Source organism: Ictidomys tridecemlineatus, unplaced genomic scaffold (genome assembly GCF_052094955.1).
Source record: "Ictidomys tridecemlineatus isolate mIctTri1 unplaced genomic scaffold, mIctTri1.hap1 Scaffold_70, whole genome shotgun sequence".
Classification (NCBI taxonomy): Eukaryota; Metazoa; Chordata; class Mammalia; order Rodentia; family Sciuridae; genus Ictidomys; species Ictidomys tridecemlineatus.
Window position 1 is genome coordinate 211,841 of NW_027524982.1, and position 72,089 is coordinate 283,929.

Consider the following 72,089-nt stretch of genomic DNA (forward strand, 5'->3'; position numbering starts at 1 on the left):
GGCACTGAAAATGCAAAGGCTTCAACATCTTCTTCCATCATTTTGAAACAATGCTAGAAAACACGCTGGGTTAAATCAACTATAACTTTCTCCTAACATTTTCGAGAGTCCTTTATTCATGGGGACAAATGCTATTTTTTTTAAAGGATAGTTCATTTTCAGTTAGTTGCCTTTTATTAATCTATATTTTTAATTTAAAATTTATGGGAAAGGATGCTTGATTGCTACTTATAACTCTTGATCAGTCACTGTTGTGACGATCTGGAAACATCCTCTGTGCTCAGAGGCTATCTGTTTCTGTCCACTAGTTGGACAGTTTAATTGTATGGATTAGTTTGTCTTGAAAGTGCCCACCCATACCCTGTAATGGAAGTCCTTAAGCTTTAATAAGCAATGCTCTTATTGCTCCTTGTTTTCCCAGGTCCCGTTGTGTGATCAGGAAAGGGACTAAAACTCAGATTAAATCCTAAAATGATTCTTTTCCTTTTAATTTCAGAAGCTGCTTTAGGAAAAGATGGCCTATAAAAGACTGGCTGAGTAGACAGACTGTAACATGTGAATTTGTACCATAAAAACAAGGTCCTTAGTCAGCATTGTATCTGTAGCATTTTGCAGTGTTTGGCTCATAATAAGTGCTCCATGCATATTTATTCAATAAATGACAATGGATATGGAGATTAATAACAGTACATCAAAGACTTTTTCATTGACTTTTAATGTTTTGTTGTAGATGATTTGAAACTTTGGCCATCCATAGGACATTGCTTAGAAAAGGTCAGAACATATCATTTAATTAATAATTTTTATAAAGCCATATGCTATAAAACTATCAGTGAAAATCAATGATACCATGAACATGCTGAGCATTGGGTTACTAGTTGAAGATCTATTTGCTTCATTCCTATATGTCTACACAGTGTTGCAGATCTATCATAAGTGAGTGAATGACACAGGAATGAGAATAATATATCTGAGTTGAAAAAGAAGAACCCACATGTTTCTTCAAATATTGGCAAGTCTAGGCTATGCAGTTTGGCCTCACACTGCAAGAACTACCTTAACACACACAAACTGAAATTAAGTAACATTAGAGATTTGGTTCTGTTTGTTGGTACTCCTCTCCCAAAGTTCTTCTGGGGACTGATTCACTCAGGACCAGGACCATATCCAGATCTGGGTAAGTTGAGGAATCTTAATTACCTTCATTAAGACAGATAAAAGTCAGTCAGACCTCTGGGAGTGGCCAGGAAATTCCTTTGATCTGCTAAAAAATGTCTGAGAACTAAATAGATTAGTATGGCATTGTAAAAGGATTTCTCAAACCAACAGCTCTGAGAGTTTATTCCTTTTTAAAAATAACTATTAAATATCCTGTCCAGCAAACAAAGAAACATAAAAATGAAGAAAACGACCAAATTCTATAAACTGTTTTGGGAAATACTATTTCATCATAATAATAGCATTACAACAAGAACAAGAATTTTAATTATTTTCCAGCTTATAATCCAAAAGCAATAACATGTCAGATAAATTTATAATATACTTAGGGACTGCAATAGTTTTAATGGGTGGTTGCTATTAAATGCTAGTAATAAAAAATGCAAACACAATTATAAGAGACCAGAGACATGAATTTAAAAGAATAAATGCTGGCCAAATAATATCAGAAAATGACTATGTCACTATAGGCTCCCAACAGTGTATAAGAAAAACCCTACCTCAAGATAAAGACAAAGCTATGCTTCTGATAACAGAATTCAAGTCAGGGTATTAATTCTATTTTCTCTTACTAAAACAGAAATTATATTTCTTCCAAGAAAAACAGGTGATAGACATTTTTCATCCAAAAAGAAATCAGATATAAACTTTCCTTCATTCCTTCATGGGGGGGTTCTTTTGTGAGGTCTAATTATTTCTAGTGGCAGGTGAGTTTATATTAGCACAGGAGTTCCCCCCAAAAGGGACAAATATCTAGAATTGATAAGACTTTCCTTGTTCTAATTGTTTCTCCAACTCACAACAAATATAGGCAACACATTCTGCAAATGAATTTAATACTCTTTAAATACAAAATGAAATGCAGTTCTTCTACCCCCAAAGTTTTGTCTCAAATTTATCTGAGATATCCTGGGAGTGCCCCAGCAAAGGTGCTGTTCCCTCTTTAGGACATGATGGCTTCATCCTGGTAGAGCATAACCATGTCCTTTTTCCCAACTGTGGTATAAATTCTTCAAACTTCTCCATATCTCACAGAATAATAATCAATCATAGCAAGCAAGGAGTACTAAGTAATCAATAAGTATTTGTTGAATTAGGGAGGGCAAGGAATGAATACTGTTACTTTTATTACTTACATTAAAATGGTCATCACATATGTTGCATTTCACTTTTTTCCCCTAAGAATCAGGTACAGGGAGCCTGCATTCAATACAAAAGGGTACTGTGGGGAGGGGGGGATACTGGGGATTGAACCCAGATGTGCTCTATCACTGAGCTACACCCCTACTCCTATTTTATTTTTCATTTTGATACAGGATCTCACTAAATTGCCCAGGCTGACTTTAAGCTTGCTATCCTCCTTCCTCAGCCTCCTGAGAACCTGGGATTATAGATGGGCACCATTGTGCCTGGCTACATAAAGATACTTCCTAATGAGTATACCTGGGTTCTGTATGTCAACTTCACCATGCATTTAGCTGTGTGCCTGAGGCAAATTCTACAACTGCTCTGGAACAGTTTCATTGGTAAAATGGATATAACAATACCAAACTCTATATTATGATCAGGATTTAGTGATATAATCTATAAGAAGGGCCAGCACAGAACAAGCACACTAAACAAGCTCAAATCCTTATCATTAGCACAGAGAAGACAGAAAGCAGCAGTATATTCCTTTTTTGTCTTAGTAGCTACAAAAGGTTTGCTTTTCATCTTGCTCCATTTCCCTAAGATATTCTAATAAATGCAACATTTCTGCTTTCTCAACCTAGTTCCTCAGAGCATACACCAAGACAGGAAATCCTCCCAAAGCCCTGAGATCAAAGTGTTAGAGCGACCATGCTGCTTTCCAGTTAAGCACGTAAAATGGGGAACATTGCGTCTTGGCTTTTTGTTTGCTTGTTTTTCCTTGTATGTGCTGGTGGTTCCCTTTGAGTCATTATGGGATTCAGGCCATTTTGATTCCTCTCTCCAAGGACACCTATCCTACTGTGTCATTACTGGGGATCACTCATGGCTTGGCAAGAAGTTTAGAAAGGTCTCATCTGTCCTCTTTGTCACAGCCAGTCCATGCTCCCTCACCTCCTTTCTTGCATTACATCTTTTCCTGGAAGGCCCAGCTATTCTGAAGAGGGTCCTTTCTGGTTTTTCTAGTGTTGCTCATTCTTGGTGCCATGTCCTGGAGTTCATTTGGAAAGGAGTGTGCTATCATTTCTCTTTTCTAGGAAAAGTCTTCTCCTCTCCTCTTCTTGTTGTCTCTCTTCCTCCACTCTCAGTGTCATTCATCTGCTGTGGGAGCTGCCACTGTCACATATGGTATTCCTGTATGACTGAGCCTAGACAATGCTCCCCTCTGACCAAACATCTTCCCCACCACTGAGGGCATGTGCCTGCTGAAGTAGCACTTCTTCAGTTTCACTGAGCATCAGAAATACCTGGAGAGCAGTGAGTCTGGAGGGGCCCTAGGAATTTGCAGCCTTGATGAACACCAGGTTGGTGCTGCTGCTCTGCAGACCACACCTGGAGCAGCACACTTAAAGGACTCCTGACACCCACATTAAGAGAATTCCCTGGCTGGTAGAGAATGGCAAGCACAATAGTCAAGTTGGTAAGGCTCGGCTCTCTGTTCCCGCCTCTGTTGCCATCTTCTTCTGTGTCTCCAGCCACCCCGCTATTCCTTGCTTCTTAGAGTCAGCCTACAAAGGGCACACACCTCTGCTGGGGCACTCCCCAATGATAGCTGCCTCTTGCCTCTCGGAATTAATATTAACAGGGCTCTTAAGAGGACAGAGGTGCTTTCCATACATTATCTCAGCTGGCATGCACTCATCTCTAAGGGAGACATATTATTCTCATTTTAAAAACAGAAAACGAAAACTAAAGTTTAGAAACATTAAGCTCTGTTGCCAAGATCACAAGTAACAGGCTGAGATCCAGAAGTCAAGGCCTGCCCCTTAAGCAGCATGGTGCTAAGCCCACTCCAGACTCCAGAATTTTTCCTACTGGGCCCCATCATGTCTCATTTCTTGATGTGCAATGTGTGGTGTTTCCTCATTCGGATAATTAATAAACTTGTTAGTAGAGATCTTTGAGAGACAGAAAGTAGTCTCTGATCACAATAATAGCATGTTCACTGTATACTGTGGAAGACATAGTTTTGTCCAAGTACATCTGACTTCGATACTCTTAAAATATATCCTGTCCTCCCACTTGGCTATCCACATATACACTCCTTAGATAGGAAAGTCTACCTTTGCTGATGGGTATACTAAAAGTGAGAGGCAAGACAAATTGGCCCAGGTGATGGTGCGACTAGAATTCCATGAGACTGCACTGTTCTGAACCCCGACATGATTCTAACAGAGTACATCAAATGAGCTGAATACAAATAAAGGTTCTGCCTCCCAGCAGCTGCATGACCTTTAAAGTTTGGTAAACCTTTTTGAATCTTGAGTTAAAATTGGAATAAGATGAATAAAATGATATAGCCTGCAAGATAGTGTTAAGGAATAAATGAGGTAAAATATGTAAAAATGTGCAGCCCATAATAGAAACTCAGTAAATTCTAATTCTCCATTTCTTACTCATGCCCTCTTTTTCAGAGAAGTTTCAACTTTATTAGTTGAAAAAGACAAAAATCCAAAGTTTCCCAAACCTAAGCCACATTAAAATCACCAAGAATGTTTCAAAAAGTCAGATTATCAGGACAAACCCTGGACCAAATGGGTTACTATTAACTCCAAGAGTCTATCAGCAATCTCCATATTTTGACATGCAAACCATTTGCAAACCACTGGTGTGTCCAAGATCAGAACACCTAGTTCCATAACTCATCTATGGCTCCCCAGAGTTAACTAGGCTGAGGAGCTGAGGTCCAAGGATTCAGAAATTTTCTTCTTATGTTTTGGAGATGGACTTTCTGTTCTTTCCCTCATTTCCTTTTATTTGTGCAGTGTGGACTTCAGAAATAGAACTCACAGTTTATTTACACTGTATCAAAACTAGGAAAACTCAGTATAAAAATAAACAAATCTCTCATGAAAATACTATTGTTGCTCAGAAAGTAAACAAATGAAAGCAGGAAATTTAAAATCATTCTTCCCATGGTGGTTCAAACTCCTTATGCAAATAACAGCTAGAATTCATCAATTCAACAGCTTACTAGGGCAATAAAAAGGAAATAAAAGGAAAAATGCATTCAGTTACTGTCAGAATAATAACTTTGAATTTCTTGACTGCTGCTCATTAAAATGCTCAGTCATAGCTCCCGGTAAAGGTAACTCCTGTGTCAACCTAAGATGTGATTCAAGGACCTTTTGATTCAAATATTCTTTTAAATTAGATTGATAGGTGTCACTTCACAAGTACTTATGTGACACTGCATTATATTCTCATAGGACCTGGGTATCAACTATAGAGACAGTAGTTAGTTCTCAAGTCACAGTGTCAAGAAAAATTTGAACAGTAATTTTTCACTGAAGGGGCTTATGTGATACATAAGAAAGATTTTTTTTTAGCTGAGGGAAAATACACAGATAAAAAGGTGACCTTCAGCAACACTTTAATAATAGTACTGACAACTTAATCAATTATGATCATTTTTTAAAAGATCTTTATACAAATAAAGATCTCTCAAATATATTCTTCTTATACCATCTTCCTAAAAAAAAACCTTTAAGTACTTAAAATACTTTCCTGTTACTTATGTTCAAATAAATAAAGATTGCTGAAATTCGATGTTAATCATCCAGAGGTTGGCCATAAGTACTTCAACCCACTCCTATCTAGGCTCCATCCCAGCAATTGGCCAAAACTGCTTTGTAAGTCCTCCCTACTGATAACTACAATGTGTAATTTTCAATATAAAGTGTCCAGCAGTTGTGAGCACTCAAAAAATACTAGGTTTGGCTCTCCTTCCCCCATCTTCCAGTTCAGACCCTCTAGGGACTCAGACACAGTTCTTCCATCAGGAATCCACATCTCCAGGCCTCCTCCTACTCCCTTCCCTGACTGACCCTTTCCGGACACTCTGTCTGCTCTCTTGCTTCAACTTTAAAGTTGCTATTCCTCATGCTTAATTTTCTCCCTCTTCCTCACTCCTCAACCGTCTTTTCTAAGCAATCTGATTTACTCTGTAGAAATAGAAATATCACATCCTTGTTCATAACTGCAACATTTGTGATCCAACCCTCATATCCCTGCCCACCTCCAGCTCTATGTACCTTCCAGGGCTCATTTAACATTTCCATTTGGATATATCAAAATCACGCTGAACTAAACCCTCCTCCTTCCCCAACTCATTAACTACCATGCACAGTATTTGTTCATTCTAGAAACCAGGAAGGCATCTTCTCCACTTCCCTCTGAAAGCAGTTCCCCTTCAGAGCCAAAATTAAAAGATGCTTCTGAAATAATCTCAAATCCTTGGCTTCTTACCCTAGGGCTCCATGCCCTACCTGAAGCCCTACCTGCATTCCATGCCCCCTTAGTCTCTCCCAGTCCACTGTCCATAAGGCCACCAGTGGTAAAGACTATAAAAAGAAAACTGCTTAAAAATTTAAAAAAAAAAAGTAAAACTCCAGTAGTTTCCTCTATTTACTTTTAGCACAAAGTCCAGAATCCTGAAGTCTTGAATGGTCTGACTTTTCCTCGCCTCATAGACCTTATTGCCCTCTTCACTCTAATTATCCTCTCTATTCCTCACCTGCCTCAGGGCTGGAATTCCCTCCTTTCCGTTTATCATCCTTGACCTATCAGATACGTCTCTCTCTCAAGAAGACCTTCTTGAATCTTTCAGAACAAGATAGATTCTTTTGTTTTATGTTGTGGAGATACCCTGGTACTTTACCCATAAAACATATAGTACAGTTTTAATTATATACAATGTTATTCTTCATGTAGCTATTCTATCTTTCTACCTTATTAGTTCATATATACCTAATTAGATATAATCATATATACCTAATTATACCTGCTGTCATATATATCTAATTAGAATAAATAAATTAAAAATGATAAAAAGAATGGGCCCTAATTTTTTCATCACTGTCATCCCAGAAATCAATACAGAGCCTATCAACAATAGATACCAGATAAATATTTGCTGAATAACTAATTAAGTGAATTCCCTGCTTTTTTTCTATTAGTTACTGACATTTGTTTAGCAATATCATATTTCTCATGATTTATTTAGGCAACACCTTCTGAATGATCCCTATAATGTCTCCTGCAGGGTGGGAACATAAGAAGGAATGGAACTGGGGGGGGCATGCAAACTGACTGAAAAGTGATAAGGGGTATATTAATGATAAATTTTTAATCTCTTTTAATAAATATGTTCCTTATTGACCTGCAGGCATGTCAAAGCCTTAAGCTATTCTTTAGTTCTCAAGAGCCTTACAAAGCCAAATAGCCCACGACAAAAACCAAACTGAAAAGTACAACCAAATATATCACTAGTTTTAAAATCATGGCATCTGCAGGGGAATGGATGGAGTTGGAGAATATCATGCTAAGTTAAGTAAGCCAATCACAAACAAGCAAAGGCCAAATGTTCTCTCTGATAAGTGGATGCTGATCCATAATAGGGAGAGCATGAAAAAAATGGAGGAACTTTGATTGTGCAAAGCGGGGGAGTAGGAAAGATGGTTGAATGAGATGAACATCATTACCCTAAGTACATGTATGACTGCACATGTGGTGTGACGCTACATCATGTACAACCAGAGAAATGAAAAGCTGTGCTGCAGTTGTGTACAATGAATCAAAATGCATTCTGATGTCATACATACCTAATTAGAATAAATAAATTTAAAATGATAAAAAATAATATATACTAACTAAAAAATAATAGTCAGATTGTGCTAACAGTTCTGAATCCTCTATCTGAAAACAGTGAATGCTTTTTTGTGCATGCATGTCTAGATAAAAACTGGGTTTTTTTCTCAAAATTAAAAAAAAGAACCAATAAAAATAGCAAAAAAGCACTATTCTTTACAACACACATTTAATTCATAAAAGTATTTTATCTTCTCAATATTTAATAAAAATTATTTAAAGACTTTTATAATAATAACATGAAAGATATAAATGTGCAAAAGACTATTTTACACAGCTTCAAATCCATTTGTTATCTGTTCACCTGTTATGAATTGGTTTCCTATCCTCCTGAGTAGCACAAAGAAAGCACAACCATATACCCAACTAATCATAAAATCACCAGCAATTCTTGCTAACAGGAGGTAGGTGGATGATATTGGCACCTTAATCATTTTCATGGACTCTTCTATAGTATTTTAAAGAGAAATATTACTGAGCACATAATGACAGTTATTTAGCAAGTTACTGGAAATCAAACTACTGGAGAGTTAATAAAAGTGATTAAAAACAGTGGACAGATTACTTACCAATATGTTTAATATATTGGGCAGGTTTAACCTAACAATTTTGCTCTTACAGGCAGCTTTATCAGCCATTTTTAATTTATCCACTAAGAAAAAAATGTGCATCATGAAACTCAATTAAATCAGCAGTGATAAAGCCTGAGAGTTTTTCTCCAGAACCTATATCAAAATGATTTGTTAAACAGGGAGTTTAAAAAGGCATCCAAACACTCAAGGAAAAACACAGTGGATGTGGCCATGGCCATCTGACCCTCCTCATTTTCAATGATATCAAATGAAACCAGATATAGTGGGCATTATACCTTAAAGATTTATTGCAAAACTCACCCATAAAATGCTAGGTTGAACATAGGGAAGAGCATGTGTTTAATATGCTATTTATCTACAATAAACATAGGTGATTTTATGACCTGTTCTGCACATTGGGCTCTTCCATTGCAATGAGGCAGCAGAAAACACATTTGTCTACTTTTCAGAAACTTGGTATGTAATTGAAAATAAAATGACCATCACAAATTGGAACACTGCCTTTTCCAACCAATTTTGTCTATCTGTGGCGAGGTTCAGTTATGCTCCAGGTGTCATTAGCACAGAACTTAGAGGAAAGTAAAGACTAGAACATCTAGTTCCATCCATTCACTGGGCAGAAATAAACTACTGTACCTGAATTGTTACATATTTGGGGTGCCATTTGCTACATCAGCTAGTCTACTTACCTAATAAATCTGTTATGACAAAGAAAGTGTTCTGAAGACATAGTTCTTGTCACAAGTCAGTATTTGTATTAAAAATATTATTTACTGCTTCTGTTTTCTAAAAAAGAAAACTAGAAAATACAAATAAATAAAATGAAGAAAATTTTAAACATCAATAATCCCAATACCCATAAGTAAATGCTATTAATATTTTGCCATTTAGGATTCTAGGTTCTTTTTTTCTCTTTTGTCAGACAGAAATTTGAGATAGAGATAGAGATAGATGCATAAATCACACAAATATTGTATGACGACAGTTGACAATATACTATGGCATATACTATGAATACATTTTGAGTGATCATATTCCTTCTGTAGAATAATCCATGGATATACAGTTTTATTTCACTTTCACAACTGAAGGACATACTCAATCTGGATCACTGGGTAGTGAAGTGCAAATGTAGCTAGAGGCCTTATGTACCATTCAATGGAACGTAAATTTTATCCTGATGGCAACTCAAAAGTTTTAAATAAGGACATAGTATGATCTTTTCTATTTTAGAAAGATCCCTCTAGCGATAGTAGAGACACCATACCAAGAGGCAGATGATGCACCGACAAAGATAAGAAGCTATTGCTATTACAGTAAGAATGCGAGCTATCACAGAAACACTGGAGTTAGAATAAAGGAGGAATCTGAGGTTTGTTAAAGAGTTAGAACCGATGGGATTCAGACATCAAACTGATAATAAGGCTGAAGGTGGTTTCTGGTTTGAGATAACTAAGAAAACATTAATGTTATCCAATGATGAGAGGTTAAGTGAATTTATATCAGCACCTAATACTCTATCTATCATGAAATGAATGTTGACCAAAGAAGCCACTGAAAATAATAGTGGTGCTTTTAACATTAATGACAGTAATTTTGTTATTAGTACACAGTTGTGCAGATAGACTGGCACATACTGTTTGATGTATGTAATATAAAGTGTGTAGATGACATCTGGGTTATGTGGCTATATGGATCTAGAGCCAGAAAGAAAGATCTGCACTTGAGGAGTAGATTGTGAAGCCACTATATATAAACAACATTGACTCTGGGTCCACAGGGGCATAAGGGAGGTTGCACTGAAGGAAAAAAAATTGGACCCAACTTGACTGAGTGCTGTCTGGCCGACCCTCACGCTTAGGAACTGCAAAGGTGCTTCATGCAGAAATTTAAAAAGTCAGATCATATTATCCCTCACTTGATAACTTGTTTCATTGTCTCCCCATTTACCCATAAAAGAACTAAGTGTATCCTCTTCTGCCCCAAACCACAATAATCATAAGCTGAGAAAGAAGGTCTCTTAACCTCTGCATTGTGGCAGAAAGCCCCTCCATGATGTCATCACACCCACCACAGATGAAATTCTTCCTACTCTCTGGGCCAGCCTCATCCATTTCTGTAACAGTCCTAGTTATTAAAACCTAAAACTGTCACATTTATGTTGTTAAAACAAATTCCTAGTAAAACAGTTTGAGTCTTTTTTCATTTTGTTACAACAAATGACTGAACTTCCTTGTTCTAAAAGTTTACAGCTGGGGGTTCATCTATTAATCATACCTTCTGGTTTCAAAGAAAGACTTGCTGAGACTATGGCTTTTGCTTTTTGAAAAGATGATGCTGGTGAACATAAAGAACTTCTAGTTTTTTGTAGACAGTTTAATAAAATGACAATGGAGGTACGGGGATTTGGAGAAAGGAGGCATGTTCCCTTGAAGGTTTCCTCTCTTCCCATTCTCTTTTTCCTCTCTAATTGTCCAAAAGTTAAACAGTTGTTTTCCAAAGATCATTCTTCTCAGAACAACACTGAAATTGGGTAGGAGGGTGGAATTCCAGGAACAGGAGCAGAAGTCTATGTTTGGGTCATTTCTTAGATAAGAACTAGGAACTGTTTGAATGAACCTCAAAAAGTATCTTGGTTCTCCCTTCTCATTTTGCATATTAGAAAACTGGTAAATAAAGATAGGTGCCCCAAATTTTACAGGTACTAAATTGCAAAGCTGAAGTGAAAAGGATTGTTCTGACTCTGAGGATAAGACACTTTTCATTTGTTAAAAAAAAAAAAAAAGCAGAAGACATTGCAAGCGTCTGCCCACAAGAATAGTACAGAACCCCAGGTAAGGCAAGAGAGAGGTTATATTTTGGATGTGGTATCCCGCTCATGTGTGAGACAATGCAAGAAGGTTTATAGGGTAAATGAATGGATTATGAGAGTCTTAACCCAATCAGTGAATTAATACCCTAATGGGGGATAGCTGAGTGGTAACTGAAGGCTGCCAGGGTGTGGCTGGAGGAGGTGGGTCATTGGGAGTATGCCTTTACCCCCCCCTCTCTCTCTCCTTCCTGATCATCATGTGAGCTGCTTCCCTCCACCACACTCTTCTGTCAGGATGTTCTGCCTGACCTAGATCGTCGAGGAATGGAGTCAGCTGCCTATGGACTGAAACCTCTGAAACTCTGGGTCCCCAGATAAACTTTTCCTCCTTTAAAATTGTTCTTGTCAGGTCTTTTAGTCACAGCTGACTAAATAAAACAGACTCAACAGAGAAAAGCTTAAAAACACAAATTATAAAAAGCACAAGATAATATAAGGAAATTTTGTCATACCATCACCTAAAGTACAAGTAAAAAGGTGCTCTGTGCTCAAAGGCTGAGGTGAGTGTGTTCTGTCAGAAACCATCAGGAGGACCATCATGACAATAGGATTTGAGCTGACCCTTGACGGGGGAGCAGAATTCTCTCAGGTAGAAATGAGGGAAGAAAGAGACCCAGGAGAGGAATTGGCCTGCATAAAAGAAGTAAAAGAAGGAAAACACATGGCCTGTTCATGGAGCAGTTAGACTGGATTAAAGTGTTCAAACAGTAAGATGAGAAAGATAAGGCTCAGTTTGGAATGAGGAAGACATAGACTTTCAGGATGGGAAGGAAGACAGTGGAGGAAAGGAGCATTCTAGAGATTTCCAGACTTTCAAAGAAAAAGAGCCTACATGATCTCCAAAGGAGGACCCTGGTATGCTAATGACAGGACAAGAAGCACACCCACCCTGAGCCAAACCCCTTCATTCTGCAAGTTGAGAAGGGGTTCTAACTGCCAGAATCACCCCCCAAGGCCAAAGTCGAAGACAAATTCTGTGTGATGCAGACACAGCCATCCATTTTCTCCTCATTGAAGGCCACCAAGATCTGTACAAAGGTACAGCCAGGAGGGGAGGCCCCCTGCGGTGGGAGAAAATGCTACCACAGCATCTGCTGCTTTGGGAGTAAACCTTCTCTCCTACAGTGCCTCCAGGGCCAACTGAAGGAAAAGGATCTCATTATTCATCAGAGCTCAAATATGTGCTGTCCCACCTGCCGTGTAACCAAGAACTGATATTAAAAACAAGATAAGTAAGCAAAAAGCAGCTCAGCCAAAATCTTTTGTTTTTTTATTACTTCTCTGGGATATAAGCAGTGCTTTTCCATCTTCAGTTACAAGAACTGAATTTCCATATAAGGTATAACTTATTGTACCGAGATGTTTAAACACCTGTGAGGAGAGATCAAGGGAGAGCCAACACTTCTGCATACTTAAGTCAAGTACTTACTCATAATAAGCTGGGATGATTTGGGTATGGGTCAGCTCAAAACAGGGGTAGGGATTCATAGACGATTCAAAACCTCTTTGTGTACTTTCAAGTATTTACAACCCTGAAAAATTTCCCCCACTTCGCTACAAACTACATGGAATAAATGTCCAAACATAATTGAAGAAAAAGAAGTTTGGGGAAATTCAGTGATCTTTCTTTGATGGCCAAAGATCAATCCAGAGGTGAGGCTCTGGGTAGTAAGAGGAGGCAGTAGTGTCTTGGTAGGTTACTATTCCATATGCTACTTCCTACAAACACACATCTCATCAAGTTAGTGACCTAAAGAGAAAGAATCAGAGGGATTTTTTTTCCTTTCCAAAGTTTGCCGAGATCAGTCATTGCCAACTATAAAACAAAGTGAGGTAATTCGTCATTTATCATTTAATTAATTATTACTGAGCATTTAATCGACACCTTAAAAAAGCAAGCTATAACTATCATAAAGGCAAAAAAAGATCCAAACTCAATGAGTAATAATTAAAATCACTTGGTTTTAGTTGAGCCTTCAATTTGTTATCTTCCTTTGCCTTAATGGCAATTTCCAGATTAGAGACAAACTTTTAGGATAACAGCATACTGCTGAGGGCTTTCCAGATTTAGCAAAGCAGTTAGGGTTTTGCCTCTCTTAGCATTGCCATGCCCTGGATGCACCTACTATCAAGACTCCAGTGCCCTAATCAGGCATGATCCCTTGTGCTAGGCTCTGTTCAGAAGACTGAGTTAGGAAGTGCTTGTTCACTCTTCCATGTACCATCTAAGTTGTGGATGAAATTTCTTCTTCTTCTTTTTATTTTGTTTTAGTTATTAAGAAAAGAAAGTCATAAATTTTACTAAGCCCTAATGGAGTGGATCAAGGTTAAGAAACAGTTTCTAGGAAACTATTTTCCATAGGGAAAAATACCCTAGCCTTCTTTAAAAAAAATTTAAAAAATAAGGTAAATTATCACTTAACATCTCTCTCTCTAAAATGGTTAGATGTCTCCTATTATTAGAGAAACGGGTGCCTAACAGTTGGATCTATGCCCAAAGAAAACTAACTAGTCAACCCATTTTTAATTCTCAGCTTCACTAAAATTTCTTTTATTTACTTCAACCTTTATGGATCATTAGAAGATAGAAATCAAGGAAAGAAGCTTTTAGAAACAAGTTTGCCTCTAGTGCAAAACAGCACTAAACAACTTGGGCACTATGAAACACATCCTGTCAACTAGAGCAATCACTCAACTCAGTAAGACTTATCTGTATCTTATAAATTCTCAATGATTCAACTTCACATTTATACAAGACATATTACTAAGCAGCTGTTCAAATACTATAAGGTGACTGATATTTATGGGACAATGGGGACAAATTAGCTAAATTACACATTCTTTCATGTTACTTTAATTTTACCTTAAATTTTATAACAACATAAGAGCACAGAGTAACATACATGCAAAAATTTAAAACATTCATAAATGGGTTGAAAACTGTCCACAAAAACTATTTCTGTTACTTAGAAATAAGAACATTAAAAATTAGTTTTCATTTTGTTATGAAAACTTTGACTAAGTCATGTTACACATTTATGGGGGGGGACAAATTGCTTGACTCATTAATAACACTAATTACATCCTTATTGTCTTCATCATTATCATTTTTTATATAAGATTAATAGTATATTCATTTAATAAGTGCTATCTAGAGACTTTTTTCTTTTATCGTTTAAGTCCATTAAAAACAAACCATAAAAACCCAAGTATTGCTAAATACTAAGGGCAGATGAGCATTTGAAGATCTCTGAACATCTGGCCAGTTTATAAATTGTCACTGAAATGTAAAAATAGGTTTTAAAATGTTTATAATTAAGGAAAAAATAACAGGAAGAAAATGGGTATCAAAGCAAAAGAGATTTCCTGAACAATGAATAGATTATATTTGACAAGGGCAGTAACCCGCCCAATCACGTCTTTTGCTCTCATTTGCTATAAATACACAGGCCAGGGGAAACACAGCTCATTGTTTTGATCCTCAGGGTTATTTAAGCTTCCCAGTCATCGCTAATGCATTAAGACATATGGTAAAACTTTCTCTAGATTCAGAGGATTTATAGACCCCTCCCAACTGATGAGGACTATCCCCTCGTGTTAGTAAAATATTCTAACACAAATATTTAAATTCTCTTTTTAAAATATTTTTAATCTGAGGATTTGTTTTCCCAAATACCCTATCTTGGTTTCACTTTTTAATATAAATATAAATAAATATATATGCAGTTTCTCTTCTTGATAGAAGGGAGTTAAATTTGGTATCGATTTTTGACAGCAAGATTTATAAGGTTTAAAGAGAGCAGTCACAAATGCTAGGGGAATTACATTTACATGTGTATTCATGAAATACAAGCATTCAAGCCATATCTGTTCCTATTGCTACTTCCTTAATATAGCTTTTATTAAGAATAATTTTCTTCAATGCTGGCTGGAAAATCCCTGCAGCATTTTTTTTTATTTTCATAACACCATAAGGTCAGCACACATTATTAAATGGTGATTGAGAATATTGGAAAGAGCTAGGGCCATTTATCACAAATATTTGATAAATATGTTTATATTGTCATTATACATATAGATCTTAATTGCAATGTTATATGATATATAGAATATCTAGATTGGCTTGTTAAGAACATAATTGATATGGAAATCTGGCATAGCCTGATTGTATGTTATTCAGCATCCATATTTTTATTCCATTTTGGAAATCAATCTCTGCCTCGTATAACCACAATGCTTTGAAAACTAAAAGTGTAGCATATCAAACAATGATTTACCTGAATATCATAAATTTAATTAAAGAGCAAGTTATTTTACATTCTGATGAACATAAAACCCAAGAATGTTTCTTAGGTCATTCACTGAACAAGAAAAAAAGAGTAAAGACTGGGAAGAATTTAACCAACTGTAAAGAAAGTGTAATTTATACTAACTTCAACTATAAAGCAAACAAGCTATGAAATTCTATGTGGTCTTCTAAAACACACTAACAGTTTCTGTTCCAAAAGGTCCTTTTTTCAAAGAGCTTTTATTAAATACAGACACTACTCAGGAGTTTCTATTGGATGGAGGGAACTTTTTTCAGGGAAGCTGAAAGACTAATCTGTTGCATGTATAGTTTCTACACTAGTAAGCAACTTGTAGGAAATGATACTGCAGCTGAGAGCAGGAGATCTGGAAACTGTTCCCCTGGGTATGATATCACAAAATGACTTTGCTATATTCCTCCCCAGCCTAGCATCATGGCTCAAACCTGCCCACAACCGTCACACTCTCAGGGCAGCTTCATGTCATTAGATAAGGGCCCTCTGCTCCATCATTCTTCCTGAAATCTTCTAACTGGAAGCACACAGAAGCAGCTCAACCAGGACAAATCAGTCCCTATTGTCTTTATATATATTTTCCACTTAACTGTGTTCCTTTGCGTGGTAGGATCTGAAAGACATTCTTAACTAAGACTATAAAACTGAGACTGGATGAATGCACAAGTTTTCAAACATACACACTCACACACTTTTACACCCAATTATCTAAGTAAGGATTTTCTGAGTTTTCATTATTAAAAAAAAATAGTTTATACTATTTACTTTTTCCCTCCATTATTGTAATGATTACTATGTGGGCAATAATGCAAGAGAAACTTTCAGCACTCAGTCCATAGCTAAACCATTAGTTGAGGTCTAATGTACTAACTACCCTACCTTAAATTATATAACACTAAAATAACCACACACACACAACAATTATACAAACACAGAGCAATAATTTTGTGATTTTGTAATCTACTCAATTAGATGCAAGGAGGTTTCCAACTCATTAAAAATCCCAATTTTTAAAACATGCCACAATTTATAATTATGTGTTTTCCTTTGGCAAACAAAAGGACAAAACTAAGGACCTTCAGTGAAGATTTTTTTCCCCTTAGAAGCACAAAACAGAATATTGTTCCTCTCCAGACAACATGGATTTTCCATGTCTAAACATTCTCTGAGTGCTTATAAGAAGTTTAACTCCAAAGTCTGACATTTGTTTCTAGTTAAAAGACATAACCAACACCATTGCTAATCTAGTAATATACCCCCAATCCTAAGCATCACTGCTAGCGACAATCCCCTTTATATTAACTTCTCACCATGTAGAGTCAATGATTTCAAACTCATGTGGTTAGGGCTAAACTCAAAATCCTTCCTGAATTACATATAATAAAATATCTGAAAACTGGACCATAGTATGGCTTAAAGGTTTTGTGCAGATTCCACAACAAAATAACATAAGCTGCAGTACAATGGTTTTGAGCTTTTGTGTTCCCTAATAAGTCAGCTCCCAGCAGAGCACTTCCCATGTTTTACAGTGACATCTATCAGCCAGTCATGGGGAATCCCAACGTCACTCAGTTTTCCTCAGCACCACTCTGAACAGCTTCTGTCCACAGAGTGGTGCAATCTTAACAGGTCCTTGGCACACAAAGTCCATTGTTAACATAGGGGAATGGTGGGTGAACACTGCTCTTTCTTGTCACTAAATCCAAATCATTGGACATTAATTAACTGCAGGACACAAGAATCAACCAGAAATTTAAATAATTGGGCTTCACTAGCTACAAATTAAAAAGAAATGATATACTTTGCATTACAGGCATACTGAATATAGCATGATGCTGAGTTTTGTGAAAATTCAATTAATCCAACCATCTATTAGACCGATATATAAAGACCAAGGAAAAAAGCTATTATGCATGTTACAATTTGCAATGTGTAATCATGTTAATTTATGGTTTGAGAAGAAACCCTGCTATGCGTTAGTGATTATATGGTAATCAGGAAATAATACAGATATTTAGATCCTAGAAATTATGAATGGCATAAACGCAGGCTATCTCAGAAATGTAATTAGATTACCAGCTAATTTGTCAAACCTGGGAAGAATACTTTTCAATAGGAAAATGGGAAAAGGTCTGGGAAATCCGTCGCTAAACTTCTTTTCTGAAATTCTTCTTCAGGGCCTACACGTGAAGCTCCATAATTATGTTCATCTGTTCTGATTCACTGAAGTGCCAAAATAGACTCCAAGCCAAAATATTGAGAAAACAAAAATTCTTGAGATGATTTCACCAAAAAAATACTTTATAACTCTTGCATACACATATACACAAGATACAGATTGAACCTAATATGTTGGACTTTAGTTCACCAAAAACTCTGCCATCTGCCTAAAGAAATCTCTGAGTGAATTCCCAAGGGACACAGACAATCCCTGCCCATCTCATCTCCACACTCAGGATTCAAAAGTGAAGAGAAGGCATTAAAATCCTGTCCACCTCACTCATTCTCCTTCAGAGGAAAAGCCCCACTCAGGGGCCCATAATAAGCAGCTCCTAACCAAAACCAAATTCAATATTCCACAGGCAAGAAAACAGCAGGCACATTTCGATTCTACTTAGTTGAACCAAACCCCAAAGGTTTAAAAAGTTTCAGGCCGCCCCGACCAAGGACCAAACTTGGGCTTTCACCAATGGCAAAGCCTAGGAAACAGGAACGTGGAAAAGGTTCTGCCAGTGGAACCCGGGAAATCTCCCTTCCTGAGGACCTATGGAGTCCGACACCCAGACCCCAGCAACTCCTGACACCTCCTCTGCTCCGCAGCCGTCGAATCCTGGTGCCCACCGCGCCCTCCGAGTCCCGCGAAGCACGCCCCCAGGGGCGAGGAACTTACCACACAGCTTGCACAGCATGCGGCCGACCTCCTTCTTGAGGTTCCGGCCGGTCTCCAGAGGGGGGAACGATGCTCGGAAGGCGGCCGGCGCGCGGCTGCTGCTGTTGTTGGCCTCGGGCTCCATGAAGAAGATGTACCTGCTGTCCTCCTTGAGCCTCCCGCAGGAGGGGAAAGCCGGGTGACCCCAGTTCCCCAGGCGCACGGTGAGCAGCGAGTCCTTCTTCAAGCTCCCGGTTTTCACCGCCCACACCTGGTGCACTTTCACCAGATAGGGTGCCTCCTCCTCCCCGGGGTCGCCAGCGCTGGGCGCAGTGGCTGTGGGCCAGGAGGGCAGGGTCCCGTTGGCGGTGGGCAGCAAGTCCTCGGCGGGCGGCCTCAGCGCCCCTGGGCCGGCGGCTGGCGGCTCGCGCTGGCCACCCCACGCCCCTGCCTCGCCCACCGCCGCCGCCTTCCTGTCGAGTGCCCCCTGCTGCCGTCGCAGCGGGTGCACCTTTCCCTCGATCACCACCGCGGCGCGCTGAGCCAGCTCCTGCACCGAGCCCACGCTGGGCGGGGACGAGTAGCACACTGAGGCCCCCGCGGGAGCCGCCTTGTCGCCGGCCGCCGCCCTGGCGCCAGGGCCGCGGTCCCCAGGAGCAGCGGCAGCAGCACGGCAGTAGCAGCGGCGGCGGCAAGCGGGCGGCTGAGTCGGGACGCGGAGCCAGAGGGCCAGCACTCCTGGAGCAGCGCGGGGCGCGTCGCCATCTCATGGTTTGAGGTGCGTACGGGCTCTTGGCTGTTGGTGCGGACTCTGCCTGGCTCTGTCGCGCTGCCTCCCTTTGCCTTGCCACCCCGCCCCCCGCGCCCCGCACCACTCCTCCTTCCCCCCTTTACCCTCCTCCTTTTATTTATTTATTGGGGGGGGTAGGAGAGTTGTTTATGGAAGGAGGAGGGGGGAAGAGATGGGTGGAACCACAAAAAAGACGAAGAGATATAAAGGGGGGGGGGAAGAAAAGCTAAAAGAAAAAAAAAGCCGCTGCGCTGCCACCGCCTGGGTTGCAAGGAGTGACAGGTCCCCCGGCGCTGCAGCCGCCGCCGCACCGGAGCCCTGCTGTCGGGGCTGCTGTCACCGGAGGAGGACATGGAGGTGGAGGAGCTGCTCAGCGGGTAAACAGTCCTTTGTGTGAAGTGATGCGGTGGCGGCTGCTGGGGCTGCAAGCTAGCGGCTGGGCGAGAGCGCGAGGGAGAGCGCCCTGGAGGCGGAGTTGCGTGCCTGGAAATCGCTGGGTGGCTGCGGCGGCGGCAGCGCCCTGCACCTCGCCAGCCTGTTTACCTGTGGTGCGAACTCGCCCCGCGCTTCTCTTCCCCATGCTGATTTCGGAGCTGGCCGGCGAGTTGGTCCTCCTGGGTCTTCCCTTCCCTGCGTGCCTCCTCCCTCTCGGTCGTCCTGACTGCTGCAATGGGAGGACAGGCGGCAAACAGGCTGCAGTCCGAGTGGGCTGCGGAGATGTACTGGGGCGTGAGAGGTGATGCTTCAGTAAGCAGGGACCTGTTAGCCGGCGCAGAAAGCCCAAACGCTGGTGAGAGGCAGGCTTGAGAGGGAAAGATGGGACACAGGACTTGTGGGCCCTCGGTTTAGAAAAGTTTGGGGTGAGCTGATTACTTGACAGCCCAAAGGGAGCAACATGTTCATAGGAGACAAGCAGCAATTAAAATGACAACTTTAAAGCACGCCCTCTGTCCTTCCAGCTTGCACACACAGTGTGCACTGATTCGGGTATGACACGCCTCTTTGACTCCTGCTGGGGTGACACTTCAGTCCTCATTACTCCTGCCTTTTCTTCTATTGAAATTCCTGCTTCACTACAATTTTAGGATATGTGTGGTTGAACCATAGATCGAGTAAAACATTTGCTCAGTAAAGGCCATTTTGTATAAAGTTTATGGCACTTTGTCAACTAACCCGTTTTCCAATAAAAAAAGAAGAAGAAGAAGAAGTTTCTTTGGCTACTGGAACATAAGATCCCGGGCATAAGTAGTTATAGGTTCAATATTGTTTCACCAGAATACCACACTCCTCACCCTCACTCCACCCCTACCACTCCCCACTACTGCCCACCTGTTCTGCCAGATTTAAGGAGCTACTACTAAAACAAGAATTCATCATATCCCAGAGATGTGCTTTTCAAGCAGTACCATCTAAGAGAAAGAATACATTTCAGCATTTCAAGGTAAAATTTTCCTTACACTCTTTTACAGTGAAAAATATTTTTAGTAACCCAATACAGCTGAATTAAAACTATTTTTCAATGGGCAGTAGATCCACACTGTGAAAAGTGAAAGGTGAACAGCAGTCTAACTTGGTAATATCTTTACTCTGAGAGTCTACAGTTACCATTTCTTGAAAGTATGACATATAAGTTCTTATAATTTTATTTGAAAAATAAAAGGAAACTATAAGCCACAGGATCTTTTGTTCTTGGCATCTGATAGTTGACTAGGAAACAATGTTTCATTCTCTTAAAGTCTAGCCTGAAAGGATGGCATCTAGATGCACCCTGTATGTCCCAACATGTGGGGATTCCTATTTGTTCTACCATGATGGAGTGCTTGCAGAAAGATCATCATATGAATAGAGGTGCATCTCTGGCCTCCAGTATGTGTTCTCTGAATCCCTGGAGCTATTTTATGGAAACAAAGTGGCTCAGACATCCAGTTCTACTAGTTTCTCCATTTTTCTTTGGTCTGACCTCATGTATTTCTGACTCTTGACTTCTTGGAGGTGCAACTCTAGCCTAGAACAATTTTTTTCTTCATCTCTGTCTTAAGCTCTTCTATCAATTATCTATAATTAATGGCAAACCACTCTGAAATTTGTTGGCCTAAAACAGTATATATTCATTTAGCCCAAGATGATGGTGGTTGGCAAATAGGACTGTACTCAGCAGTTTTTCCTGTTAGGGGCCAACTAGTCTCCAGTCACCTCAGGTGAAACAGCTTGTCTCATAAAGAATGTGTTCTCATCCTTAAGCAGAGAGCCTAGGCTTGTTTGTGGCAGCTAAAGATAATCTGAGAGAGGCCCAAAGCATGCAAGGTCTCTTGAAGACTTAAGTTCAGAACTAACATCTTGTCACTGCTGCCATTGTAAGGCCAGCTCAGATTTCAGGGTTGAAGGACTAGACTGTACCTCTTCATCTAAGAAAATAAAAAGTTGCATTGCTAAAAGGCAGAGATACAGGAAGCAGAAGAATTGAGGTAATTTTTACTAATGACTCATCACTGATCTAAAGCATCCTTTGAGATACACCTACTCTATAAAGCCTCCTTTTGAATAAATACTAAACACCCTGAGCAACGAATACCCATAGTGCACTAACTCTGTCTTCATTTGCTGTCTGTATCATGCCTCTTGTGATCATGACATTTTATTGAGTTCAAAAGTTTCAGGAATTTTACTCCCATCTCTTTGAATAGGTTGTAAGCTTGTGAGAAAGCAGAGGTCATACTTTCAGTATTTCATTTTAACTCAGTTTTAGGTACATATTAAGTACTCAATAAATGTCAGCTAATTAATCATGGACTGAAATGGAAACGTTCTTACCGCACATTACCCCAACACTGACACAGAGAGATGGAATTCCAGGCAATAAAGACAACAATAAAATGTTAAAGCACTGGATTGCAGAGTCATTAAATGCATAGATACCCCCTCTTAGAACTTTACAAAGCATTTTATATACCATCAAACATAAGCTTTTTCTCCAAAAATGTACTTTAAAAAATGCCCTTGCCCCCCTATTCCCACATCTCCCCCACTCCTCTCTCTGCTAAATAGTATTAAGGGATAATTTGTATGTATATTTTTGGTGCAAAGGTAAGCCTTCTTGGAACAGTTCAGAACTAAGAATTGTTTATGCAAGCATTTCATTTCAGTTCTTATATTGAAGCCCTGATTTGCCAGGGCACTCATTCTGGAGCAATGGTACCTATTTTGCATTTTGAATGAGAAGGGAATGGCATTTCTAATGTGATTAACATGTTTGAGGAAAGGTATGGGTAATTGTTCAGTGTGATTATATGCTGTTCAGGAAAGAGAAAAATTAATTTTTCATATGATCATTTTAAAAACACAGAAAGAAAGGCTCATTCTTGGAAACATCCTAAAACCAGTAGTTTTCAAACTTTAGTGTATAATTGGTTGTGCATCAAAAAAGTTCTCATTTGGTATGTTGAGCATGCCCGCCTCCCAATTTTCATTCTAAAAAGTTCTCAGCTGATACTGCTATGCTACTGATGGAGAAACCATACTTTGAGAACTACTGCCAAAAAACTTAGGATTTATAAACTTCAATATTCACTTCATAATAAACATGGTTAAGTGTTGCATTCAAATATGCAGTATCACCTCCACATTGATTTTTCCCACCCCAATTTTAATAAGGAATTGTGGATTACCTCTTTGGTGTTTAGGATCTATTATTATTTAGCAGACTTACTCTACCAGTTAAGGAGGCATGGTGACAACCTATTAATAGTAAAGATGAGTGTTTCCTTGGGGCTTAGCTTGCCTCTGTGGTCAAAGTTGCAAACAGAATGAAAACTAAGGATCAGAGCAGTTGTCCCCTTGTTATGGACATTCACCTGTCAATGCAAAGAAAGAACAGAAAAAATTATGAAAGTAAATGTGAAATACTGTTTGTGCTAGTTTATAAAATTTGAAGAGGAAGCCTACAAATCACTCCACAATGCAACAGCAACGTAAGGAGGTTTTCCCACCCCTAGCACTTATTAAATGCTTCTAAATGGTGGCTGTTGAGAGGACAACAGGAAATCCACAGAGGCAATAATGTCCGCTTTATCATCATTGACCAATAGATACAGGAGTGCACACCTCTGGCCATAAATCATGAAACAACAATACCGCAGGTCCTGGAGTCCTGAATGTACAGTCTCTGAAAGACCCTTGCTTGCTTAACAGTCTATCTCAGAGCAGACACAAGGTTTGGGATGATTTAGATCAAGTACATTAACAACAAACTGGGGAAATGCAGGCCCCTACAGGCCACCCAGGAGAAGCAGTGTGGCAGAATGTCTCTGCCAAAGAGTAACTAGAATGTTAGGGTGACTCATAAAGTCCAGCTGCAACATGGGTCTTCAAGAACTGGGCCTTGTTCCTTAGGTCACAGACTCTGGTGTTTCTGATTGCTTTGATCCACCCACCCATCCATCCATCCATCCCTCATCCATTTGTTTCATTATCTTCTTTTTAAAGGCCATTACTATGTAGCATAGGAGAGAATATGGAGATGAAAAGATCCTACCAAGAAGAACTAAAAAATCCAGTGCCACTCATTTGTAACACTGGACATGAAATTCTGTGCATTTCAACTGGAAGGGAGAAAAGGGGAATGAAAAAAAACTCAGGTGGAATTGCAATTCACTTTACTTCACTCATCTGAAAACGAGGATTTTATTTTTGGTGTGTGTGTGTGTGTGTGTGTGTGTGTGTGTGTGTGTGTGTATGTGTTTGTGTCTAAGAGAGAGATTCACAATTATCTTGGAACTTTGTGGCAAGTATAGAAGATCCATAAGTCTCATTTAAATTCATTTCCTTAACCCATCAAACCAATGACCTTTACCAGCCAAAAACGAGATGAGCAGTTACTGAAAATTTACATGGGATAATACATATGAAGTTTAGGACCATAATTGGCTGGAATCAAATTGCAGTTCTGCTATTCATCAGCCCTAGAACCCTAGGAAAATTTATGAAATTTTCTGAACTTGTTTTCTTATTAAATAAACACAGTTCTTGCTTTACTCCCCAGGATTCTTGCAAAGAATACATTAACTTAGTATATGTGAAAATTCTTTATAACCTCCAAAGTTATATAAAATATGAACTGGATGAATTGCATCTTGGCCTCAACATCCTTTCAGTCCAGTAACAAGAGCAGCACATTTTAGAAATTGCCTTCAAGTTGATTCCGTAAGGTCTACTTAGGTGCTTCTATTGCTGAAAGCTGACTACATCCTAAGCATGAAATTTTTTTTCTATAATGAGATATACGCTACTTGTTAAAGACTTGGTCATAAAATTCAAACAATCACTGCCTGTTGTGCACCATTATTGCATTATTATTTGTTTAGACTGAGTTAGTCATGATCACTGGTCTGGACTAGTAATCTTGTCTTTTCCATCATCTCTCTCCTCTTTTTCCATTAATTAATGATTCAGGGGGTGGAGCTAAGGGGCAATGTCGAGTTATTTTTTTTTGTAACTGTTGTCTGTGTGAATATATATGTGTCTGTTTTCTGATGGAGATAGGAACTCAAGAAAGAAACCAAGGAGGAAGGAAAGTGGAAAATGGAAGACAGAATGGAAAGGACTCTCAAACTAGCTCAAAACAAAGGCTCATTCTTATAGGGAGAAAGAGATTATTAAGTAAAAGCTGCAGTTCAGGCCATTTTGATGAACACTGAGGAATGCAAATGCACATACCATACATGTTGTGAAAAAAACATGGATGTGAGGAAGACCTCTTCCAAATCTGGGAGGAAGGAATATTGCAGATGTGTCCTGTAGCAACCAAGATAGAACAACACAGCAGTGAGACTGTCACTGTCCTTGTCAGAGTAAGTTGGGGATCTATGTCCTCATGGCAGCCTCCCATAAGTAAAAACAGAAGAGGATAGCACATTTGTTTCCCAAACATGTAGAGTGGCTCTCCTGGTGGGAATTTCCAGCCATTATCAAGACATACTTTGGAAGAGCTGGTAATCATACCCATGTAAGCCAATGAGCTAAAAAATATAGTGACCCATGTTAATATAACCTCCCTACTACCCCCGGGAGAACATTGAGATGATGAATACTAATGTTACTAATATTATTATTAACTAACATAATACTTGAGGTAGAGAAAGTATTATTATCATCATCACTTGGCACAGTATCCAAGCTGGTTATTTCTGTAAAGGTCTTTTTCATGCCTTACAAATGAGGCACATAAACCATGCAATATAAATATGTTTCTTAAGATCCTAAAAACATGTACCTAAGTTACACATTTCCCCTTCAAAGTAGATTTAGAAATCTCATTGCACACTGATGTTCAGGAGTAATGAATATTTATTTTATTTATTTTTAAAAACACTTATGACCTTATCATTGCTATTTACAAATACACCAAATTTGGGTAAAGAAGGGGTATAATTGTAAGCTTGTTTTGATTTCTGTCTCAATAGTAAAAAGAAATAGCATTTTTGCCTTCTTTCTAGTTATTCCAAAAGGATTCACAGGGTATTTTTGAAACTTTCTAAGGAGTTTTCCTTAAGGATAAATGAAACCTAGGAAGAAACTTTTGAAAGTCTTGTAGGGAATTAAATGGCCATATTTATGATAGGATTTAGTTTTCGAAACCTTTACAGAAATATACACCCCGGTTGGGTCCAAGAAAGGAAAAAAAAAAGACAGAACATGAATTATGACTCTCAAAGGTAGAACCTGATGCTCAATTTTGGACAATTTAACAATTTCCTGATTATTTTGCCACCGACACTCTCAACATCATCCTTCCCTTGAAAGTGTTAGGATATAGATGACACTTTCCAGTCACACAGAGAGAAAACAAATAGATTTTAGAACTCAGGTGGAATTGCAATTCACTTTACCTCAATCATCTGTTTCAATGAGAATGAAACACTTCCAATTTTTTCACTTTGATTTTTCCATTAGTTTTAGAGATTCTTCTACTTTAGCAAAATCCATATCTGCTGATAGGATACTTTCCACTCCTTATCATAAACATAGATCCATGAAAATCATGATTACTTTATGCTAACTCCTGATGTTTTCCATCAAGCTTTCAGTATGGAAGAGAGTTTTACTAGGTCAAGGAGAACATGGAAGCCTAGGAACCAGAAAACAATATGTAATAAAAGTCATCAAAATGAGAAATCATCTATTTCTGGCCACACTTGTACATTTCACAACAGTTTTTACTACATGTGCCCTTGAAAGAGTGGTAAAATAAGTACTGTTATCCACCACCTAAACCCTGGGTGCCAAAACAGAGGGTCATAAATTTCCTCAGTGGGTTATCCTTTAACTCACAGAGAAACACATCAGAGGTTAGATCAGGAAAAGATTGTAGATACCTAATTTGAAATTCTTCTGTATATAAATGATAAGATGGTTCAGAGATGCTAGTTGCCTTTCTCAGGGTCAAAAGCTGAATGTGTTCCTTGGATGGTTAGAATTCAAACTCCAGCCTTCTGTGCTTTGCCCACAAGCCACAATCATTTAACTGAAAACTCTTGTCTTAAGACTATTAAACCACTAGTCCAGACTTTCCTTTCAGGTAGTTATAGGATTCATAATCTTAGCAACTCAAAAATACTGAGTTCTCAGCAGCCAGAATGCCAATTCTCCTTTCAAAAGTTCTCTCTGAGGCATTCAGTAGCCTCGTCTACAGCATTTCACTGTCTGCAGAATACTGTTACAAAAAAGCAAGCAACATATTTCTTGTGATTTTCTCTGTTTATTGGGTATGTCATTTTCCCATTGTTTTGATTCTTCCTGAGGTCAAATTGGGGCATGAAAGGGTTACAGACTTTTCTATCATCTTTTGCTAGAATGCAGAAGAAGAGATCTGTCCCAGGGTTCAAGGACAACTCCCCAATGACTACTAAAGTTATTAGATACATATGCAGATAGGTATAGATGATATCAATACAGATGAAATAGATATAGATGTAGATATCTCCTGAAGCTGGAAGTCTAAATGAAATTATGATACCTGTTTCTAAATAAGAATAAAGAAATACATCAAACTGTTTTATTCTAAAGAATATGTCTCTGGGTGATGAGACCAAAGTAGATACTTTAATTGATATTACAGAGCTGAGTCTCTAAAATGAGCCTAATGTACACTCTCATCGAAGGTCCTAAAGATATAGCTGCCCTTTATGGCAGCTCGCCAGTGGCGTAGGAACATGAGACTCTCAAGCCTTCTCAGGCCACATTAATCCTTCTCCATCCAATCTAATCTTTAAACTTAGTCATATTCTAAATTAGAATTTATATTGAGTAAATACCCTATATCACAAGTGACAGTATAGCATTAGATGTAGCTCAATAGCCAGCTTCCCTGGGTTCAAATTCAGCCTCAACCCTCACAAGCAATATATCCTTAGAAATGACTTAACCTCTCTATGCCTCGGTTCCACTATCTATAAAATCATGATAATCACAGTGACTACCTTTCAGGATTAAAGTAATTATATTAGATTAATGCCCATAGTACATTTAGAAAAGGGCAAACACCTAATAAGTAGCCTATAAATTACTGTGATTTTTATGATTGTTGAGCACAGGGGCAGCTGCCTTAGCGTTACTTTTGTGTGTGTGTACAAGACAAAGTCAACTAATAAATGTCTGAATGGATGAGACAACAAATGAAGATCACAACAAGAATTTAAACAAAGATTTTAGCATTAGTAATAAGTCATCCCCAATAGACCAACATGGATTCTTCAGGAAAGGAAGGCACCAACTCCTTAACCCTATGTTCTGAGCACAACTTCCCCCAAAGGCTCTTTAATAGTTGTCAAAATCACCTTACTACTTAATCTGTCCCCATCATGGTGTAATCATTTTACTGAAAAATCTGAGCTTCGTGGGAAATGGCTTTACTTTTCTCCAATCACTGCTTTTAAATATGCTCTGCTGCTCCATCTCTTGGTTCTTCAGATCCCACAGTCTCAAGCCCCTTTCATCATTGATGACTTCCATGAAGAGGTTTAACAGGCCCCATTCATTTCTAGCTCAGAATTCAGTCTCACAGCCCATTCCAAGCTTCTCCTCTACTGCTCCAACTTAGGACTGCAGTAGGGGAGAAGACACAGGCCTTATCTTTCCTCTTTCCTTCTTATCTTTTCCCTCCCTCTTCTGCTTTCCATAATCAGGATGGAGCCAGAGGAAATTAAGGGAAACATTCACTTTTTGTTGACTTAGATTACTTGTATTTTCTTTCTGGTTAGTAACGACTGTCAGTGACCTCTGTTGGTCAGACATCCTGAGCCACAGGGAGTCTCCTTAGGAACTTGGTCAGCATTCTTTGCTACACAATTCCCAGACAAAAGTGATGTTTCTCAGCATTCTGTTCTCTTTTGACAGTCCCAGAAAAGGCATAAGGACCTCTGTACTCCAGCAAGTCTCCAACTGAGGATAGAAATGCTAATTTCCTCTTCTTCTAGGTACCCTCACTAGCTCCTTGTAGTTTTTCTTGCAGATCCCTCAGGTGACTTAAAGGAGGTGTTAGAGGATGACTCCATTCCTTTACCTGAAATGAGATAGGAAGTGTTATGGTCCCCACCGCAATGAGACAACAGCTCATTACTTTTCTGCCTCCCTTGATGCTTCTCTGCCTCCATTTCTGGGAATAAGTAAGCAAGGCATCAATCACAAGGAAATGGTGTAAAAGGAGATGATCCCAGGACAAGCCTGACCATGTTAGTCCACAAAGGACCTGACTGCTTATATAATCTTTGTACCAGACATGGAATTAGGGCAATATCACAAAATCAGCGATTTGAAATGTTCTATAAAGTAAAGGGGGAAGGAGAAAATTCTTTTCAGAGGTCAGCAATACAATATAAAAGATGAACTCAAAATCATTCTGGTAAATAAGATGGAAAATGTGTCAGTGAATGGTGGTTCTATTTTTAATTGTTTGAGGAAGTTCCATACTGTTTTCTATAATGACTGTATTAATTTATTTCTTCCAACAGTGTGTAAGTGTCCCCTTCTCCACATCCTCAAAAGCATTTATGTTTTGCCTACACTCCCATTTTTATTTCAGAATCATTTACAATAGCCAAGATACAGAATCAACCTAAGAATCCATCAACAGATGACTGAACAAAGGAAAATGCAGTATGTATATACAATGGAATATTATTTAGCCGTACAAAGATAAAATCCTGTTATTTGCAACAATGTGGATGGAGGTCATTGTATTAAGTGAATTAAACAAGACACAGAAAGACAAATAGCTCATGATGGTGTTCCTGTGGAATCTTGAATATCTTAATTTCGTAGAAGTTGTGAGTAGAACTGTAGTAACCAGATTCTAGGGAGAATAGGTGGGGATGGAGTGAAGATGATCAATAGCTATGACACTGCATAATAGAAGAAATACATTTTGATGTTCCTTGGCACAATCAAGTGATGATAATCAACAATAACTCATTGTGTATTTCAAAATAGCTACAAGAAAGGATTTTGAATGTAATCACCACAAAGACAAATAAGTGTTTGAGGTAATAAGTAAGCTCACTCTGATTTTATTACACAATGTAAACACGAATCAAAATACTACATTGTACCCAATAAATGTATACAACTATTATGTAACAATCAATAAGAAAAAGAAAACAAAAAAGAAAATATCTTTATATCTCACTTTTATCTGTGGAAAATTCAGTCTACCAAAAACAAATATGTGGGAAGATATCAGAGTGTTGAGTTATATTATCTTAATATTAAAAATTTAGATGCAATGCATAAGTGATTAAAATTGGGTCTGATAGATTGAGCATTTTTTGCTGTATTATGATGATCATCTAATTATGTGTACTCTTAGTTCTAAAATTTTAGAAAATAGTAACTCTCTAAATAGCTCATTTTCTCTCCATTAAGTTAAATTAATATATAATCCATGGATTTCTTCCTTTGCCCCAAGGCAAGAGTTTTTCATTTTTTTTTAATTTAGAGAATTTAGAGTTTGTATTTTTAATCTCTTAAACTGTGTTATTAGTTATTGTGAAAGTTTAAGTTATGCACTGATGATAATTTTTGTTAGGTTGACAGGATATAACAATGAAACACAGGCATATTTTTTCAGATTTATTTGAGCTCAATATATATGAAACAGGGCTGGGGATGTGGCTCAAGCAGTAGCACACTCGCCTGGCATGCGTGTGGCCCGGGTTCGATCCTCAGCACCACATACAAACAAAGATGTTGTGTCCGCAGAGAACTAAAAAATAAATATTAAAAATTAAATATATATATATATATATGAAACACACACACACACACACACAGAGTTGTTGAACCAGATTGTCCTGTGATCAAACAACTCTCATTCCTTTTTTATTTGAGAACCCACCCTCCCTCTATCTTCAACCTGTTATAACTCCATATTCACTCTCTTCTAATAGAGGAACATGATCAAATCAGATTCAGAAAGGGTTCCAGATACCATATTTTTCTTCCTAGAGGTATTACAAGAAGAAAGGTAAATTTCCATTGTTAAAATCGATTCCTTCCCAGGAGCAACACTCTCTTGCCCTCAAAAACCATCCCCATTCCTGATCCCACATCATCACTCCTTTATAATGTCCTTTACAAAAAATATTACAAAGGTTGGCAGTATGTTTTAATGATAGTTTTAATGTCAACTCATTTTGACAGAAGAAACTCATAACTCTGTTCATGATGAAGATCAGGTGAGGAAAATGTTGGGGTGAAATAGGAAATAAAAAAAGTAAAAAAATTACTTATCTTTACATAAATATTTGGAAAATTAAAAAATCAAAGAAGCCAAAGCTCATAAAGTGTAACTTTTTCAAATGACTAATGTTGCCATAGTACCACACTGAAGTATTTTCAGTACTTTCCATTTCATATAAAACCAGTAAGCTTCACCTTGAAATTAATTCTTGGTCCAAATGAAGAATCAGGTCTTCCTTTCTACCTCTGTGATCTGATAAAGGCATAAACTGAAGTTACCTGTTATTAACAGCTTTATTTTTCCTCATGTCTTAATTCATTCGAGCTGCTATAACAAAATACCTTAGGCTGGGTAATTCATATACAACAGAAATTCACTTCTCACAGTTCTGAAGGCTGGAAAGTTTAAAATCAAGATACCGGCATATCTTTCATCTGGTGAGGGCTGCTCTCTACTTCACAGCTAATGCCTTCTGTGTTCTCATGTGACACGGAAGGGTAAACAGTCTCACTCAAGCTTCCTTTGTAAGAGCACTGCAGTGCTTTGAAGATGTTCCCCAAAGTTTATATACATGAAGCTGATTCCCAATGTTAATAGGTGGGCAGAACCACTGCGAGGTGAGACCTAATGGAAGTAATTAGATCAATGGGGTATCACTCTGTAATGTAGTTCACCTGAACCCCAGTTAGTTCCCATCAGAGTGGGCTGATATATAAAGAGTAAGCCTGGTCCCTAAATCTCTCGTTTCCTGTCTCACCCTATGAATTCTCCCTCTCTTATGTGTTCCCAACATGATAATGCCATCTGCCATGTTGTAATACAGCCAGAAGGCCTTTCCCAGAGCTGACCAGATGCTAGCAGCATGCTCTTGAACCTCCAGAACTGTGAGCTAAATAAAACTCTTTTCTTTATAAAGTATCTAGTAATGAGCATTTTGTCATAGCAACAGAAAAACAGACTAAAACAGGGGTGTCTCAATAGCATTACCTTGACGATTAAACTTCAAAATATAAGTTTGAGGGGGAAACATACATGTAGATTACACCGTACCACCCACCTACTCAATGTAGCAATTTTTTTCTTCTGTATTTCTGCCTCAGACATGAATAGTCTAGCAGCAAGCTAGCTGATGGAGGAACCACCCTCATCCTGACTCTATTCCTAGTGTGACAAAATATAGTTTGCCTCAGCCCTGCTGAGGGCTAATATTACCTAATCTTATTTTTCTACCACTCACCAAGAGGTTGGCTATGTTAGATGCAAGCCACACTTGAAACTGTCCTACAGTCCAGGAATCCAAGAGCAAAGAGTTTAGTTGCACATTCCATGATCTCAGCTCTTATTGAGGAGGAATATTATAGGTTTTAGAGAGTTTCATCAAGACAATTAGAAATTTATGGAGGTCAGAAACTCAACAACCAAGGATGCTTAAACAAAACTATTTCTTATCAAAGTGATACATGCATATGGTTCAAGAGTAAGCACTTCTGTAAGATTTGTTAATACACACAGGATTTTCAAGGCACCCTACTTTCCAGTATTCCAGCCATAAAATGATAACTTTGAGCTGACTCTTTGTATTTACCCCAAGAAGATATATAGCTATTTCTAGATTTTTTTTTCAATTTTAGGCATTATTTGTTAATAGAAAAGTAAGGAATTAGCTCTTTTTTCTTCCCCTAGATCCCAAATGCATGCATATTTCTCATATCCTAGTCCTTCCTGGGAGAGAAAAATCAAAACTTAGATGAGACATTCAGTATTTACCTTATCAATATATATACATATATAAAATTCAGAAATGAGCCAGGAAATAAAGTATTATTAAAATTCCTTCTCTGCCCAATATTTCATTCACCCTGGAGCTAATCATTGTTTTGAATTTTCTTTTCATTGCTTAGCTTTCTATGTGCCTATCCCTAAGTCAACCTCAAATCCTTCCCTCCTTGTCTAAATATACTCTCAATACATTTCTTTAATTTTAGCTATTCTATAAATTTCATATTCTTAAAGTCATCTCTCCCTGAGATTGGGACACACTTTAGCCATTACCTGTGCCCAGTGTTCTCATTCAAGATTTCCTTTTACCATCAAGCAGGGGAGCTTGGTCATCTCCCAAGTTGTAGTTTTTTCCTTGGTACAATGTGTTGTCAGTCAGCTTTTCATTGCTGTGACCAAAATACCTGACAAGAACAACTTTCAGGAGGAAAAAAATAATAATTTGGGGCTGAGTTTCAGAAGACCATGGTCACTTAGCTCCATTGCTCTGGGCCTGAGGAGAAGCAGAACATCATTCTAGAAGAGTGTGGTAAAAGAAAGCTGCTCAGGTCATGAGAGCCAGGAAGCAGAAAGTAATTTCCAACGCATGCCCACAGGGACCCCTTCCTCCAGCCATGCCCCACCTGGCTACAGTTACCACCCAATTAGTCCACTCAAATTATTAGCCCATTAAATGGGTTAAAGCTCTCCTAACCTAATCATTCCACACCAGCACCTTCCCGCCGTAACACAGGAGATTTTTTGGCGGGGAGAGGGGACACTCCTTCTATCCAATCATGAGAGAGTGTCTCCCTTTTTCTTGGCTCACAATCTTGTTTTATTGGGTATATCCTTCAATAGCTTTTCAAGAAAGGGTTCATAGTACTAAGTGTTTTGAGGCTGTCCTAACACTTAATAATAATAATATTTGAGTGTATAGATTTCTAGGTTGGATATTATTTTTCCCTTAAAGTATATATAGCTATTTCTAGATTTTTTTCAATTTTAGGCATTATTTATTAATAGAAAAGTAAGGAATTAGCTCTTTTTTAAGTATAAAGGTGATGTTCTACTTTTCTATACTTTTTAAGATTGTCTTTATGACATCTGAGACCATTCTAATTTCTTTTCCTTTTTATGTAGCATGACTTGTCTCCTCCGGAAGTTTGGAGAGCGTTCTCTTTACCCCCAATGTTCTGAAGTATGATGGTACTTAGTGGACATCAATTTTCAGTGACTTTGTTGCCTCCTTTCATTCTAGAAAAGCAGAACCTTCACTTTGAGGGAGTAATGTTAAATCATTTTGCTGATAAATCCTTCCCTCCACTTCTCTGAAATTTCTCTCTGCAACTCTTTGACTGGTAGTCTGATTTCCTATTTTTTTCTCTTTTATTTTCCATTTATGTTTTTTTTTTATTTTGTTTTAGGTTTGGATTTTTGGTTTGTAGTAACTTGTAGGAGGAATTTCCTTTAATTTTTATCTTCCAAATCTTTTTTTTCAGTATTTTTTCTATACTTTTTTTTTAAATTTCAAGTCCTTTTGGATGTTCATTTCAAAGAATCTTGTTCTTTTGAACAAAGATAAATTTTTTTTTGTTCTCTTTCTTGGAATAATCACAAAGTTTTAACAATATTATTTTCATTGCCTTTTTCTTTTGTGGTTGTTACCTTTCATTTGGGACCTTCCCTAGCTCTCTCATAGTGCTAAGTTGTCTTCTCTTGTTTAGGTAAAGGAGCCAACAGGCTGATAAAACCTTGTGCCCAAGGACAGAGCTTCTGAACCAAGAGTTTCACAGTTGAGAGAACTGGGTGGTCTGTCCACTTAGAAACTTCAGTCTCAGTCTTCTTAAGTCTTTCTCTTGGATGGGTCACATTCCATCAAGAAGCCTGCTTTCTGGAAGGCAGAGGCTTGAATGCCTTGTTTCTTGAGCTCTTGAGGGGAGCAGACTAGGAACTTCCACGCTCATGATGCACACCAGCCCTGAGCACCCGATTTTCCATACGGTCACTCTGTTCCTCTTCCATCCAGCATCCCTGGTCCAGAACCCTCTGTCTACCTTCCCAGAGAATGAAGCTCCAGTTTCATGTCTAGGTGGGGCCAGGGAGGGGAGTCCAGTCATCTAACTGCTTCTAAGGTTTCAAGTCCCCTCAGAGAAGCCCTTGGTACCAATGATTCCCGAGTCCTTTACGACATGGAGTTGCTTCTTGACCATCCTCACTGTCAGCTTAAAATCTGGCCTTTTCAGGTAATTTTCTAGTTGTCCATCCAATTTCTAGTGTTCAAACTGTTATCATTATCATTTCCTTGTTCTTTTGGGTTTACACTGTCAAAAGATCCCTTTATCTTGTTTTGGTTAGGTATTGAGAATGAATAACATTAGATTTATGCCACATTTATCTGGAATTATAATGAGACTCCTCAAGAATAGAAGCTAACCTACTCCACGGCAGGAAATTCTATGGGCCTGACACTTTTTATTTCTCAGCTTCATTGATTTACTATTTAAGTAGTCAAAACTACATTTATTGAAGCTGTGCAATTTGACATATACACATACACACATTATTAGGATAAGTAGCAAACACTTCCACCATCCCTGAAAAATACCTGTGCCTATTCATAAACATTCATCTCTTTATTCCTTCCCCCAAGCAACCACTGATCTGCCACGATGTTAGTTTACATGTTCAAAAATATTTAAACGTAATGATACGGTATATGCCCTGGCCTAATTTTTCCTGGCTTTTCAAACTCAGCATAGTTATTTTGAGATTCATAACTGTTGTTCCATGTGTTAATAGTTCCTCCTTTTTCATTTCTGAGTAGGATTCCATTGCATTGGATATATCACAAGTTATTTATCCATGCGTCTGTTAATGGGCGTTTGATATCACAAGTAAAATTCTATACACATTTGTCAACTATCCCTAGATGAACACATGTTTCTGTTTCCCTTGAGTAAATGCCTGGAAGTTGAACATCTAGGTCATATGGTAGATGTAAAATGTTTTAGGAAACTGCCAAATCATTGTTCAAAGTAGTGTACAATTTTACATTCTAATTAATAGGGTATAAAAGTTCTGTTTTATTTACATCCTGACCAATATTTGGAATGGTCAATTTTTTATATATCTAGTCATTTTAATATATATAAATGGAATTGTGTTTCTTTGTGATTTTAAGGGATTCTTCCCCAATTACTTGTTTTGTTGTTATTTGTTATGTTTTCTTTATTTTTAGTACTGAAGATTTACCCAGGAGTGCTTTACCTCTGAGCTACATCCCCAGCCCATTTTTGTTGTTGTTGTTTGTTTGTTTTTGAGACAGGGTCTCACTAAGTTTTTTAGGGTCTTGCTAAGTTGCTGAGGCCAATCTTTAACTTGTGATCCTCCTGTCTCAGCCTCCAGAGCCACTGGGACTACAGGTGTGTGCCACTGGATTCAGCCCCCAATGATATTTTTAATGTGCTTATTTGCTATCTGTGTCTTATCTGGTGAAATGTCTATTTATAGCTTCTGCTCATTTTGAGTCATAAGAGTTTTTTATATATTCTAGATACGTATGTTGTCACTATCTTGATAAATGTGTTGTGAATAATTTCTCCCACTCTCTGATTTTGCTTTAACATCTTATTAATGGTGACTTTCGAAAAGCAGTATTTTTTATTTTAATGAAATTCAAATTGTCAATTACTTCTTTTTATGGGTCATGCACCTTTTGTTTAAAAAATTAAAAAAAAAACTCTCCCTAGCCCAACTTTGCTTATAGATATATCCTATACTGTATTTTCTTCTAGAAATTTTATAGTGTTACAAAAGTATAACATGTTATACTTTCCATTGGTGTCTGTGATCCTTTTTAATTTAGTTTTTGCATGTATTGTGTGGTAAGAGTAGATGTTCACAAATATTCAATTGATCTAAGATCATTATTTCAAAAAAATTTCACTTCTCCCATTATTTGGCCTTGATACCCTTATCAAAACTCAGCTGACCTGGCTGGGGTTGTGGCTCAGAGGAGGCGTGTCACGTGTGAGGCCCTGGGTTCAATCCTCAGCACCACATAAAAATAAAATAAAGGTATTGTTTCCACCTACAACTAAAAAAAAAAAAATGTTTTTTTTTTTTTAAATCAGCTGACCAAGTCCATATAGGTACATTTCTGGACTCTCTCTATTCTGCTCTAATCTGGACTACGTATGTTTTAAGTTACTACAGATTTCTTGGAAATATTGAAATCAGGTAAGATAATTTTATCAATTCTATTCTTATTTATAAAAATTTCTTAAAATATGTCTTTCTATATAAATTTTATAATTAGCATGTTCATTCCTATTGTCTGCTCAAGTTTTTATCCAGATAACAGTGATTTTATAGACCAACTAAGAGAGAATTGCCATTTTAACAATATCAAGTCTTCTAATTCATGAACATTTACCTATGTCTCCTTTGTTTTTCTCTCTGAATTTTTTTACAGTTTTCAATTTAGTGGTATTAAACCTTTTTTGTTAAACTATTCATAGACATTTCAAATTTTGAGTGTTCTTATGGATGGGATTTATTTTTTAAAAATATACTTTCAAATTTTTACTGCTTTTACATAAATGAACAATCAATCTCAAACTATATATATTTGAGATATATATTTGATATATGTATTGTATATATGTGTGACATGTTTTATACACACACACACACACACACACACATACACACGTGTATAATTATCCTGTTTCCTATGCCCTTGGTTAAATTCGCTGGTTGGTTCTCAGAGATGATTTGGAAATTCTTGCATATTTGCTGTGTGAACAATCTGCAAAAGGGAACATTTTTACACCATCCTTTTCAATCCTTATTCTTTTCTTTCCTTCTTTGTAATGACTAGACCCTCAGAACAACCATTAGTGAATGAAATCACCATTTAACCTACTTCACCTCCACTTCTATCCTTTCTTGTCCCTTTGAAAAGGAAATAGTATTCTTTAGATGAAAGACCTTGACTTTGAAACGGATAGACTTGAATTCTAATTCTAGGTCTGCCTCCTACTGTGGCTATAGGATTCTGACTGGGTGACCTTTGATCCATTACTGGAAACCATGAGCCTTTCCCTCATCTTTAAAAGAGAAATATTATCTGTTTCATAGAGAGTTCTGAGAATTAAATGAAATAAATCACATAACACATAGTAGATATGAAGAACTGCCCATTCACCCTCTATCATTATAAATAACTCTCTTCAGAGGCTAAATCACAAACCAAGTTCTGCATGCTAGATTTCACTAAGAATCACTTAAAACAAAAGTTCAGCTTTTAAACCTGGCCATGGTTTGCACTCTACACATTTTGGTCACAGCTAGTTTCTGTTTTCAATTTCCTTGAATCTGGTTCTGATCTTAACATAGGTAAGTCACATGGTTATATAGTTGAGATGTGCATTTTTAAATATTTGTGCATTTTTCTCAAACTGGCAAATATTTTAGGGCTATGTATAATGTGATAGCCTAGGAGCCTCAAAATAGTTTTAGTTTATAGATATACTTCATTTTTTTTTTATCCAAAATAGTTTATCTAACTTTATTCAACATGTTTAATATTGGACTATTTGTGGTTATTTCCAAAACTATAATTTATCCTCAAAATGTGAATATTTGCTACTTTTGAGTACATTCAAAGGAATGTGATAAACAACAGAGGTGGTTATGAAAAGAACAATGAAAGATAAATCAGTAGAATGTCCTTCAAATTTGGGCAAGTTATTACATGATTTGGGGAAAAACATATATGATTGCTCAGCTAGTTTTTTTTTCCCTACCAAATGATGATACAGGTAACTATCTATCTTGTTAATTTTTGAGCTATTGTGGTCTATATTCCATGCAACAAAATATTAAAACCCTGGACTTGGCTAAAAATATAAAGTATAGTAAGAAAAACATACACCCTGACCTCCCTACTGGACAAAATCAAAATTACATAATATCTTTGAAAGCATTTAAATTTTAAAAAATAATGTGTGTTACTGGACCAGACCCCTCATGTTCCCAGAAAGGATAGCCCCACTAGAATCATGGTATGAGAGAGAACCCCATCTGAACAGTCCTATTAACCCTGTCATTTTCATGGGAGCAGACAATGCAATAGCTGCAGCTCAGCCTAAAGGAGGAAGCTTCTAGAAAGTTAATCAAGCCTCCCAATGAACTACAATAGCTTTCAAGATTCTCTTTCAGTGCAGCAGTCCACAGCCCCGCTCCATGCCCTGTGAGGCACAATCTGGAAGATAAGTCGGGAGCCGTTGCTCTCCTACCAAACTTCAGAGCTTTCTGGTGGCATGATGCCCCAGAAGTGTGTGAAAACCTCCCCCAGGTCACACTGCAACTCCGTTTATTGCTTATTACCAGAGTGCCCTCTATGTCATTCTATATTAATGCTAAAGAGGAAATTACAGTTTCACACAGCGATTGAAGGCACTGCTCTGGAGGACTACATGAGGAAGGAGTGCATGGCAAATAGTGGGGTACTTTGGGGATATTCCCAGCTAAGTATAATTACTGATTTTAAGGTCTCTTCAATTCCATGGAAATAGAAAGCACAGACCCTATGTCATGGGTCAGACTCACTAGACACGCAGCTAAACCACATTTCCCAACCTTCCTTGTATCTAGGTGTGGCTCTGGGACTGAGTTTCTAGCATACAGAGTATAACCAGAAGTTATGTACATCACTTCCAGGCCTGGACCATGGGGATCCTTCTGGCTTTCTGGTAGAAAGACAACCCATGGATGATTTGTGCTAAAGAAGGTAGAGTCTCCATCGATCTAAGTTACCTAATGGAAATGGGTCTCTCGACTTAGACCTATTTGACATCGCATACTATCACTGGAACAAGAAAGAAGTTTCTACTTTATACATTTGGAAAGTTATGTCCCTTCAAATTATAGAATCTAAAAGCAATTCCTAAAAAAAATAAAAATAGAGGGTATGTTAAAAATACTGTTCTTAGGAGTAGTTATGAGTAAAAGCTTTGCAATCAGGCCTGAAGTAGAGCCGATATAATATGTGACATTGGGATAGTAATAGGATTTCACAGTATTGTTCTTTATGTGTTACCTGTCACATAATAAGTGCTCAAGAAAAGTTAGCTTTCATCATCAAGTGTATATTTTCCCAGGGTATACAAAATTAAAAAATTAAAACTGTATTAGTCATGAAGTACTTCTGATATTCCTTCCAGGGAAAAGGTAGGATCACACTTCCCTGTCCATTCTTGGGAAGAGCTTACCCCTGTGATTTATTTTAACTAATAAAATGTGGGTAAAAATGGCATGTCACTCTGAAGTGAAAGTATTTGAATCAGCATGGATTTCAAATGCTGTTTTTTTCTTTCTCCATCATGGCAGCAGCAGACACTGGAAATAGCAAGTGAGTGTTCTGCCAGCTTAGGTCCTCAAATTAGTAAAATACTAGTCAGCACATGATATTTATGTGCCATGCCCAAGAAATAATCTCTTGTTGTTTTAAGCAACTAGAGACTGGGGGTAATTTGTTATTAGCCTCTCCTGACCTATATAGGAAAAAATATTCATATGAGTTAGTCTAAAAGATAGTTTCACTATTTTGCAAGAAATTCTAATAATAATAGCTATGACTGAGTGATCACCAGATTCCAAGAACAGACATATACTTTACATGCGTTAACCATTTTTCACAATGATTCAATAAGACTACCTACAGTATTCTTATTCCCACTTCACAGGGACAGAGAGGTTAAATACCTTGCCAAGGTTACAGAGCCAGAATTTAGAAAACAACACGTTTAAATCAGCCCACCTGACTCTGGAGGCTGTGCTATTAACCCTCATTACATTACTTCTTGTAGTGGATGCTGTAAGTGCATCTCCCAGTTCCCTACTTCAGGACAGGGATTCTCCTTTGACCTACCGCCAAAAGCAAGGGCAGCCAGTGGTATTTGACCTTGGTCCCTCCTTGGGAATTACCCTCAGGCAAAGAGAGCTGTTTCAGCCAAGGTCAGGCTCCCTCCCTGAGGGACTGGCGAGGATTCTGTTGCTTCTAAATCATGGTTCAACTTCTTCCTGTTTTCCATGCATTTCCTCTCAAAAGAATTCCCCAATAAACTTTCTTCTTCATGTAAATCTCCTGGCCTCTGAATGTTTCTCAAGGACCCACAATGACAGTACCTCTCCACTGAAACACACAGACTGTGTGTTAACTCAGTGCATGATTCATTGTCATAGAGCCTGTCAGTTCAGAGAAAGGGAAGATAACTTGGCTGTCCAGAGAAGGTTTGGAATGATAAAATCTCTCACAAGTTAATGGAGATATAAAGTCTTACTATCTCAGGTGAATTGAGTGCACTTCATTTCTCATAAATGTCATCTCTTCTTGTGTAAATCCAAACAAAAAAATGTCAAATAAGGAATTCTCTATTTTGTATATAATAAATGATAGTTGGTCTTTATATGTGTCATTTATTTATACTTATAAGTAAAAATGGGGACTTTTCCATCACGACGGATGTCTCAAGAGATGAGAAGACATGTATCTTTATTATACCAAATATTATATAACTCTATTTTTAGTTTTACATAAAAATGTATTGAAACCTTGTGTCTAAAGTTGATTTCTGAGATATGATGAATACAACCCAAAATTTAATTCATAGCCCATCAGCTCTTTCTTAGACATCTTAGCTTATTTAACACTAAACTCTAATCATATTTAAGTTAGTCCGCATTAGTTTTATGTATTTCCTTTAGCATAATTATGTATTTCTCATAATTCAAACTCTATCCCAATATCAGTAGCCTACATTTACTCAAAGAAGAAATATATATTTTAAAACTTGAAATAAATAAGTAGAATCATAGAGGCAGTGACAAAACAAACAAATTATAAAACCAAAAGAGTGAATGGATCTATGGAATTTAAAATAAATATTACCACAGACTTTACCTTGATATGCACATAATTCACACTATGTATTTTCTACTTACATATTTTCATCATATATTGATGTAGATTAATGATCCATGTTATAGAGAGTTCAGGAAAAATTAGATTATTATATTTTTTCTTTATGGTATTTAGTTTTATTCTCCCCTTAACCAAAGAAGCTTAAATTCAGCAATAAGAACTTGAACCCAGCAATCAGAAGTTAAAATTGAGTAGCTTGTGCTGTTCATAGAATTTTTAAAAGCTTAAATCAGCATGCAGCTTACATTTATAAAACAGGTAGCAAGGCCCTTTGTTACCATCATTTTCAAAATGTAAATAAGAATGATATTCCTTATTGGCCGTTTTAATCTCATTGAATGTACATTAAGTTATATTAAATGCTTCAGTGGGGACATATTTTTGCATTCATATTATGAACCACTGAACAATTGCTTTATTTTCACAGAATTACAGATAAGAATAGAAAATGCACTCATTGTAAATTAGAACAGTACTTCAGAGAAACCCCCTTGAAGTAACCAAGGACAGAACAGCCAAAAGAATGAAAATGTTAAGTGACAGGACAGTTTCAGAGAAAGACAATCTTTAGAAAAAAATTGCAAGTGACTCAGACAAATCAAACTAATCAAAGACCTCCATAATAGTTGTTCTTATGAGGTTAGTAAAAGAAAAGAATTATCTAAATTTCACATATCAAGTCTTGGCAGGCGAGTGGTTGCTTTTTCTGCAGTTTAAGAATGTTTGAAAACAATTTGTTTACTGAAAAAAATTTAAAATTTCTCCCAACAGCAGTTTCATTTTACATATTAACTTAGACTTATTAAAGCAACAGCTGGCATTAGCTGTGCTCTGATGTTTATAAACTCACATCTCAGAAGTGATTCATGCCCCTCCCTGGTGCTATTCTTCCATTCAGCCAGGCAACAGCTTGTCACCTTTGTGATATCAAGTACTAGATTTCTATCTCATGTGGATTTTCTGAAGGACATATATTATGATATTTTATACAGTAGTGCTCCTTCTATCAAAATCTCATCATAGAAATATCTAAGCATGAATATAGACATATTTAATTTAAAATGAACTTTTCCACATCATATACAACCACAACAACGGGAAGTTGTACTCCATGTATGTATAGTATGTCAAAATGCACTCTGTGTCATAGATATCTAAAACCAATGAAATACAAAGGAATGAGAATTTTAAAAAATGAACTTTTAAAAGGTCATTTTGTCTAAATATAATAACTTTTGTTTTCCTCATTACATTTTATCTTAGGAATTTTATTTGATCCAATTCTGACATTGTCCAGGACACAAGAGTTCAAATGCACTGTGAACTCCTAAGTCAAAGAGAGAACATACAAAAATTTGCCCATGACACATTCACTAACAACAAACCCTAAGATAGAATCAGCTTTAGAAAGAATAATAATCATGACTTTAAAAAGCATTTTTTGTCAGGATATACTAAACAGAAAAATGTTTTCTGCTTTCAAAACAGTTTTTTCTCATTATAGTTATTAAGTATTAATTTCATTATTTTTCAAATGATTACAAATTCTCAATTTGAAGAGGGAAAATATTAGATATTTTAGTAGATATTTTAGAACAAAGCAGTAATCACATAGGTCTATCTCACGTCCCATAATCGCTTGCTCTGCAGGACTATTAAAGAGGAAGAAAAGGCAATTGGTGCAGAACACAGGCTCTGGAGCCAGACTGCCTCAGTTCATGTCTTAACCACTTTCCAGCTAAGTGAACTTGGCTTCTTTACCTGGCTCCCTGTGTCTTAGCTTCTTTCTCTAATAAATGGAAACATCCATAACTACCTACATTACAGGATTGTTGTAAAGATTACGTGTATTTATACAGATGAAGCAATTAAAATAGTGCCTAGCACAGGGGAAACACTCCAAAAGCATTAGCTACCTTGTTTTGTCACTTAATTTTTTCACGCTGAAGTTGACTTACAAATTCCCCAAATTAAATGTCCTAGTTTAGACACTCAAGTAAGCTATTATGTGTGCATGATGTTTTTTTTTTTATTAAGTTTTCTACCATTGAAAAATGTGTATATAACATCTGGACATTGAAAAAAATCAGGTGGCTTTTTAAATAGCTTGGTATTGTAGAAAATTGTGACCCACTTACTTTTGGCCTGTTGAATAGCCCAGCCTTTCATACCCTAAGCTTAGAACATAAGAAATGTCATGCTGAGTTGTACCCTGCCTCTGCAGCTCAACATTGCATCTTTAGCAAGGGAACTAAAAGAAAGCTCTAGATCTAATATGGCTGCTCACACCACATATCCAGTTGAAGGTGTTGGGCTGGTATACAGCAACCTATGTACCTTCCCCCAGACCCACCACCCATCAGTCATTATCTTCCCCAATCCATCTTAAATCATGTTACATTTTAAGTCTATTCCAACTTATGAAGACCACAAGCTAAATAGATATATTACTTTCTTTTTTGTATTTATCCTTCAAATGTATTTATACTACATTTTTAATCTTCACTAAGTGTCTTTTTGTTCTGGAATTCCACAAACAAGGAAATTAGTATTAAAATAAGAAAAAAAGAGGCATATAAATAAGACATTCCAAACATTTGTAATAGTACTGTAATATTTCAGATATTTACTTCTTAAAGAACTTTATTAATCAGATAGATCCTGTGGGAATATTTGCTCCTGGGAGACTGGTTACTCTCATGATTCTCATTGGCATCAATGAACTTCTTTTCACCTGGCCAATCAATATGGTAAGACACTCAGAGTTCATTATCATAGAAGCAATGGATTTTATCTGAGCACAGTTTCTTATTTAAAATATTAGATATAAATTTCTTATTTGTATACAAATTCATACTGATTAGCTTTGTTTCTAAACTTCAAGGTATTACATATATAAGTTTATCAAATGGCTTATATTTCATTCTTTGAGATGTATGATACTTGGATTTATACAATGTAAATCTGTAAAAATTAATTTCATTCAATATAATTTCAAGTATTCCTTTAAGTAAATAATGTTGCATAACAATAAGGTTTCTAAATTAATATCCATAGTTGCACTCTTCATTAGTAGTGGGCTAATAGTTAGTATTATGTTTCCCTTCAACTTAAAAGTATGCCTTTTTAATATTTTTATTTTTTCATATTGTAAAAAATAAGCAGCATGTCTTCTACATTTTTCTTTAAATACACTAATCAGGTAAATAAGCTTTAATAAATGCTGTTTATAAAGAGCATTGTTACTCCCTGAAAGCTTTTTTAATATTGTCCTAAAGATATTGTGACAAAAGTTAATTTACATGTATCATATAACCTAGTAATATACGTAACCCAGTAATATATAGTAATAATATTCTATCCTTTGAAATTTAACCAAGAGAAATGAAAATGTGTCCACATAAAGACTGTTGGTGATATGTGCCATGTTTATGGCAGCATTATTTTTATTAAACACAAAGTTGGAAGAATCCAAATGTTCATCAATTTATCATGGCTAAATAAAATGTAATGCATCCATATGATGGTGCATTGTTCATCAATAAAAAGGAATAAAGCACTGACTTGTGCTACAAACATGAACTTAGAAAATATTAGGCTAATTGAAAAATAGTCATACACAAAAGACCACATGCTCTGTGTTTCCATATACAGGAAATGTCCATAGAAAGGCAAATCTATAAGACAGCAAGTAGACTAGTGAATGGTTGTCTAGAGCAGGGGTGAGAATGAGGAGGTATGACAAGAAGGCACAAAGGATTTCCATGGGATGTTGGAAATATCCTAATGCTGAATTGCAGTGATGGTTGCTTCAGTCTACAAATTTATTTTTAAAACTATTAAGTTATGCACTCAAAGTGAGAAAATATATAGTATGTAAATTATATGCCAACAAAGCTACTTGAGAAAAAAGGCAATATGTAATACTTGAAAATATAAAAGGGGACAGCTGACTTTATTTCCACTTACACATGCACAGAGCAGCCTCAGCACTGTCTCGCAGGGCAGTTCATTGATTGTCTTGAGTCACACACTTGATTGAGTATAATGAAATGCACATGGGCATCACCACCACAATATGCCAGTACTGCTCTATATCCTAATGTCATAAAATTGCGTGATAGCAGTCCCATCTCAAGAAATAGCCCTACCATTTTTTTATACCTTTGAAATTATCAAACTGCCCCAGAAACGTACATGCAAACCTCTTAATGTAGCACATAACTAACCATATAAATTTGACACCTATGCAAAAAAATCCAGAAAAAAACTTACCAGCACAACCTTATACACAACCTGTCGCATCACATATCAATAGTATGAGCACCACACCATACTGGTATTCCAGCGCTGGTCTTTTTTCCCTCCTTTCCTTCCTTCTTTTCCTATAAATATTTACTGAACGCCTACATGTTTCAAACATTTCTAGGTATGTGACAAAATTATTTGCAGTCATGAAACTTGCAGTGTAGTACATTTTATGCATTAATTATCTACTGCCAGGCAACAAGATTAACCCAAACTTAGTACCTTAAAAAATATACATTTATCATTTCACAATGTCTGTGGGTCAGTATTCTGAACACTGCTTAGCTAGGTCTTCTGTAAGGCTGCAAACAAGGTGTCAACAAGGGCGTACTCTTATCTGAGGTTCAAGTGGAGAAAGATCTTCATTCTCCACATGGGAAATGAGGTGGAAAAAATATGCTATGTGCATGTGTGAATATATTGCAATGCATTACAATTTTATATAGAAACTAAAAAGTCAACAAATAGAAGGAAGACCAAAGGAGTAGAGGAAGGGGATCAGGAGAAGGGAGGTGGAGAGGGAAAAAGGAAGTACTGGGAATTAAATTGGAGAAAACTATGTTATATGAAATTATGAATATGTCAAAATGAACCCCACTATTGTGTATAACTATAATGCACTAAATTTTTTTTAATAGGAAAACACCTATTTGTCACTCATTTTTGCAAGTATTCAGTGTTTGCTTCCTTGCAAGATGCTGGACCGAGGGCCTCAATTTTCAGTCAACTGTTTGCCAGAAGCTGTCCTCAATTTCTTGCACGTGACCCTTTTCACGGACACCTTCCTACATGTCGGGTTGTGTTTTCAAAGCCAGCAGAGGACACTCTTCACACAAGATAAGATTACAATCTTATATAATGTAAGTATTCATGTAATCACATGTATACAGCACTTTTGCCCTATTCTTTTGGTTAGAATCAAGTCACAGTTCCCCACATTCAAAAGGAAGTAGCTGCATAAAGGCTTAACTGCTGAGAGCAGGGGATCATAAGGACACCTCACATTCTGTCAGCAACAGTCCACATTCTGACCCCCAGGGAGTCATCTTCCCTTATACAGAATATGCTCACCACCTCTAGAGGTTCCCATTACAGCATCTACACAAATTCAGAGATCTCATTACCTAAATCAAGTCCAGGGGCTGATGAAAGCTCTCTGAGTTATCTACCAATCTATACAATAAAGAATTTATCTGCCCCTCACACCCAACATACAGTGATTGAACAGGCGTCTGTTGGGCAGGCTGGTCCAAAATGGCCATAGTTGGGTTCCCTCACTGAGGCTTCTCGTGGGCTGTTTTCAGTATGTAGCCAAGGTCATAAACACACTTATTCAGCCTAAGGACTCAAGGACATAAACATTTGCTTGTGAGCATGTGCCCACTTACATAACCTATTGGTAATGTTCCTTCTTTGTCTGGCCTGCATATAAAAAAGGCCTACAGAAATGGTTCAGGGTGTTAAATGGGGCTGGAGCTAGAGGCTGAGGGATGCCACCACCTCTGAATAAAGAGGTCTACTATCCCAACTGTGTCTTGCATATTCTTCCACTTGACAACTGGCATAGTTGACAGGATATTCTGCAGAGGAGAGATACATTAACCCTGGCAGACATAAAGGACCTGTAGCCACTGAGCAGTATGTAGCACTCAGTTGCCAAGATCCCATTATCATGGATTCCTGTGGAGATTTGGGAAATGGTGGATGGGTCCCCAGGAGCATAAAGAAGGCAGTTAGCTGCCACTGGTAAAATGATGTCACTCAGAAGGCAATGGGGCAAGTGAGTTAAACTTCTGATGCTCTGCAAACAAACATGGACCCAGCAGGGTGGACTGCAAATAGTGTGGCATAAGCCAGGCACTGGCCTGTAGCCCAAGTGAAAGATGGCAATGGTGGTGCAGATGAGATAGAGAAATGCCCCAAGAAGCCACATTGATGGTCATTGGGGCCATAGAATGAGTGTTTCTTAAAACTCTAAGAGCAAAAACTGATGCAGCTTTTTTGCAAGAGAGTGTCAATATGAAGAGTTGCAAAATAAGGAAGAGTATGGTTGCTGGAGGAAGATCTTCATACCTTGAGAAAACTCTTTGGCTTCCCCCATAGTGCTGTCCAAGTTCAAGGAGGAGTAAGACCTGCAAGCCCAGCCAGTGGTGATACAGAAAAGGAAATATCAGCTGATGGTTCTGATGGGCAGCCATGAGTAGGGCCAGCCCAGGTAACAAAGTTCACCAAGATCTGCCTGCCGAGCAGAGTTGATGGACTTGGAAAACTAACTTGGGACAGAGGCTCAGAGATCCTCTGGTCACTTTGTTGTTATGCCTGAGAGATTTAGGGCTGAATGGCATTATGTGTAGTGCCCTAAAAATGGAGAGGTTATAAACCCTCCTTACAGCAGAAGTTGCAAAACTGACAATGCCATGGGGGTGATTAGAAGGTCCAAGAGAGCCCAAGTGTGCTGGGAGCCGGGAGGGGCCAAGAGAATCTAGATATTCTGGGAGATAGCAGGGACAAGAGACTTTGAGAAAGGATAGGATCTGTTGCCCAAGTAGGTGAACCAGAAACAAGTCTACATTTTGTAGGGAAAGAACCTATACTGTCCAGTGCTTGGTACACTGATGACTCCAGCCATGGCAACTGCCTGTGTAGGTGGCAGTGTTATGGAGTCAGAAACAAGTACTGTCTGGTTTGATACTAATGCAAGACAAAGTAGCTAGTGAGCTGAGTTGGATGATAGTAGCAAATGAAGCATCACTTACAGTGATATGTACTGACAGTTGTGCTGTGTATTGGAAACAGATTCTGTGGCAAGAGCTCTGGGAGCTAGGCCACCAGGAATAGGAGACTATGGTTCATGTTATTGTCTATGCCCACCTGACTAGCCCAGGGAATGATGAAACAGATTCTTTTAAAAGGGTGGAATGGTTAGGGTGGGTACCTCCCACCAATCTGTCAGCTAGGTTACATCTCTACCTACAGTATGCAGGTGTGAAAACTATGTGTAATATAGTCAAACAATGGGGTCTACCTTTCACCTGGAGTGTCCTGGTAGAGGCATACCAGACAGGTGTGTTTTATCCTCAGGTATCTCCACATCCCAGATGACTTGAGCCACAAATAGCCAGGTAATCCATGGACATGTCCCCTTGATACAATGGCAGGTTAACTATATTGACTCTTTACTGACTTCAGAGGGGACCATATTTGCCTTGATGGGAGTTGATATGTGCACAGTTTGCCTGACCCAGTTGTTAAGAAAATCAGCGTACTATGATTTGTGCCCTGACCATGTTGACAGCCTTATACAGCCAGCCCGTCATAATACAGAGTGGTCAATGTACTCATTTCACAGGTCAGGATGTGCAGCAATGGGCAACTCAATTACAGATTCAATGGAAGCTGCATGTCCCATGTCACCCATGGTCTCTAGATATGATGGAAAAATATAATGCCCTGCTTAAGCAAGGACTTAGGACTGCAGTCAGCCCACCTTCTCGAAAGGGGTGGACACAGTGCTTGTTGGCAGTCATGAGAACTTTGAATGAGCATCCCCAACTAGGGCGCCCAGCTCCTATGGAAGCTTTGCTGTACCACCAAGCAGCCCCAATACAGGTGCAGGTGACAACAAAGGATGCTGTAATTCAGTCTGGGCTTTGGAAGCAAGGCAATGTTCTTTTACCTGCTCCCCCTGGATTGAATCTGGGGCAAACTGTGGATTGGACATGACCTTGAATAATAAAAGCCCCTGACTTGTTATGGATGACCCTATATTAGCCCCATAAGGAAAGGGTTTGGAGTGTGATCTCTTTGTGACACCATGGTTTACTAATGAGTGGCCCTTCAGGGTACATGTGACTTGGCTGGGTCCTGCAGATGGAACACAGATTTTAAAGGATGCATTTGTTATTTCTCTATGGCCAATTATTAGTTCCTGGTTATTGTGGGGCCACCAGCATACTGCCAGGGTAGTTTTCTGCTGAGGAGGTGATGAGCCACCTGAGAAAATGAAAGTCTGAAATAATTAGTGAAGAATTAAGAGACAGTACCAGAAATTAGTTTTAAAAAGCACAGCGCCTGATAGGTCCTAGCCCTGGTAGGAACTGGAACCAAAGGACTAGAAAATGGCTGTGGGTTCTTTAAGGGAGAGTACATCAAAGGCAGCGATAAGCTTTCAGCGGGTGGAGTCTTGCTTTCCTGGTGTCCTGTAGTCAACAGGTTGATTGGCATCTTGGCAAGCCACACCCATTTCTGAGAGGGTATGTGTCTATGTGACTCCAGTGAGTCACCCCAACTCTGAACGTAGCAAAGCTAGGTAAAGTATCACATGTACTGGGCCATCTCAAACCAGCAGTAGTGTGTTCCCAGATACCAGACTTTTCTACCCAGTGGCTTCCATGCCATTTTGGTTCATGTATAGTTCACAGATGGCTTCCAGCACCTGGTCTCGGTACACACAGAGCCTGCTGAAATTCAGGACCAAGTTACATGAGCACTTTATCACTGGCCAGGAAAGTGACCACAAGAGGCCACTGTGCTTTCCCTGGACTCAAAGCTGACATGTTCTGACCCAGATGGGTGTGTTTTACCTGAACTCGTCCCTGTAATGGCTTTGTCCTTTTACCTATCGGTATGTCCTTGCCAATGCCACTGTGAACTGAGCACACACCAATGCCAGAGCAGCAAACACTTCTGCCTTCTGGCTATGCACTGAATGAAGTGCCTGTGAGTTCCTCTTCCAGACTATCCTGGTGCATCCAAATTATGTCCTTGGACAATTGGAAATGGCTGGGAAAGACTTTTATTGCCACCTCAATATGGGATTAAACTGGTGATGGTTTTTAGTAATCCAAAGAGATGGGTCTTGTCTTTTGGTTGTATGTTGTTACAGCTTATAGTTATTGTGGCTTGTAGATGCAGGGCTCTGCCCTCCTCACCAAGGAATCACTGGAGAAAACTTCAGAAGCATAGATTGGTAAGGAATCCTAAAGGGGTGCATTGTTGAGCAGGCTGGCCCAAAACGTTTATAATTAGGCTCCTTCACCAAAGGCTCTGCTTTTAGTATGAAGCCAGTGTCATGAACACCCTAATTCAGCATATGTACCCAAGGTTATAAACATTTGCTTGTGAGCATACACCCACTTATATAACCTATTGGTAATGCGCCATCTTTGGCCTGTATATAAAAAAGGCCTATGGACATGGCTCGGGGGGTTAAATGGGGCTAGAGCTGGAGGCTGGGGGCTGCCACCACCTCTGAATAAAGAATGTCTACTATCCCAACTCCATCTGGCACCTTCCTTCACCTGCCTGGGATCCCAATTCTGTTTCCCAGGGTCCGAGCCTCTACTGTACAGCATAAAAATATAAAATAATAAACATATAGATGTTTCTATTCAAAAGGTAGAACTCTAAGAGACAAAGAAGTCACTGGTCCACAGAAATCCTGAAATTCAACCTGACAAATGTTGAGAATCTAGGTCTCAAAGTCTATGATAAGTCTTCTTAGTTCTCAGCTGTGCCCTCTGGGTTCTTGTTCTCCCCTACGAGTTGTCCTCTGTGTGTGTGTGTGTGTGTGTGTGTGTGTGTGTGTGTGTGTGTGTTTTCAGCTGAGTGCTTTTAACAACTGCATCCTTCCTGTAAAATTTGGGGAATCCAGCAACTTTCATTATTTACTCTCTCTGCTCCATTCAGTTAAGTTACCATGGTTTCTGCTGAAACATAAATACGCTGTGGGTTTCCTGTGGATTTCACTAAGGTTAATTCCACTATACAAAAATATAATGTATATATGATTCCTACAGGGCCTATAATTTGATTTTTAAAAGTTTGAGGCATGACCTTGACCTATTGAAAGGGCACTTTGTGTAACTGAGCTCTACCTCACTCCTTTCATATTTCGGAAGTGTTTAATAAAATGTACAGTCACACCCTCATATTTTCCTCCACAGCTTTTATTTGTGATAGGATTGGGGTCACTTCTCAAATTTAGTGTCTCTTACCTCTGGAGAGGGTCAGCATTTCCTAAGACATTAAGCCCTAGTCTGTATTTGTTAAGAAATTTTACTCCAAATTTATCTCATCTTGCATTTAAACATGAACAGGAAGGAAAAAAAATCAAGCAGCATATTAAATATCTACCTTGAAAATATCCTTAGCTAGATAATTTAGTATATCACTTATAATTTCTTGTTTCCACCTAATTATAGGAGGCAAGCTTGCTAGGCTTTCTGCCACTATATAACAAGTATTCCCCTTTCTTCAGTTTCCAATAATATCTACCCAACCTCATCTCCAACCTTAAAGTACTGAATTCTACTGACAGTCTGTTGTAGGCAATTTAACCTTTTTATATTATGCCTCTCAAAATTTTGCCAGCCTCCATCTACTGTGCAATTCTACAATCACTCCTACCTTTTTAGGTATTTGTTATAGCATCAACCCATTCCCAGTATGTATATCTGTATTATTTATCTACTGCTCTGCTATGGTTTAGATCTGGTTTCATTGAACCAAAGGTCCATGTGTTAGCAGTTTGGTCCCCAACATGATCAAATTAAGAAGGAGTGTGCTTTCAGAGATGGGACCTGGTGAGAACTGATTAGGTTATAGGAGGTTTTGCTCTCAGAAGAGATTGAGGTAGTTCCTATGAGGATCCTGAGTGAGTTTTCATAATATTGTAATAAGAGTAAGCCTGACCCCTGAATTGCTCTCTGGCTTCCTGTCTTGCTAAGTGATCTCTCCCTTTCATGTACCCTCCTATCAAGGTAATATCCACCATGTGACATAGCCAAGGGAGCTCTGGCAAGAGCCAAGTCAGTGCTGGAACCAAGCCCTTGAACATCCAGAACTGTAAGCTAAATAAACCTCTTTCATTTTATTTATGAAGAATCTAGTCTCAGCTGTTTCATTATAGCAACAGAAAATGTACTAATATGTTCTCTATTACCACAAACTCATTACCCTAAAAAACACATTTATTCTTTCACAGTTTCTGTTGGTCAGGAGTCTAAGCACATCTTAGCTGAGTATTCTGAAACACTACAATTAAAGTGTCAGATTGGCTAGTCTCATCTGAAGTTTCAGAGAAAAAAGTTCTATTTTCTTGCTCACATGGGTATAAACAATTTTCAGTAGTTGTGGGTTGCCAGACTGTGGACCTATGTTTCCTGTAATGTGGATTTCTTAAAACAGAGCAGCTTGCTTCTTCAAAGTGAGCCAATCAGAGAGTGAGTCTTCTCATAAAACAGGCATAACAACCCTATATAATGTTATCACACACATCCCATCAACTTTTCCCTTTTCTGTTGGTTAGAAACATATTCAAGGGTCCTGCTCATACTCCAAAAGGAGAGACTTGGTTTTCTTGATGTATACCAAGAGTTAAGAACCATGGAACCACACTAGAGTGTGTCTGCCACAAACTAGGAGAAAGCTACTCTGTATGAATAGATGGAACTTTGACCACAATGAATCTCCTTTTCTTCTCAATCCTCATTCTAGGGGTTTATCGTGTTTAAAGTCTCTCAAAACATTTCCTGTATTTGTGAAATAATTCTTCCTATCATTACCTCATAGGTGCATGAAGGAGAATGGTTAGAGTAGAAATGTATAATGACTACATAGAGAAAGAACACATGTAAGGGTAACAAAATATTTTAGAGATTAAAAAGTACCCTATTGGTTTTCCTTATTTTAAAATGAATTAGATTGCAGAAAAAATTCCTAAGATTGGCAATAAGGATAAAGATGATTTTTACATTTCAAAAATGCTTAGTATTGCTAAACTCATAAATGATAGAGTCTATAACAGTGTTACTGACTGCTTTATCCTCCCAAATTGAGATATTGAAATGCTAAACCTTTGTGCGGTGGAATTAGTAGGTGGTGCCTTCTGGAGGTAATTTAGATCATCAGAGTGGAGCCCTTATAAAGGGAATTAGTGCCCTTTTTATAAAGAAACAGCAGAGCAAGCTTTCTCCCTTCCCATCATTTCTCTGCCATGTGAGGGTGCAAGAAAAGTCAAAGAAGACAGTCTTCTGCACATGGGAAAAGTGCTTTCACTAAACCTGGTGTCTGCCCTCAGCACCTGGGACTGGCAACCTGGTACCCCAGCCTCCAAAACTGAGAAACAAATGTCTGTTAAGCCACCAAGTCTATGATATTCTGATGACACTCTGATAAAGCAGCCTGAACTAACACGATAACTATATACTTGTTCTTTCAATAATAGTTTATTGTTTTTATCTTTTCAGTTCACACACACACACACACACACACACACACACACACACACACAAAACGATTTAATGAAGCCATCCCCTACAATAATTGAGGTAATGCAGGTAACATCAAAGATGATATGAAACTGCTCACCCCTGCATGAGGGACAAAAGACATGATTGTAGTTGGTATTTTATTGTTAACTATCAAACTAAATTGCTTCTTAGTGTTTTTTAATGTTAAAATGTTAAAAAATATTATATGCCAATGGGATAAATTTTGCATAGGTTTAGTTTTAAAATGTTATTTGAAGTGTTAAATTTTAAATCTTAAAGTTTAATCCTCCCAACAACCTGACATGGGATGTGCTGCTTTATTGCTGTTTTCCACATGTGGTGGTAACCTATTCAGAGAGATTGAGGAACTTGTTTACTTTCACAGTTAGTTTTAGGTGGTGCTCTGATTCAAATCAAGGTATCTCACCTCAAAGTCCACACTCCTAGCCATGGCACCTCTGCCTCCGTTTGTGAGGGTTCTGTAAGAATTGAAACTTTGAGTTATGTAAATGAAGGGAAACAGACCTAAACATTCAAATCACTTTACCAATTTGGTTTCTAATGAGTGTGTAGACCAGGTGAGCAACCACACTAATTTATTTGGGTAAGCCAGGAAAACAATAAAAAGTATTGTGCACTAAAACTGTAGGCATTGAGAAAACTCACTTAAATTGAGCATTATGAAATGATAGCCTTCAGAGTCTTTATTAAGAAAAGACAATGATGAGATCTATTTGCTCTCGGGGAGAGGAGAGAATCCCACTACAGGAAAAGAAAAGATGCTTATCTAGTTAAGACTTTTTAATAGCAAAACTTAATGTAGGAAGGCTCAAAGAAATAGATAATTGGAGCATTTCATAATAAAAATAGGTATTTAAAATACTATTCCTGAAAATGGGGTTGGATTATTTAAATTTGCTAAGAGGAAAATGAATTTTTTCTTTAATCTTCTTATGTTCATTTTTCATCAATAAATTTAAAAGAAAAACAAGGCCAAGATGATTACATGGAGGCCGTGACCATGATGCTTAGAAAATCCAGCAAATGCTACAAGTTATTTTACATCATGCTGTTATAGATACACTCTATATTCTGATACATTACTTTTCTTGTGCCTCAGTTTCCCAATATTACTAGCATGAGGTTGTTTAAAATCTACAACATGCTGAGTATGACTTTGAAGTACCTTGTAAAAGAGTCATTTGCTATATGTAAGGAGTCCTACCCATCTGCACAAACATCTCTCCAACCATCTGCAAAAAGAAGTGGTGAAAAGAGAAAGCCACTGAGTTTTGATCTCTGATTTAGTCAGCCTTTTTGCTGCTCTGACTAAAAGACCCAACTAGAACAATTGTAGAGGAAGAAAAGTTTATTTAGAGACTCATGGTTTTAGAGGTCTCAGTCCATAGGCAGGCAGCTCTATTTCTTGGGGCTCAAGGTTAGACAGAATATCATGACAGAAGAATATGGTAGAGGGAAGCTTCTCACATGATTGGAAAGCAGAGAGAGAGACTAAGTGCAGTTCACCAAATACATACCCCAAAGGCTTGACCTCAGTGACCTACCTCTTCCAACCACATCGTACCCATCTTCAGTTATCACTCAGTCAGTCACAGTAGGGGATTAATTCACTGATTGGGTTAAGACTCTCATAACCCCATCATTTCTCCTCTAAACCTTGTATCGTCTCACACATGAGCTTTTGGGGTATACCTAATATATAACCATAACAATCTCTTATAAGGGCACTGTTGGTAATCTTGGTAACTTATTAATAAGGAATAAATCATTACTTTGAAGATGTTTTGGGTAACTTCAGACATACTTTTTAAAATTAGTTTCTCAAGACAAAACAATGATCTTGACATATCATACATTTGATTCAAATGGGGTGTGAATTCTTATTTTTCCACGTGTACAGATTGCAGAATCACATTGGTTATACAGCCACGTTTATACATACAGCAATACTAGTGTCTGTTGTATTCTGCTGCCCTTCCTATCCCCCCTCTCCCTCCCCTCCCTTCCCATCACCTCTTTCTACCCAATCTACTGTGACACATTTCTCTTTTTTTTCTTCCCCCTCACATCATCATATATGTAATTTTGTATAACAGTGAGGGTCTCCTTCCATCTTCCATGCAATTCCCCTTCTCCCTCCCATTCCCTCCCACCTCTCGTCCCTATTTAATGGTAATCTTTTTCTCATGCTTTTCCTCCCTACTCTGTTTTGAGTCACCCCCCCCCTTATATCAGAGAAGACATTCTGCATTTGTTTTTTTAGGGATTGGCTAGCTTCACTTACCGTAATCTGCTCTAATGCCATCCATTTCCCTGCAAATGCCATGATTTTGTTATTTTTTAGTGCTGAGTAAAATTCCATTGTGTATAAATGCCACATTTTTTTTATTCATTCATCTATTGAAGGGCATCTAGGTTGGTTCCACAGTCTAGCTATTGTGAATTGTGCTACTATGAACATTGATGTAGCTGTGTCCCTGTTGTATGCTATTTTTAGGTCTTTTGTGAGGCATATTAGAACTACCCCAAATAGTAAAATAAGAAAGCCAAATGAGTATAAAAGTGAGTGAAATCAAACATCCCCAAGTCTCCCAGACTCCTTTCCAAAATTTCCAATTCCTTCTAGATTCTAGTCTTCATACCAATTGCTCTGAGAAGTCCAGTGCACTAACATATTGCTGTGGATTCTCAAAGCAGAACAGAATGAGAATCTGGAACCAAAGTGAAGTCTCTTTTGACCTCTCCCTTTAAACTGCTGCCCCTGCTTCATTCTTTGAAGATGGCAGCTCCCTGTTAGCCTTCTCTGGCTGTATCACCTGCCCTTACACTTTTCTCTCACCATGGCCATCATCTTCTCCCCTGTTGCCCATATGAACATAAGATATTATATGTAAATAATTTAACAGAATATTTAATGATGAAAGAGGTCATCTTTTTTGCTTCTGCAACCAAAGGACCTGGAAAGAACAATTTTAGAAGATAAAAACTATTTGAGGGCTCATAGTTTCAGAGGTCATAGTCCATAAGCTCCATTCCTGGGGCTTCAAGATGAGGAAGAACATCATGGCAGAGGGAAGCAGTTAGGAACATGGTGCCAGGAAGCATAGAAAGAAACTCCACTTTGCAGGGATAAAATATATACCCAAAAAGACACGGTCCCTGTGACTCACCTCCTCCAGCCACATCCTACCTGCTTACAGTTAACACCCAGTTAATCCTTGTCGGAGGATTAGCACACTCATTGGGTTAATGCTCTCATAATCCAATCATTTCACCTCTAAACATTCTTACATTCTCTCACATGTGAATTCATGAGCTTTGGGGAGACACCACACATCCAAACCATAACAAACTTCAAAACTGAATTCAATCATTTACTGTGCCAAAAAAATTTTACCTTTAGTCTAATCACTCTGGTTAATTTCATATTAACCAATCCATTCTTAGGCTTTGCTTCCTTCATGCTAGAACCTTTTTCTCATGAGAATTTCTTTTTTTTCCCCAGGCTCAGTGACAAGCAAAGAAAGAACACAATTTTTTTCTTTTCTTTTCTTTCTTTCTTCTTTTTTTTTTGGGGGGGGGTTACTGGGGATGTTTTTTGGTTCAGTGGAACCCAGAGGTGCTTTACCACTGAACCATGTCCCAAATCCTTTTTATTTAGAGCCTTGGCATCTTTGTCTAATATAAGATAACTGTAATTATGTTGGTTTTTATCTTTTTCCTCTATTCTGTACCATTGGTCTACAAGTCTATTTTTGTGCCAATACCATGCCATTTTTGTTACTATTGCTCTGCAGTATAGTTTAAGGTCTGGTATAGTGATGCTACCTGTTTCACTCTTCTTGCTAAGGATTGTTTTAGCTATTCTGGGTCTCTTATTTTCACAGATAAATTTCATGATTGCTTTTTCTATTTCTACAAGGAATGTCATTGGGATTTTTATTGGAATTGCTTTAAATCTGTATAGTGCTTTTGGTAGTATGCTCATTTTGACAATATTAATTCTGCCTATCCAAGAACAAGGGAGATCTTTTCATTTCTACAGTTTTCTTTAATTACTTTCTTTAGTGTTCTATAATTTTCATCGTAGTGATCTTTCACTTCTTTTGTTAACTTAATTTCCAAGTTGTTTTTCTTTTTTCTTTCCTTTTTTTTGAGGATATTGTAAATGGGGTAATTTTACTAGTTTCTCTTTCAGAGGATTTGTCACTGGGTGTACAGAAATGCCTTTGATTTATGGGCATTGATTTTATATCCTGCTAGTTTTCTGAATTCATTTATTAATTCTACAAGTATTCTGGTGGATTTTTTTTTTTTTTTGGATTTTCTATATAGAAATAGAAAATAGAATCAAATTGTCGCCAAATGGTAATAATTTGAATTCTTCTTTTACTATTCATATCCCTTTAATTTCTTTTGTCTATCTAATTTCTCTGGCTCAAGTTTCAAAAACTATGTTAAATAGTGGTGAAAGAGGGCATCCCTGTCTTATTCCAGTTTTTAGAGAGAATGCTTTCAATTTTTCTCCATTTAGAATGATATTGTCCTGGGGTTTAGCATAGATAGCTTTTACAATGTTGAGATATGTTTGTGTTATCCCTAATTTTTCTAGTGTTTTGAACATGAAGTAGTGCTATATTTTGTCAAATGCTTTCTATGCATTTATTGAGATGATCATATAATTTTTATCTTTGATTCTATTGTTGTAATGAATTACATTTATTGATTTCTGAATATTGAACAAAACTTTCATTCCTGAAATGAACCCTACTTGATCATGGTGCACTATCTTTTTGATATGATTTTGTATTTGATTTGCCTGAATCTTATTGAGAATTGTTTTTGCATCTATATTCATTAGAGATATTGGTCTGAAGTTTTCTTTTTTAATGTGTCTTTCTCTGGTTTTGGAATCAGGGTGATATTGGCCTCATAGAATGAGTTTAGAAGTGTTCCCTCTTTTTCTATTTCATTAAAGAGTTTGAAGAGTATTGGTTTTAGTTCCTCTTTAAAGGTCTTGTAGAACTCAGCTGTGTATCCATCCAGTCGTGGGCTTTTCTTGGTTGGTAGGCTTCTGATGGCATCTTCTACTTCCTTGCTTGAAATTGATCTGTTTAAATTATGTATATCATCCTGATTCAGTTTGGGCAAATCATATGACTCTAGAAATTTGTCAATGCTTTGGATATTTTCTATTTTATTATACTAAAAATTTTCAAAATAATTTTTAATTATCTTCTGTATTTCTGTAATGTCTGTCCTGATGTTTCCTTTCTCATCATATGTTAGCAATTTGGGGTTTTCTCTCTCCTTCTCTTTGTTAGCATGGCTAAGAATTTATCAATTTTAATTTGTTTTTTCAAAGAACCAACTTTTTGTTTTGTTGATTTTTTCAATTGTTTCTTTTGTTTTCATTTCATTGATTTCAGCTCTGATTTTAATTATTTCCCATTTTCTTCTGCTTTTGGTGTTGATTTGTTATTCTTTTTCTAGGGCTTTGATATGTAATATTAGGTCATTTATTTGTTGACTTTTTCTTCTTTGAAGGATTAAACTCCAGGAAATGAACTTTCCTGTTAGTACTGCTTTCATAGTGTCCCAGAGATTTCAATATGTTGTATCAGTGTTCTCACTTACCTCTAAGATTTTTTTTTATCTTCTCATTGTTGTTGTTTGCAACCCATTTTTCATTCAATAGCATATTATTTAGTTTCCAGGTGTTGGAGTAGCTTCTATTTTTTATTTTGTCATTGATTTCTAATTTCATTCCATTATGACCTAATAGAATGCAGGGTAGTATCTCTATTTTTCGTATTTGCTAAGAGTTGCTTTGTGGCATAATACATGGTCTATTTTACAGAAGGAACCATGTGCTGCTGAGAAGAAAGTGTATTCACTCATTGATAAATTAAATATTCTACATATGTCCGTTAAGTCTAAGTTATTGATTTTATTATTGAGTTCTATAATTTCTTTGTTAATTTATTTGGAATATCTATACAGTGGTGAAGGAGGTATATTAAAGTCACCCAGAATTATTGCCTTGTGGTCTATTTGACTCTTGAACTTGAGAAGTGTTTGATGAACATAAATGCTCCATTGTTTGGGGCATATATATTTATAATTGTTATGTCTTTTGATTCAGGGTTCCCTTAAGCAGTATGAAATATCCTTCTTTATTCTTTTTGATTAACTTTGGCTTGAAGTCTACTGTATTTGACATGAGGATGGAAACCTCTGTTTGTTTCAGAAATCCATGTGAGTGGTATGTTTTTTCCCAATCTTTCACTTTCAGTCTGTGGATGTCTTTTCCTATGAGATGAGTCTCGAAGGCAGCATATTGTTGGGTCTTTTTTTAAAAAAATCCAATCAGACAGTGTATGTCTTTTGATTGGTCAGTTTAGGCAATTAATATTCAAGTTTATTATTGAGATGTGATTTGTATTCCTGGTCATATTTGTTTATATTTGGTATTTAACTTGACTTGGTTTCTTCTTTGGTTGGTTTTTCCTTTAATGTAATGCCTCCCTTTGCTGATTTTCATTGTTGTTTTTCATTTTCTCCTCTTGGAATATTTTGCTGAGGATGTTCTGTAGTGCAGGCTTTCTAGTTGTAAATTCTTTTAACTTTTGTTTATCATGGAAGGATTTATTCTATCATCAAATCTAAAGCTTAATTTTTCTGGATATAAAATTCTTGGTTGACATCCATTTTCTTTCAGAGCTTGATATACATTGTTCCAGGACCTTCTGGCTTTCAGGGTCTGGGTTGAAAAATCTGCACATATTCTAATCGGTTTCCCCCTCTATGTAATCTGATTCCTTTCTCTTGTGGCTTTTAAAATTCTCTCCTTAGTCTGTATGTTAGACATTTTCATTACAATGTGATTTGGTGTGGATCTGTTGTGATTTTTTTACATTTGTTGTCATGTAAGCCTTTTGTATTTGATTTTCCAATATATTCTTCATTTTTGGAAAACTTTATGATATTATATCATTGAATAGATTTTTTATTCCTTTGGTTTGGAACTCTATGCCTTTCTCTTTCCCAATAATTATTAAATTTGGTCTTTTTATGTTATCCCATAATATGTGAATGTTCTGCTCATGGTTTCTTACCATCTTCACTATGTGGTCAAAATTCTTTTTAAGATTATATATTTGTCTTCATTGTCTGAGGTCCTGTCTTCTGAGTGATATAATCTGTTGGTGATGCTTACTATTGAGCTAATTTGGTTTGTTGTTTCTTTCATTACAAGGATTTTTGTTTGCTTGCTTGCTTCAGAATCTCTATCTTCTCATTGAAGTAAATTTTTGCTTCCTGTATTTGCTTATGTATATCTTTATCAAAATGATCTTTTGCTGCCTGTATTTGCCCTCTTATATCATCTTTTAATTCACAGGACATTTTCAATATGTAACCCTGAACTTCTTCTTTGTCATTTTTCTCTTGTGCTGACCATGGATTCTAATAATGTAATGATTTGGTTTGTTGGAAGCACTTTCTTCCCTTTTTCATGTTGTTTGTGTTTCTTCTCTTCTAGCACTGGGTATCCAAGGCATTACAGTTTGTACCCTATAGGCTTAAAAGTGTCCCTGCAGGTTTCCAATCTTCTCCTTTAAGGGGGAGAACAATGTGAACAGATCCCAATACAAACAATGTACAACCTTAAGCCAAATAATTGCTATTAAGACATTTACTGTTTTGTCACAATATATAGAAATTGTAAGTTTAATTATTATCTATAATATGAACAGTAATTTTGCAAAAGGGTCTGTAGCTTTTGATGGTGGACAAAGAACTGGGAGTGAGTGAGGTGTAGGATGAGATATTGAGTCGGTAGGAGGTGAGGATATAGAGTTATTAGATCTTAGAAAGTGTGAAAGAGGAATCTAAAGATCTAGCAGGAAAAGAGAGAGAAAGTGATTTTGGGGAAACAAGTAAGTGGTAATACAGTAGAGCACAAAACCAAACAAACATAAATATGAAGAAAAGTAGAAATGTAAAAATAGGAGATAAAAGAATATACAATACCAACCTAATATACTATTCAGACATCCCAGTGCTCAGTAGACTGATTCATGAAAAGCACTTGGTTTCACAAATGTTGGGGAATGTGAGGGTAAGAGAAGAAGAGAGAGAGAGAGAAAGAGAGAGAGGGAGAGAGAGAGAGAGAGAGAGAGAGAGAGAGAGAGAGAGAGAGAGAGAGAGAGAAAGAGAGAATCTTGAAGGAAGATACAAGGATTGTTTTTGTTAGAGATCAGTGTCTTTCCTTCTCATCCAATAGATGGGGTTTTCTGTTGTTTGCTGGTATCTCCACCTTTAGGATGGTGAAGGTTATTAGGTTGGGAGGATTGGAATGGGGTGCAAGGTGCCTGAAAGTAGGGTATGGCACCAGCCAGTCCCCAAAGGGAGATTGAACCCCAAGGATCTCCTTTGGGTCCAATTCGTGTGATCTGGGCACCTGGTCTTGTCTCCTTATATCACCTGTAGACCTCACATTCCTAGTCTCTAATTTAGTCTCTGAACTATGCCTCACTCACCCTCTCCCTTTCTACTTCCCAATCAGGAACCTTTCTTTTCAGACGTCTTGTGGCCTGTCCTCTGGGAGCTGTGCACCTGTTGCAGAGAGCTGTTTTATAGTGGGCAGTTCAGGACCTGGTTTTTCAAGCTATCCAACAGCCATGTAGCTGCAGGCAATGTGCCTGGTTAGCGGCTGCTGATGACAGGGGGGAGTTGAGGACTTTCTTTACTTCTAAGCTCTAGCTGGTGTTCCAAGCTGGGAGTTGCCCCAACTAAAGATGGCAATGAAGGTGTCCCAAGATGGAGGCGACTGCTTTCAGCAATGGGGTGTCAGGTCAGGTGGGGACTGGCGGTGGTTTTGAGCAGCATGTTCAGAGATATACTGTTGTGTGCAGTATTATGGCTGGTGGCTATCACCAGACCCAGTGCATTGTCCCCAGGTGCAGGCTACTGCATGTAGTGGACTTTGGCATGGTTGCAGTTCTCCAAGATGGAGGCAACTGGAGGAGCCCCACAATGGCAGATGGGGGTCCACACGGAAGATGGGGGTCCACATCCTGATCATGGGCTGTGACCAGGTGTCCCAGGTGAGAGCAGTAGCTGGGATTCCTGTGCTGTGGACAGCCAGGAGTCCTGAGCAGATGCTCATGCCAGTGGTCCTATTCAGGTACCCAGAGAACCTGAATGGACCAGTGGCCAGGAGTCCTGCATTGACACTGAGGCCTAGAGACCTGTGCTGCCTAGTAGCCATGATTCCTGCACAGGAGTAGCTGTCAGGGGTTCTCTAAACACTTGCAGATAAATAGTATTCCCAGTACTTAAATCCCAGGTCCCAGAGCACCCAGAATGTAGCCTCACTGAAGCCCCCCATCTTGGATCACCTCTATAAAATGTGATATTCTTGAAATTGTCAAGAATTAAATCCTTAGCCAGACTCCATCTCCATTAAATTTTGCAAATGGAATAGTGGAGGGTACTAAGTAGTGGGCTCCTGCTCATATTAAAATTTATATTCTCAGGCTGGGGTTGTGGCTCAGTGATAGAGTCCTTACCTAACATGTGTGAGACATAGAGTGTGATCCTCATTACCACATATAAATAAATAAAACAAAGGTGTTGTGTCCATCTACAACTAATTTTTTTAAATTTTATGTTCCCTCACTTTATGCATATTTTAAGTTTTTAAACTTAAATTATGGAAATGCTTGAGAATTCTGGAACAACTCTCCACACACGTATGTGTGGTCTCACATACACATACACAAGTATCCTTCAGTGGGGAAAAATCTTCCTTCTAGAGGAAAAAGCATAGGTCTTTGGAAAAAATACATCTGGATTCAAACCCTGACCTTCTCACTTGCTAACTATGTTCAAACTCTTAATGTCACTGAATCTCAGGGTTAACAATACTATTCTGTTATTTTGAGGATTATGAAGACATGTATGTTAAGTAACTTTCCTAAAGGATTTACACAATAAATACTTGTCATTTCTCTCCTGAAGGAAAAGGGGAGCCCACAGATAACCTGCAGTGCCATCACTAATACTTCCTCCATGGCTCTAGTGACATTTAATCTAATAATATCTTAGAAAGCACTTGACCTTTTAATAAAAAACAATTCTAAATGTGTGGCATATTTGTATTATTTTAAAGGTGATGTCCTTTTTCATTCTTATTTTTGATTGTCTCAAAGAGTTCCTTTCATCAAACCCATTGTAAAACATTATCAGAAATTTTTTGGTGATCCTAGACCTTGCTTTGGAAAAGTCTGCCTGATTTCACTAAATGAATGTCAGTTTCAAACCTGAAGTTTACACATATGCATAAACATAAATCTGAACATCTTTGTAATGTTTGGTCACCAAACTAGAACCTGTTTCTCTTAGGCCAAACTTCGAAATCCCACCAGACAAGTACAAATTTAGGCATTCTTCTAAAACATCTACAGAAAGAATGAGGATACCTCATGACCTCTAATACAATGCAGTCACTCTGAAAAGACCTACTGGCTTGGTTTGGGGCTGGGCTTTGCCAAAGAACGTTGTTGCAGAGGCTGCTTTTGTATACTTTTCAAGGCATCCATGCTTTACCTTAGCCCGAAATTATGATCTGAATATACCAACTAGAATGATCCAAAAATTCAATAAATAGAATACAAACACTAGAGGTATTTAATATCAAATATAAAACACATGAAGCTGATACTGACATTTTAGTTGAACAAAGAATTCTACTTAAAACTGCAAGAGGAAATGGTCATAAACATATAACACATGTACATACCAGGAACTGTCTGCAGCAATTTAAAAAAAGAGAAATATAAAAGGTAATTCAGAAAAATGTTTAAAACATGTTAATGAAAAAATCAAATGCAAACTATTGGATGTAATACTCTAACATAAATTTTCTAAAAGGAGATAGATATATAAATTAAAAGAGATAATTTTATAATATTTAAAGTTTTATTTTTTTTGCCCGAATTAAAATTTCTCAGAATTGAGCTATTATAGTTTCAGATATTTGTTACACTAAAAATCAATGGAATTTTCCATCCTGGAAACTAAGAAAAATAAGAATAAGAAGTCAGACATTTGTGAACATGATAGTTAAGTAACAAAAATTATTTGCATAAAATTAACATAAGACAAAGCCCTTTTAGAATTAAAAAAAAAGAAATCTCAAGAACCTAGGTTTAAATTATATATTTCTTACAAATATCACCAAACTACCAAAAAACAAATTGCAATTGTGTATCCCAATTTACATATTTAACATTTTTCAGTGGTGAAATCACAGTTTTGGTGTTATCAATAACTTTATACTGCAAACAAACATTTTGACACTCCAAATAAAGATTAAAATGTTCTACTCACTCTTCTGCAATCTGAGAAGAAAGGATTGCCACTTGCCAATAGAAACAGTAGAAAATCATCAGTAAAAAGCATCAAGTTTAAATTAATATTTTTTTAAAAAATGAAAGTATTAATAGAGTAAGAGAAATAACTGTACTTCTATTCAAGAAGAGACCATATTTACCCTCCAAACTGAAATTACATAAACAAAGCAAAATGACATAGTATATGTAATTATGGTTTTCATGATACTGGCCATCAGGGTAGTAAGGGACACTGATCCCAGAGAAATAAAATATAAACTAGGTGGCCATATGCTTGTCCCAGATATATTGGCTTAAGATAATTTCCAGGCCACAAAACAGAGAGGGAGAACTTCTGCAAAACTCTGTGTACTCCCAAGGAGAGGAGTAAGAGTCTGAGGTTGGCTGGAACTGCAGGAGAGTGCTAGAGAAGAAAATGCTAAGCAGAGAGAGAATCCTAAGACCTGCAGAGAGTCCTGCTCAAGTACTAATCAACACCTGCAGATGAAGAAACTGAGTCCAAAGCCATCCAGAGGGATTAAAGGGACTCTGGCATAAGGTCTTTAGAATAGTTCTTGTTACCACCAGACAGATTTAAGAACTTCATAATCCGTGGGATATTAATAGAGTTCACAGAATTGTTTTGTCTCAAGGTGAGAAACAAATAGCCCTCGCCTAAACGTTTTGATACTTATTCTTACAAATCTTTTTAAAGACATAGACTGACAGATTGGATTTTTTTTAAAAAAGTCCCAACAAAATGTTGCCTTCAAGAGACTCATCTCACAGGAAAGACATTCACAGACCGAAGGTGAAAGGGTGGGAGAAAAGTACCACTCACATGGACCACATAAACAATCAGAAGTTTCCATGCTTATATCAGATAAAATGGACTTTAAACCAAAGCTAGTGAAAAGGGATAAAGAATGACATTTCATACTGCTTAAGGGATTCATATAACAACAAGACATAACAATCATAAATATCTATGCTCCAAACAATGGGACATCTATGTAGGTCAAACAAAACTTTCTCAAATACAAAAACTAAATAGGCCACAACACAATAATGCTGGGTGACTTTAACACACCTCTCTCACCACTGAATAGATCTTCCAAACAAAAACTAAACAAAGAAACCATAGAACTCAATAATAGAATCAATAATTTGGACTTAACAGACATATATAGAGTATTCCATCAATCAACAAGTGAATATACTTTCTTCTTAGCAGCACATGGATCCTTCTCCAAAATAGACCATAAGTTATGCCACAAGCAAGTCTTAGAAAATACAAGAAAAGAGAGATACTACCCTGCATTCTCTCTGACCATAATAGAAAAGAAATCTATGATAAAATTTAAAAAAGAAGCTACTCCAACACCTGGAGACTGAACAATACACTATTGAATGATGCATGGATAACAGAAGACATCAGGGAGGAGATTAAAAAATTTCTTAGAGGTAAATGAGAACTCTGATACAACTTATCAAAATCTCTGGGACACTATGAAGGTAGTGCTAAGAGGAAAGTTCATTATAATAAGCTAATTCATTAAAATAAGAAAAAGTCAACAAATCTTTTTTATTGCTTGTTCAAAACATTACAAAGCAATACACAAAAAAGATCTTCTCCAAATAACGTTAACTATATCCCAAAGTAAATCTCAAGAATAGTGGTAGGAATATAAAACTAGCCACCACCAAACAATATATAACCTTACAATTTCCAGCATCTAATTAAAGACAACTAATTATGTAAACAGGGATGAAATATTTACCATAATTACAAAAAAAATCATTCACTGTCAAAGTTGATATCAACCATAAGTTTGAATTAGCCGTAGAGAATATTGAAACTACATAACTGTATTTCACATGTGCCAAAAGTTAATTTTGGAAACATGAAAGATATTAAAACAATCCAAATAAAACTTCTGGGTGAAAATAGTGCCTAAGATGAACTAAATATTCTGGAATTCACAAGAAATTAGACATTTCAGAAAAAAAGATTAGTGAACTTAAATACATCATGGTAGGAACTATCCAAAATGACCAGCACAAGGAAAAAATAACTTAAAAATTAAAAAGAATAGTAGTGAGATGTAGGACAACATCAAGTGGCCTAACACACATGAAACTGAATTCTCTGAAAGAATGAAGTGAGAGGGAAGAACACACACAAAATAATAGCTGAACAATTTATGAAGCTAATTAAAAGTATAGTCCCACAGATTCAAGAAGCCCAATAAACTATAAGCAAAAGAAACATGAAAAGAATAACACAAAGGCATATCATAACCAAATTCCTCAAAACCAGTAATAAAGAGAAAATCCTAAATATATACATGTAAAAAAATTTTAAGTAATATGCAAATAGGAACAAAAATAAAGGTGATAGCAGATTTCTCATAGTAATGAGACAGTGGAGTAACTGCAAAAATTGCTGAAAGGAAAAGGTCAAATTGTTCATCTAGAATTTTGCATCTTGAAAAAACTAAATTTCCAAAGAAAAATATTTTTAGACATACAAAAGCAGAAAGAAATTTAACACCCAGTAGGCCTATAGTTTAGCATAGTACAAGATATGTTTAAAAGAACTACTTTAGGAAGAGTGAAAATAATGCCAGATAGAAATATGGATCTATACTAATGAATAAAGAGGACTGGAAATACAAATATATGGGTAAATATATGTAATATATTTTCTTATTTAAATATCTTTAACAGATAATTTACTATTTATACAAGAATCATAATAGTCTATAGTATCTATACCATGTATAATAAAATGTATGAAATCAATAACCAAAAGCATTGAAGGGAAGAAATAAAAGTAATATTAACATAAGGTTCTCATACTATATATTAAATGGAGTAACATTCCTTGAAGGTAGCTATGATTACTTAAAGATACACAAAATAAACACTAAAGCAATACTTAAAATAACAAAACAAAAAGTGATAGTTAATATTCTAACAAAGATAAAATATAGGAAATGTAAAATTAATGCAAAAGTGGGCATATAATGTGCAAAAGGGGGAACACAGAACAGAGCACCAGAAAACAAATAGCAAGAAAAAAAACCCTAAAACAACTATATCCATATCACAGTGAATGTAAGTGGTCTCAAAATCCCCACTCAAAAGGCAGAGATTGTCAAACTGGATTAAAAACAAGACACTAATATACACTGCTCACAGGCTCAAAGCTTTTACTTTTATATGAAAGAAGAGAAACCATTCATCACTAATCAAAGGGAAGCTGGAATATTTATGTGAATACAAGATAGCACACATTTTAGAGTAAAGAATATTACTGAGGACAGAGAAGTTTATTACATAATGTCAAGGAGTTTAAGAATAATGGGGTCAAAACAATCCCAATGTTTTTACATATAATAACAGTTTCAAATTATATGAAGAAAACAATAATAGAACCATAACGGGACATAGACAAATCTACAATTAGATTTAGTTATTTCAATATTTTTCTCTCAAAATCAGCAGAGAAGTATCCTGAACATCAGCAAGAACACAAAATATTTCAACATTATCAACCAAATTGATATAATTTAAATTGATAAAACACCCCACATGACAATAGAATATACATTCTCCTCAGGGGGACATGGAATAGTTACCATACTACAATAGTCAACCAAATAAAACTAAACTCAAAAAAATTCAAAGAATTTAAATTATTCAAATAATGTTCTCTGACCACAAAAGAATTAAATGGGAAATACATAATGGAAAAAACTTTGGAAAATCCTGAAATATTTATTGGATAAATAGCACATTTTAAAATAACTCACAGATTAAAAAAGAATTTTTAAAAATGAAAATATTTTAGTGAGATAAAAATGCAAACATAGAATATCAAAATTTGTGGAGTGGAACATAAGTAATAATTAGATAGGCAATTATAGCACTGAACACCTATTTTAGAATAGAAAGAGCTCATATCAAACTCAGATTTCACATTAACAAACTAGGGAAAGAAGAGAAAATTAAGAAAAAAGCAAATAGGAAAAAATACAAATAAGAGCAAAAATGAATGATATGAAAAATATACAAGCAATAAAGAAAATCAGTGAAAACAAAGATAAAAAATCAATAAAATTAATAAAACTCTAGTCAGATTGATTAGGGAAACAAGAAAATATAATTTCCTATATCATAAATGAAATATGTGTTTATTACCAGAGATACTAGACACAGTGGAAGCTGAGGGACTATTCTGGACAACTTTTTGTCAAGAAATTTAACAATGCTGATGATAGAGACAAGCTCCTTGAAAAACACCGACTACAAAACTCACTATGAAAAGTAAATAAAGCTAGATAGTGCTGAATGGGTGTGAACACGTAATATTGTGATGAAAACTATCCTCTTCAAATTGAATTCACTAAGTTCACTATAAATTCACTACAATCTTAAATATTCTACCAAATTATTTAAACTGTTTCAAAAATTCATATGAAAATACAAAGAAGCGAGAATAGCCAGAATAACTTTGAAAAGGAAGAGTGAAGTTCAAATTAAAACCAAGTTCAAATTAAAACCAATGCTGCCATAAAGGCTGGCTCATGAGTGTGCAACCTATGTAGCTGGACAAGGCTTCACTCCTATAAGAGCCCTGATATCAGAAGTTAAGCAGGATTGGGCCTGGTTAGTACTTGCAGGAAAGAAAAGGTCATCAGATCAGTATAGAATCCACAAATGAACCCACATGCATAAAGCAGTGGGGAAACTATGCTCTTTTTTTAACCAAGGATGCCGAAAAAGTTGGATATTCATATACAAAATTAATGAACTTTATCCAGTCTTACACTAGATACAAAATTAACACAAATAACCACCATCCTAAAGTAGAACTGAAAACTATAAAACTTCTAGAAGAAAACTTCACAGATGATTCTTTGAACATAAAAGGCATGGTTTATAAAAGAAAAACAGAAGTGAAGATATCATCAAAACTAACAACTTCCACGCTTCAAAAAAGTGAATGAGAAGACAAAACAAAAAATGGAAGAAAATATCTTATAAAGGATTTGTATTTTTATATATGAAGATCTCCCAAAACTCAATTAAGAAAACACAACCCAGTGAAAAATTGGCTAAACATTTGAATAAAATCTTTTCTGAAGGACATGTGCAGATATCAAATCAATATGTAAAAAGATGTTCAGTAACATTAATCATTCAGGAAATGCAAATCAAAACCACTCTGAATGGTGAAAATTAAAAAGACTTACCATACCAAGTGGTGGTGAAGTGTGGAGGATTAGGAACTTTCATACATTTTTTTAGTGTTAAGATAGTACAGCCACTTTGAAAACAAAAATTGCAGTAGTTCTCAAAAAGTTAAAAATATACCCACTCTGTTCTAGCTATTATACTCCCAGCATGTACACAAGAGAAACGGAAAATCATATGTTCACACAAAGATTTGCACATGAAAATTTTGTATTTTGATTCATATTGCCCCCAAACTAGAAAGAACTCAAAAATCTTCATCAAGTTGTCAATGTATACATCCAGATAGTGCATCCAGATAATGTATAAACAGTTCATAATAAAAGGGCTAAGCTACTAATACATACAACGTGGATGAATCTTAAAAGTATATGATAAGCAAAAAAAAAAATTGGCCACAAAAGACTGATATAAAATTCTAGAAAAGGTAAAATTTACAGTCACAGAAAACAGATTAACAGTTGCTTGGGTGTAGACCTGGTTATATTAACTGAAAAGGGCATACAGGAGAGTGGGTAATACAATTGTTCTATATGAGGTCACTGATGGTTGTGACTTGACTAGATGTATATATTTGTCAGTATTAATCAAATTACACAGTTAAAATTGGTTACTTTTATTTTATGTAAATGATACCTCAATGAATCTGACAGGGTTTTTTTTTCTGTGTGTGTGTGTGTGTGTGTGTGTGTGTGTGTGTGTGTGTGTGTGTTGCTGGGTATTGAATGCAAGGCCTTATACATGTAAGGCAAGCACTCTACTAACCAAGCTACATCCCCAGCCCAAATCTGACAATTTTTAAAAATTACTTATTAGAATGCTTCTTCTAGGAGGATGCTACTGG

At 37.1% G+C, this 72,089-nt stretch overlaps 1 long non-coding RNA gene and 1 pseudogene across 1 annotated transcript; one reads left to right on the top strand and one right to left on the bottom strand.

Annotated features, from left to right (window-relative positions):
- Nucleotides 1-18,541: 18,541 nt before the first annotated feature.
- Nucleotides 18,542-19,498, bottom strand: LOC144374457 (uncharacterized; annotated as a pseudogene).
- Nucleotides 19,499-20,541: 1,043 nt separating this feature from the next.
- Nucleotides 20,542-37,227, top strand: LOC144374450 (uncharacterized). The gene is made up of 3 exons (XR_013433847.1): nucleotides 20,542-20,942; nucleotides 29,577-29,650; nucleotides 37,127-37,227. It is a non-coding gene; the product is annotated as an uncharacterized LOC144374450 (long non-coding RNA).
- Nucleotides 37,228-72,089: the final 34,862 nt, after the last annotated feature.